This window comes from Rousettus aegyptiacus, unplaced genomic scaffold (assembly GCF_014176215.1).
Source record: "Rousettus aegyptiacus isolate mRouAeg1 unplaced genomic scaffold, mRouAeg1.p scaffold_m13_p_2, whole genome shotgun sequence".
NCBI lineage: Eukaryota > Metazoa > Chordata > Mammalia > Chiroptera > Pteropodidae > Rousettus > Rousettus aegyptiacus.
This window is the reverse complement of record NW_023416295.1, coordinates 146017028-146089116: the sequence shown is the minus strand read 5'-3', so window position 1 is coordinate 146089116 and position 72089 is coordinate 146017028.

Here is a 72089-nt window from a genome sequence, read left to right as displayed (position 1 = left end):
TGTAAGTTTAGATAATGTAGCATGAGAATTTTGCATATTTGGGTTCATTATCTAAGGATTAAATGACAAAGTTAGTTCAAGTTGGTATTAGAAAGTATTTCATGTTCCCATTGAGAGTCTTAAAAAATATGTAGGTTTTAATTAGTTTACTTAAGGGAAAAAATTAACAAGTATGCCATAATATTTTTAATTTGATTTTATGATTTAAATATTACCATGGATTTCAAATCTCTCTAAAGGATATAAAAACTATATATAAGAAACATACTTAATAGTTATGTTAGTTATACTCAATAGTTCTAACATATGTAATAACATGTTAGATAAGACATACTACATACTTTAGCTCCATGTTAAGAATATGTAAACAGAAATGTTCTTAGGCAAAGAATGTATATATTTTTCTTTTTTAGTTTAGAAATATTTTGATCTTTAAATAAAATTTCTTTGATAATTTAGACTGTTACTGTTACCAGGCCATTTTTTTGCTTAATATTTTAATGACTTATAAAAGCCACTGGTTTTATGGAAAGAATAATATTTTTAGAAATAAATGCAAAGAATATTTTATAGAAATTCTTTTTTTGGATATTAATTAAAATAAGATATTAAAAATGAATTATAGTATATAGTCCCCAAATAAATTTTTAGGTATTTTTCAAATTCCCATTTTGAAAATCTTTTCCATAGTTATAAAGATAAAGAACACATTCTTTTCTCATATTTATTTATCTACCAAAATTGTTTGTCTATTCAGGTTCCAGAAAAATCATATTAATAAAGTGAAAAGACGTTATTTTATTTTGGTTTACATTTTAAATTTGACATCTCTCAAATGTGTTTCTTTTACAAAGGTCCCCATACCTGAGAATTCCAAGTACAACTTATTTATAAAAGAATGGAGAAACAGAGTAAAAACTAACAAACAAAAAATAGAACTACACAAATGAAAACACAGCCCCCATAGACAACATCCATGGACAAACGTTGCCCAGGTCTGTCACATGAAGCAGTCAAATGGCCATATTGGGCAAAAGCACCTGAGAACATGGGAGAAACTTGGTAGGAGTCAGAGGTAGGATCTAGCCTGGACTTGGGACCCATGGCCACTACTCCCCCTTGTGAGCATGGCCAAATCGCTAAAATGGGCCAAATCTTCATTCCCACCTCTGAAAAATTCCCTAACAGTTCTGTGTGCATTCGATAAGGAAATACTTCAAAAATTTTTGGATAACTATAAAGGACAAAATATATACAAAGTATTATTAGAAAAGCATATCCTAACTATACTACTGGAGCTAGAGAGGAAGATAAAGAAAAAACTAAATGAAATTAGATAAGGTAAAATATTTATAAATCAAAGTAATTGTAAAAGTAATTTTGGTTTGTAGATAACTATATGTGGGTTTAATTTTGCTGTTTTAAAATCAGCATAGTAGTATAGTTCACTACAGATTTTTGATTTATAGGTTTATTCAATAAATTTCCCTGAATAAAATTGTTTATTTTTTCTTACATAAAAAAGGAATTATCTGAGAATATTTTAATACCTATCTGCAAAAGGTTTAAAGAGTTAGACTAATACGGTAGATGGAGATGAATTATCGAGATACTATGTTTTGAATTGTAACTTTTCCATTTCACCTTGGGAATTTCTAAACTAAATGCCTCTCATTTGCTGTGCTAAGACAATATAACCATGCCCTTCATTGGTTTTTGGCTGCTGTAGCTAAGCTTGCTTGAACAAAAAGAATTTCAACAAAATTTGGTGGCATAAAATGACTGTTGCCAAATTTTCAATATGACAATTCCCATTTTATCCTGTTATTGTGCTGTGGTCCAGGAACCAGTGCAGGTTCTATGCTACCTAGAAGCAATGTCTTTCTCCGTGGTAGTAGGTAGACACAGCCAAGTAAGCAAGGAAGAAGGCATAATGTATAAGAAAAAGTTAAATTTCCATTCCTATGACAGAATAGAGTTGCCACACTGCACTATAGCAGATGAGTCTGCCTAAAATTGTATGATGTGCTGACTAAATACAGGGGTATATGTTTGAGGACAGCATCTACAGTGCGAGGGAGGACTGGCTATTTCTCTTCTCTTTACTGCATGGACCGTTTCAATGAAACAACTTGGTGCCATGTGGACCACATTTGTTGACATGGCTGGCCAGACGCCTGCTGTTGAAGCATGTCCAGCCATGTGGCTCATCCTCACCCACTACTTTGTTTTTGTTGCACTTTCAACCAGATTTTTGTGGCTAATAATGATACAAACACTATGGTAGGGGAGATGCCAGTGGACTACTGTGCTTTTCCCTGTGAGAATTAAAAAAAATAATAATGTATTTTACATACTCCTCTGTCTATACTGAAGCTTTATGATATTTAAAATAAGCCTGGAAGAAGATGGAAGTATAAGAAAATAATAATAATAAAATAATAAGTAAATAACATAAGGAATTATAAGAAAAGAATCAGGAAGGAAGATAACTGGACATATAAAGCAAAGGCATACAACTTGTTGATATTGATTCCCATGGCTCTTTTTCAGATTTTTAATCTTCCTTCTAATCATCCTTCCCTCAGTCTCACCACCCATAGTTACACATTTAAAGACTCACCACACTTCCTATTCTCTAGTACTCACATATGAGTCTGTTAAGCTCCCTTTATAGGCTGTAATTCCCTCTTAAAAATCAATTATGTTTTTCATATAAGTTAATTCTGTAATACTTGTATTGTCTAACATATATTCATACAAACAGCCTAGGCCAAAATGAAGTCCTTTTAGTGAATGAGTAACTGATAGCTTCTTCATTAATTTCATAGAAGGCTGGACAAAGAATAAGTGCTCAAATACTGGTTGAATTGAGTTGAATTGATAGCATCTCGGACAATAAGAATGGGTAGAATGAAGGATGGACTGAAGAGTCTGGGAAGCTGAAGAAAGAGGCAGGATTGGAAATATGAGCAAAGCTATGATTAAACCTTAAGAGAAGAAAGGAAGGCAGTGACAGTTTGCTGCCATATCAGTTATATCCTCCTATATTACACAAACTGTACCTAATTGTAGTAGCTTAAACAATAACCATTTAATGTGCTCACAAATCAATGGATCGATAACAGGCTGAGTTCAATCGGGTAGTCCTTCTGTAACTCTTGCTGGGGTCACTCATGTGATTGCAATTGTCTGGCAGATCGACTGAGTTTGGAAGGTCTAAGATGATGTTACTCTCATTTCTAGCAGCTGTTGCTGCCTGTTGACTAAATCATGGATCTTTAAGAGGCTAATTCAGACTTTTTAACATGGCAGTTACATTCCAAGAGAATAAGGCCCAATGCACAAACACTTTTCAAGTCTTTGGTTATGTCATTTGGCCAATGTTCCATTAACCAAAAAGAGTCACAAGGCCAAGGGTCAGGATCAGTGTGGAAGGGATGAGAGTCTCAATAAAGTGGGCATAATTCATTAAGGCACATTACTATACCAATCTTCTACAGCTCCTACATTATGTGATTAACCATAATGATGGTTGTTGCTCCTGCTTCCCATAAAGAGAGTTGCTAGGACTTGGAATCAATATAGCCAAAATTCTAGTCCAGTTAGTTACTCCTTATTTAATAACTCCTCTCAAACTATCTTCCCAGTAGTGCTTCTGAGAGTTCAGTTTTTTATAAGCCATAAATTCTCATATGAACCTGGAATAATAGTGGCAGCTCTTGTCTATGATATATATTTTATTATTGGTTCATTATGTTATAGTGCATTCTAGATAAGGAAATACAGTGGTAGCACTGTTTGAACGATTTAAATTGGCTACCCACACTTGTTGGTGTACATTGTTCCAAGCATATACTGGGATGATAACTGCAAACAAACATTTGGGTCCTGGCCTTTTAAATTTTCAATTTGGCCTTTTAATTGTTGATTGCATAATTATGGTACTTTATCACCTAATCTGTCCAAATACCTACTACACTTTTTGGCATTGTTTATATTTTTGCTTAGCAACCAATCAAGCATGGGTTGAAATCCAAGAGAGAACTACTGAACAATGGGTCCATAAACCCAATAACTGAAGGGAGTAAATAGTCTTACAGAAACAAGTTCAATTGCTTTTTATTACATGCCTCTGGGTGGTCAAATGCTTGGGCAGAAAATTAAGCTTGCTTAAACTAGCTGCATTTACACTCATTAGATTGAAGCCTAGTCTTTCAATTTGTGTTAAGCTACTATTGTAAAATAATTTTATTATTTGCCAAGTTTTTAAATGACATGAAAGGACAGATCTGCAAAGATAATTTATAGTTTAGTTCCCTGATTACTCCCAATAGGTTATCTGGGAGACTATTGATTCTTCTACCATGGACTGAAATAACTAGGAATATAAAATATTATAAATATATTATATAAAAATTATTCATCATCTTCCAAACCTTAAATTTGTAAAAACAGGACGATGTATCTGCTGGACATAGCTGGTGTTCCATTCTCTCCCCCTCTTTTTTCCTTGGAAAACATTATTACTGACAGCTCAATCTCAGGGGCTATGAATAGTCAGCTCCATATGCATGCAGGATTCTTCCTAAACCAACTTATTAGTTATGCCGAATGTTTTTATGCTTTTTGAAATGTAAACTTAAAAAGTGATCATAGTATAAGTTAATAGATAATTCAGTGAGCAGGTGTTCCATTGATACAAGTGCGTGAGTGCATTTAACATATGGGAAGAATATGACTTATATAGTGGCCACAGGGCGAACTGTGATAGATTGGAAAAATGGTTCTAATTTTTCACCTTTTCCTGATTCTTTATATTTTGTGATGTGACTTTGCAGTTCCTTCTCTTAAAAGGTAGAGACTCTTTCCCTACCTTTTAAATTGAAAATTGCCTTGTGTCTTACTTTGGCAACAGGATACAGCGGATTTGTTTGTATGCTAGTGCTAAGCCTAAGTCTCAAGAGGCCTTACACAATTCTCTTTCTGTCACATGCCCCTTCTCCATGGAACAACCCACCAAATGGTGAGAGCCATGAGACAGAATTGAGCCATCCTGGTCAAAGCTAGCCTAGATCAGTCAGTCTTTAGCTGACCTGTCAACTCAAATTCATAATAAGCAAAGCCCAAAAAGATCATCCAGGCCTGGCCTGAATGCTTATCAGAAAAGAACCCATAGGCTTATGAAAAATAATAAATGATTGTCATTTTGAGCCACTCAGATTTGAGGTATATAACAATAGGTAACTAACATATCCTCTTTCACTCTAGCTGATCTGGAAAGCACTTTCTTTAGGGCCTTTTGTTAAAAGGTCAATAGAGGAAAGCAGTTTGCTTTCCGGTAGCCATTAAGAGTTTCACTAGATCTCATCATTTTTGTTACCTATTGATTCAATTCATTAATATGGAAACATAAAAATTTAGGACAAATATGATATTTTAATTCACTTACATTTTAAGACTCAGACTGCTAAGAAAAATAAGAATCAAATTATAATGGTTATGATGTCCTGGGGGAGATCTGTAATCATGCATGCCAATTATGGATCCCCCCTATTCCCCACCCCAATGCACATCAACTTTCTGGAAAGCACTTAACTCTCTTAACTACATCTCTTGCTACCAACTCCCATTGTATTCATGACTCCTACACTTTATTTACCCAGGAAATATTTATTGAGCACCTACTATGTGCCAGGGACATAGATATAGCAGTGAATAAAATAAATAAAGCCTTTACCCTCAACGAGGTGGCATGGAAATACAAGGGGCAGCCAGTAAAGAAAACATTAATCTCTACCATGTTGGATGATAGTAAGTGCTCTGCATAAAAATGAAGCAGGTATAGAGAATTGTTGGTATGCTGTCATAGATAGGAAGGCTTCTCTAACAAGGAGAAACTTCAGCAAAGACCTGAATGCAATGAAGAAACGAGCCATAAAGGTATATATATATACACACATATATGTGTGTGTGTGTGTGTGTGTGTGTATAGTGTGTGTGTGTGTGTGTGTGTGTGTGTATAAAATAGGGAGAAAAGTGCTCCAAGAAGAGAGAAGTACAGATGCACTGAGGAGGATTATGTTTGAGGAATAATTAGGAGGCCAGGACGCCTGATGTAGAGCCAGCAAGGGGAGAGTGACAGAAGATGAAGTTAAAGAGGTAACAGTGGTCAGATCATGAAGATTTTGGGGGCAGCAAAAATTAATGAACTTTATCTACAGGGCGATGAAAAATCATTTGGAGTTCTAGCAATACTTGACTGCTTGTGGCTTTTTCCAACTCTGTTGTTTCAGGCTTACTGTGTGTGTGTGTGTGTGTGTGTGTGTGTGCGCGCGCGCGTGCGTGTGTGCACGTGTACGTGCAAACATTTTCTCTGATATGATTGGTTACTACTTTATCCACCCAGCACGCACCTACTAATCAATTGAAACCTAGCTTATATATCACTTGCCTTTGAGAGTCTTTTCTGATTTTCCAAGAATTTGCTTTCTTCTCTATTATCCCCAGGAGAATATATAATTTTTCATTTAAATAGAGAGATATTTGAGAGTGAAAGGAGGCTTTCTCAGTAATTACATTAAGACAACAGATTTAAACTGGCATATCTTGGTCAAATAGGGATGCCCGGTTAACTTATTTTAATGACGTCACATGACACTTCAATTATGGTTCATATGTCTTCTTTTCCTGCTAGAATTTTCCACAAGAGTAGTATCATTTTGTCTCTGAGATTCCCAGATCTATATAGAGTCTGACAAATGATAGGAATTTAGTGAATGGTTCTTTGAAGAAATGAGCGGTGTCAGAGCTAATAATAATGGAGCTAATAATAATGGAGAGTAACAAAGGCAAGAAATAAACCTTTGTTTTAGGAAGCCACTAAGATTTTAGAGTCATTTGTTAACGTAGCATAGCTAAACCTAAATTGACCGATGGTTCTCTTTCCTTGGATATGCAATTTAAATGTTGGTCTACTCAATATAAATTTTAAATTTTCAAAAACAAGACTCTCTTTTTCTTTAAATTCAAAACAAAACAGCAGTATCCTTCTAATGTACTGGGGTTTTGATAAATATTGTTGATTAATTATTAATATTATTATAATAATCTCGACATCTGTACATTTAAGAACATTATTGTTTAGCTCAGAGTAATAGTGTGTCTGTCTGTCATTTGTGTAAATTCTGCCAATTTTAGACAGATCTGGCAAACCAACTGCAGTCTCTCTGTGCCAATTTCCCAGGGAAAATGTGGAAGGGGTTTGATAAAACATTTTCTCCCCTCTTCCTCCAGACTTGTCCCAGTTGGATCTTCTGTATGATTTGGCCAAACTGAAGTCAAGCAAAGTTTCCTTCTGGTCAAATAGAAATGCCATCAATAATTTGCTGGGAAAACGAAGGGTCAATCTCTGGGTGGGTGCTGGTTCTTGCAGCATTTATGTGTCATAGTCAATCACAGTGAAGTCATTGCATCCTACACACTGCCAGCCTCCTCTGGTAACTGATGAGGCACTTTTGGTAATAACATTCTCATTTCCAGACATTGTCTATTTTATCATTTGCAATTGTAGAATATTTTTGACATCCTTGTTTCTTTATGTAAGATCAGAGTGACTTTATGTCAGTAAATTTGTCAGTGCACACTGGTCAGCTGTGACAGGAAAAGTACTAAATGGATGAGCTTCAATTTTAAATATAATTAATAAATTACTAGGAAATATTTCTATTGTGAATACACTTATATTTTGTCAAATGCTCTATTAAGTGTATGTGCTCGAAAAATCACTAGGGTCAAGTGAATTTTTTTTTTTTTATGAGAGAAATAGCATCAGAATTATTATGAAGCTGGTTTAATGATAAGAATTTATTTTAAATGATGTTACCTTCTATCTAAATTATGAATATCAAATATACAAATGCATACATTAGATCCATTTAATTACCTGCTATACTTCATTATTATAACAAAGCGGAAATGTACAGAGAACTTGCTGTTTACTTCATTAGAGTAGCCCTGAAGGCTAAGTATTTTTAGATCTAGGTTTTAGAGGAGAACCTGAGATCAGAAAAATTAAGCAATTTTTTTTCTAAGTCACTTAATGAGTAAAAGGTAGATGCAAGATTTGAATTATGTGTGTAGAGTGTCAGAGCTCTTTACCTTGTGCTTCTCTACCTTCTGCATAACTCCAGAAATCTGAGGTGATAATTTCTGCATTTACTGGGACATCCAGAGCCTATCTGGACTTATCACTGCAATCCCTTGACCACACCTGCCTACCTTGAGTTTCTCAGAGGCTTACTTCTGGAAACTTCCAAGCTTAATTTCCCTCCCTCTTCATATCTATTTTTTCTTCTTCAAATCCTCCTTGGTATGGTAAGTTCTGCTCTCAACCAAGTTTCAGATAATGTGGTATATAACATGGATTTTTATGAGCTACTACGGGCTTTAAAAGAACCACCTTAAATGTACCCTAGTCCCTCTGAATCATAAATGCCAAATTAATCAAAGGATTCAGAAGTAGGATTTCTTCTTGCTGAGGAAATATACACAAACATCTCTCTCTCTCTCTCTCTGTCTCTGTCTCTCTCTCTGTGTGTGTGTGTGTGTGTGTGTGTGTGTGTGTGTGTGTAGTCTTGGTTTCTCATTATTAGAATGCCTTATAATAAAACTCATTCCTTTCTAGTTCCTGATCGAGTTAGGATGAAAGCTCAGAGAAGCAAAATCACAAGTGGATTTTCTGTTTTCTTTGAACTGCTTCCCAGGGCTGCTGTGTACAGTTGTGCAAATTGTGCATTTCACACCTCTAGAGGACACCATTCACATTTGTAATATCATATATTGGTATATTGATCAACTGCAATTTTAAGACAGATGACACTAAAGTGTCTTGAGAAAACTGCAGCTTTACTCCAATCTCACAGAGGCATTATCTTAGCCACCACTGCTTACTTGTTTCTAGAATGAAAGATCGTGGCAATAAAGGAAAATCTTCAGATTTGCTTTTCATGCCTGCTCCTAATTTTTGTGGGATTTAATTTTTGTAGGAATTAATACATTGCAAAATTATTATGTGGTAAGGCTTTGTGAAGTAAAATATCTTGGGATCAGGTGGAGCAAGATATCCAGATTAATGCACCCATATGTGGTGGAGGCCCAGTAAGTAGCATGTAAATGCATCTGGGTCCACCTAGGAGACAGCCAGAAAGATCTGTTTGAACAACTCGAGGTATCTAGATTTGTCTATGGGAGGAGAAGTACACATGGTAAATAAAAAAAAAAAAAAAAAAAACATGTTTTAAATGTAAGAGCAAAGTTGCCCACCAAATACTTGTTATTTTAATAATTATTACAGCTCCTTAGTATGTGCATGACTCCAATTACTACTGATGTAAAATTTTAAACTTTAGATAAAACGATCGAAGATAAGTGGATTCTATTTTTATCTTTTCCACTTTATTCGTAAATTGAAATAAAATTAGTGTTGTGAACCAAAGCTTTATTTTAGGGATAGCTTCTTTACGTTTCATATTAAATAGATTAACAAAATGATCAGACAGCTTTAAATAGTTTTTTTTTTCTCCTTCCTTTGAGGTCAATACTGGGCTTGCCCAGCGGTCAGCTTTGCAAGCTATTTCACTCCTATTTTAATGGGCACATAAAGATCATTGCACTGAAATTAATTCCCATCAGGGTTTCTAAGCATACTACCCCCAGGTGAGATTTTAGGAAAGCTGTGCCATTCAGAAGTTGAGAAGAAATCCAAAGAAATCATTATGTTAGGTTAGAATGAAGAGATTTTCACACAGGAAAAGTAATTGAAAAGTATATATTTTGCATAATGAAATAGATGACAAACTGGGCAAGCTGGTCTATTAATGAGCCTCCTGTAAAACCAAGACGCCACCAAAGCAGAGAGTGAATGCGTGAAGAGGAATCTCTGATCTTAACTTTTAACAACCAGTTTTAATCAAACCATTTGAGGTGCTGAGTTCTTAGGGCTGTATGATGGTGAGGGCATTTTGAAAGAAGAATAAAATAAGACATTTTAGATGAATTGAATTGCAAAGTAACATCATCAACTTGAAGTTATGATCAGAAAAACTTATTTTTATCTTGGATTCCACAAAATTCCACATTCGTTTAAGGCCATGACCATAGTCTCTCTATTAGACCTTCCTTAGCTATGGTTTTTAGAGGTAAGGTTACATGACCTTAGGCTTCTGAATGGTGTTTCAGAAAGGTCCATCCAGTGTTAACTGAAAGGATATCAATTACTAACGGAATTCAAGAATCTGCTACATATATAGATATTTAAGAAATATATTAGTACTAAGTCATCAGTACTATTTCTTTGAGGATATTCTGTAAAACATATTTACATAAGTGGCTTCAGATATTTAAGGACTGAAAATTTGTGTTTCCTAGTTTTTAAGGGGTTAGCAAAAGAAAATATCATTGGTGGGTATGCAATGTATTTTGATTCTAATTTATCTACATTGGCCATACAATTATCTCCAGTTCCTGGAGAGGTGCCAGTTCTCCACTTCAGCTTATATCACACAGGTTGCCTTGTAAGAACAAACAGCTTACTAATGTGAAATGAAATGTCCCTTCAAAGAAGTGAATGTATCCAAACCTAAGAGCCTGAAGACTGGTCTTGCAGAACCATGAGATTATGTAATGTAGAAGGTGGGAGTGGAGATCTCGTTTCCTCCTTTGTGAAACTCCAAATTTTTAGTATAATCGGTGGTTCTCAGTTCTGGCAATGCCCTTTAGAATCACTGAGGCAGCTTTTGGAAGAAAACTTTCCACCCTCAGAGGTGCTGCTTTAATTGGCCTGAGTGGGGCCCAGTGCCCAAACTCTCCCAAGTGATCCTGACAAAAAACCAGTTATGAATTGCTGATTTTAATTTACACTATCTCAGTTTCAAGGACGAGTACAGGGATCATGCGGGAGAGGAAACAGAGCCAGGATTAACAAAAGACAATACTCCTTAAATGAGTTGAAGTTTCCTGCAGCCATCAAATCTCACGTTCTTGAACTTCCATTGTTAATATTAATGAGTGTGTCTAACTTCCTTTCATGTGAAAACAAGTAACGAGGTCTTAATTAGACAAGTTTATTTCCCTTGAACATGCTTTTTTCAAAGATGATTGAATCTGTCAGAGAAGGGATTTTTGTTATATTCACCATGGTATACCCAGTTCTTACCACAGTGCCTAGCATATAGTAGGCACTCAATAAATATTTGTTGAATAAATAAATGAATAAATTCATTTGTAGTTGGTCCATTACATTATGGCTTTGACTGAGTAATCTAAAATTAAGTAGTTTAGTAACAGATGAATGAGAGTGCAAGGGAGAGATAAATCATGATACAATTGACAGATTTAAAAAAATCAGCTGGTTTTCCTCTTCATACGACATCAAAAAAATTAGGCTTTTTAAAACTAAGAGTTTAACCTTCAATGATTCTGTTTTGGAAAATGAGCCTTGTTTTCTGTTTAACTTCTCTTCTGGCTATTTTTCTTTTTTTTCTTTTTTCTTCTCCCATTTTCTTTCTTCTTTCCCTCTTTCTTTTTCTCTTATCTGCTTTTTCTCACTGTCCAAAATCAACCTAGGTATTTTCCTTTTCCCCAAACCTGCTCTTCCTTTTTACTTCCCTTGTTAATAGACACATTCAGGCTCAAATCTCTGTATCACTATAGTCCTTGGCTTTCTCCTTCCCATAGCCAACCAACTGCAGAGATTTCTCAGTTCTACCAGTGCATATCATATTTTCTAAGCTCACTGCTAGTCTCTTTTTCTATCTATTCACTCTTGATAGTTTCTGTTCTTCTAAGCCCTTGCCTCTCCAATTCGGCTCTATGCTGAAGAGTTTTCTTTTGAAAAATCTTGATTTGTTTATGTGACTTCTCGCCAAATCTTGAATTCCTTCTACCTCTTAGAAAAATTCCTAGTTCTTTAGCATGGCACCCAGCACCCTCCCTTATTACTCTAATGATCTGCCTCATTTACCATGGTATCTGTCAATTCAGGTTATGGTCTCACCAAACCAAATGGCTTGCTGTTACTGAGGTTCCAAGTCTTTGTGGACATCAGTGTGCTCATTGTGGAAGTCCCTTTCCCTGTCTTTTAAAGTTCTATTCATTATTGAAGGCCCGGCACACATTGTGCCTCTGTGAAACCTTTCCTGATCTTCCTTTATAATTTAGCATTTGGTTTGTTCTCTCTTAAATTATGTTTATTCTGCCATGTATAATAAATAGAAGTTTATGTGTCTATCTCCATCAACAGACTTTATGATCTTTGAAGGAAGAGACAGACCTTATCATTTATTACTGAATCTCTAGTCTCTAGAACATATTAGCTGCTTAAGAAAACTTTTGTTGAGTAAATTAATGGTTATAATTATGGGAGCTTTAGTTATTTTGGTAAAATTATTAGGGGGGGAAGGGTTGATTAAGAATTCAAAAATGACCAGAGGTTGGCAGTTATCCCAAGCAGTAAATGACACGCTCAAGGTGGTGAGTCATTATCAAGGAGGTATATACCTGCTGTGATATCCTATAATCGATGTTTTAAGTCTTTGAAGTTGTGAATAACAAAATTACACTCCGAAGTGCTAATAGTCAAAATGAATCATAGGTAAGAATCACACTGGTGCTGCTTTATATGGTGAACTACCTAAGTGGAGAAACAAGGACAATAGGATGAAGCTTTGTATTGAAAGAATCTGCAAGGTGTTACCTTTTTAAATAGAAAGATTTATATATATATATAGCGAGAGAGAGAGAGAGCGAGAGTGTGAGTACTTTTTAAAACACTAGGAAGTACTATATCTTCTATGTCTTCTATTTTACCTTTGGGCAATTGCAACTTGACCAAAGTCATGTAGCTACAGTTTTAGGTGGGATAGGCTCCAAGGTCCATGCCAAGTTATACCAAATCCCTGTGTGTGTGAGTTTCTTTTGCATTTAACACAGGACTCATCATTGTTAGAGTGTATGTGCTTTAAAGGTTTTTTCTCCTTCATAGTAGTGAGCTCGTGGGAAAATTAAAAATACATGTCTATTTATTAGGGTAAAATGTAGGAATAAATATTGTTGTGCCGATTCATCCACACTCTTTTACTGATGTTCTTTTCTGATGAACAGTCCACATTTGAATCACCTGGGCCAGGACATCTTCATCTGTAGCTGATAAAGCTGATTGACCTATGCATTTTTTTTAAGCTCATGGCTTTTTTAATTTAAAGCACCTTTTCTAAATGAATCCAAATAGCAGATCTTTTATATTTACTCTATAGATTTTACATGGAGCAAAGAGGTAGAGAGCTCTAATATACTTATTAAATAAAATGTTCCACTTTTTCACTTTTTCTTTTTGATTTATGTGAAGCTCTCTGTATGATTAATTAGCTCAAGGTAGACACTCAGAGTCTCTTCTGAATGTTATTGTCATTATATAAGTAAATTTATTACCTGCCTTCATGAATCTGTATTTTGAAACAGATCCTGTTTGGTTTGACATTTTCTGAGTCTAATGTCATCAAATTACCATTAACTCTAGACAAAGGGCACTAATTTTCCATTGTGCAGAGCATGAATAAGCCTCTTAAGTAGATTTTTTTTTTTTTTTTTTTTTTTTTTTAGCCCTAATACAGCAAACATTTTTCCTGGCATTATGCTTCCTGAAGCAATTTTAATGCTAGTTGGGTGCCTCTTTTAGGGCACTCATCTTAGCCAGCATTCATACATGCAAACATAGATTTGTTAAAAAATGTAGGAATGTGAGGAAATTTTGAAATATTGAAAGTAGAGGTGGGACATCACCTGTCACAATATTAAAATTTAGTTTTCATTGAATTATTTTAATTAACTGATATTTCATGCTTAGAGGTATCTTACCTAAAGTTCCAGAATCTGAGCTAATTACAAAGGGAGAATAAAGAAGTCATAATTCAATCTCTTGAGGGTTCACAAGAAGAATTAAAAATATATAACTATTGGTAACAAAATATGGAAATAAATATGCATAAGGAATTATTTCTTCAAGAGGGAGGAATGTGCCCCCTCTGCTGGTAGGGGCCGGTCTAACACATGAGATGGGCAACTTTGGTTGAATCTGAAGACAAAAAGACAGAGACAGTTTAAGACCTGGGTCATCCAACCACCTGGCCAGGGCACGAATGTTTAAGAGGCAGTAAAAATCAGTGCACCAAAGCAGACATATAGCACCCTTCAGTTTGTGTTCCCACATGTTACCTGAAAAATTAGTACTATTTCTGCCATATACTCAAGTAGAAATTAATAAGTATGTTTTTCTAGCTTTGACTTTTGAATATCTCTTGCAAGATACATAGGCAAGTTGCATAGACCTCACCACTAACTCTGAGCCCATAAGTACCCACCATCTGAAGTCAGTGGAAAATGTGAACTGGACTAATTAATATAGGGCATGATGCTTTTCCATGGGAATGACTATTTATTACTTATATTCTAAGTGCTTGAATATGTCTCCCGAGTGGGTGAATGCAGGGCTATTTAAGTTTGCTAACAAAAGTTTGTTTTCCCCAGTCTCATCAAATAAATGAAGAACAAATATTTAAAGAACACCATTTTGTGGAGATAAAAGAGTATCTTGTCAGAGGAAGGGAGAAGGTACCGTAAATCAGCATCAACATCCAGCCCTCCGGTGGAGGGGTAAACAGTTCCATCAATCAGTTGAAAGTGGTTGAATAAATATCGTTTGTGCAGAGTTAATGGATCCCCTAAATGCCACCAACTGAGGGAGCCTGTACTCCATAGATGGTCTACCCTGGTCCATAGTGCTTGGCAAAATGTTAACACGCTGCACTAAATCATATGGTCACCTCTGAGCTTGTTCAACAAACACACTTAAAAAGGGTCACCAGATCTTTTCAGGGACCTGTAATTTGTTGGAGCCAGAAAAAGCAGAATTTGAAAAGTACGGCTTCCCTGCTGTAGAGATCAAATCCATTGTCGGAGCTGTGTTTTGTTAACTTTGTACATAGGATCTTCTTTAACAACTCGGGAGACACAGCTGCTCTTTACATCTAGAAGTGAAAGAAACGAGTCTGAATGGAATATGTGGGCTCTGCTGAAAATGAAACATTTGCTTTACTGAAGGACTTGGGGCTCAACCCTGCATGTGAAACTTCCGCCGGAGCTCAAAGAGGAGGGAAAAAAGAAGGGAGAAAGCTATATAATTTGTTTGAAGTTGTCCAACACACAAAAACTGGCCATCAGATGTGAGAAACAAGAAAAAAAATTTTTAATTTCTTTATCTAGATTATTAGTTAGTTGATTCAGATGAAAAAATATGAAAAGGATTACTGGTGTTTTCTGAATCACTCATATTTTTTTTTAAGTGTTTGGATAATACAGTTGCTTATGTGTTACCAATCTAGGAGAGATTAGAAAATCTGGATGTTTGATCTGCATGTGTTTCTTTTTTGTCCATAGGGAATCTACTGTTCTAATAGATTTAGAACCTATATTTGATATTTCCAAATCCTTTGGGGAAGCATAAACAAAAGGGCAGAAATCACAAAGCATCGCCTAAGGAAAGGATTCTCTTTGTGTTACATGTAGTGCCTCTTAATTCTAGCTACACATAAGTCTGTGAATTCTTTCTGAGTGCATTGGATTGGCTCTAAAAGCAACTGAAAATAAGAAAGACCTGAAAATAATGAGGCAATTTTATAAAAAATAATCAGCCAAACTAATCCATTTGACTGATTTTTTTTTTTCCTTCTCTGCCACCCATTTTCACTTTATTCTTACTTTGATGATATCTTTCACTCAACACTGAACAAATGTTAAGTGCCAGCTGTTATTATTAAAGTCTAGTTTGGGACATATATATATTTTTGTATCTAATTGCCGATATGTTAGGATCAAAGGTAAATCATTGTAATTTTATTTAAAAATAAACATGAGGCTACTTAGCTGAGAAGTTGTTTCACAGACATTATTTTCAAATCTTGTTTACATATATAGGATGATTTTAGTAAGTACAGTACATGAGTAAATGGAAAGGCTAGCTTCAGGAGTGTTTTCTTCACTTATTACTTAGCTGAAACCAATATTTAGAAATATTTACAAATAATTCTTAGTTTGCAAAAACATTATTTTTCTTCCTTGTCCCATTACTTATATTTCCATTCCCCCAGTCATCATTTCTTCTTTATCCTGATGTTTTTTCATGTCTTATCCGTCCTTCCTCTCCTGCCATCGCTTTTTAAAACATCATTTTATTTCAGAGAAAATATTTGATTTTCCTTTGTTAGTTATTTACAGTGAAGTCAGGGTTACATAATGCTATGCAGGACACAAAATATTTTTTTTGGGGGGGGGGGGGTGTTTCCAGGTTTTTCTCCAATTAAATGGAAAGCCATCGGCACCACTCATTGCAAATACGAAATCTAATCACAGCACATAATAAGAGCAAAAATAAGCTTCCCTATACTTCATAAATTGACTCACAATCTTCATATTTTATCCTCAGTAATGTATGCATTTTCCAGCTGGCTAAAGCTGCAATCTTTCTGCATTTTGGACATTTGTCACTCTATTCATCCAGGCAGGAGAAGCCCCTGTGTAGCAAGCTCCTTGCACTGCGGGCGAAGCATCTGTGAAGGAGTCACTGACATCTGATGATTCAAATTGCAGAAATGATCCAGGACAAATTATGAACGTCTGGGTAGTGCCCAAAGATTTTGAGCTGAAATGACTTTGCCCTTGGAGCTTTGCAGATTTTGGTGAACTCTTGGGGCCACAAGCTTTCCTGGGTACAGCCTCCATAGGATATTGCCCCACAGGTTCTATTCTCCGTGTCAGTCATCATCCTGGCCAGCTGAGTGCCAATTTAGCTTTCCTGGGCCTGAAATGAAAAGGAAGTGGTTCAAGTTTTAGCTCAGAAACCCTCAAGGCAATTGGAGCTCTCTTTGAAATGTAAAACAGTCTTCTATCAAGCATTGCTTAAGGCATCATCCAACTATCAAAGTCAAAGATGATTTGATAGAACCTTACAAATCCCCATAATCTATGGTAAGTAGTAGTAGCTATGGCTTTGGCTCTGTGTTTGCACGTAGGGCAGAAGCAGGAGGATAATTTATCCAACTTTAGGGTAATGAAGTGTTAACAAAAACCACATGAAGCTATTATTACAACCACAGGCCACAGACTGCTAAGAGGGTGAGCTCTGGAGAAGTACCTATTTTCAAGGAATCTTGAATCTCAGCTTACCTGAAGGCATTTGCTAAACACAAGGTGATGCAGCTGAAAGACCATGATTCATTAGCTCTAATGAACAATGCTGAGCATATTGTCTCTAAAATGTAACCCGCTGACATTGATATATATGTACTTTAACTCATTCGTCCCAACTTTATTAGGTACATATGTCTGCAGCAGACACAAATGAAACAGTCTACAACTAGGCTCCAAGCCAAAAACTAATTTATTCTTTAATGTGCTAGTGATTACTTGGTGGTTCCTTGAGCAGAGATGACAGGTCTGAGCTAATGGAGTTGTACTGTAAGTTAATATAAATCATGACAGAGCAATTAATTACAGAAACCACTGCAAATCCCTTTGTTAGTTTTCCCCATCACCAGAAGGATTTAATAATATTCATTTTGCTAAGTTCCAGTGACATTTACAAGTCTTAAACCATTTTTAATCAAATCAATATCACTGGCTGCTAAATTTAGTTGTGCTTTGCTTGCAAGTCCTGGAATACATCGATACTAATCTTTCCTACCTTCTGTTCAAATGAATCACACTGAATACCCATACTTCCTCTTCATTTGTTTACATTGAATAATTGGGATCTGAAAAAAGTGAAGACCTAGGGAACCCTGACTCTCAGCAAGAATGAATTAGCAGGTAGAGGAGGAAATCCATAAATCAGTGATTACACGTGCATCATTGTATCTAACATCCTTCATCAGTTTCTCTTAACCGGCCTCAAAAAATACTTGACAATCTCGGAACTAGAGTCACGTTTCTGTAGACTTTTTCAAGTGTGGCAGGTTAAAAAAAGAAACGCGGGATTTAGGCACTGAAGCAATATGCTTTCATGACAAAAGAGCGTAACAAGCCGTTCAAACAGTTCAAATACCACCTCGGCTTAATCTCTGTGTGTTCTTTGTTCTTTAGACACCTGTAGTCAACATCTCTGTTTCAAACTGAATAAGTGGAGATTAGTTGTTTTATGGACGTGGAAACGCTAAATCATCTATGTAAAGAATAATAAACAATTCTTAATCAGGAATTGATAGCATTATGGATTTTCCGAACAAAATAACCTGCTGTTCTTGGATGGCAGTGTTGCTAGATCAATAACAAGCCTTTTTGTTTGTTTGTTTCCTTTTTTTTTTTTTTTTGCCCTTAAAAGCTCTATCTCAGGAAAGAGTACAGCTCCCACAGCAATGTGCCTTGCACGTATTCAGTAGATTTTCTATGTGTCCTACCTTGTTTGCATAATTGCAGATTTTTATGACTTTTTATTGACCTGCTTTTGACTTGATTTGTGGCATCCCTGAATATGAGTCTTAAATCTGAGCATTCTCCCCAGAAAAGTCCCCATGGACGTGATTTTATATTTGTCATGCTCCTGAGGTACTCAGCACTTTGTGCTTTCTGCTGTGATCATTTCGTTCCTCTTTACTTTCTTACCAGGTTGTAAGCTCCTGTAGGACAGGGACTTTGCTTTATCTATTTTTCCTCTATACTGTAGATACCTAGCAAGGATATTTTCACATGATATTGCTCAATAAATGTTCAGTAGCCAGATGAACATATGCTACCCAGATGGGAGAGTGAGGAGGGTGTAAAACTCAAATTAGTTCACCAAATAACTTGTAGGAGCTGAGGAGAATAGGTTGGATGCAGGAAAATATTGTTGACCTGGGAGGGTTATTTTAGACTAAAGCTTACCTTGAAAATTAACTTTATGAAGTCTAACCAGGAGACCAGCATTTGGTGGGGGTGGGGGTGGGGAGGAGGGGCGGGGCATAGCTCGATGGCTAGGGAGTAAAAATTAATGGTATCTTTGTACTTTTGTAGATGTCCTGTCCTGTCTCACACTTCCAGCCCTGGAAACTGTGAGGTAGTGCAAAGGGGCCTGAATTGAGAGTCAGGGTTTGAACCCCATACAACTTCTGAGCTCGTGACCTTAGATGAACCCAGTTATGGCTTTTGACCTTGGGGAAGGCACTTAAGCCTTTCTAAGACCCAATTTCCTCAACTTTATGGTAGGATAAGCAATGCCTATGCTACAGAGTTGTGAAGATTGAAAGAGATAGCATATATGAAATTGGCGAGCACAGAGCAGTTGCTGAGCCCTCATCCCAGAAGGCCCGTGGCATCCATGGCAGGAAGAAGATAATTTAAACTTTTTAAAGCTGCAGGAGACGAACAGAGGCGATGGACGAGAAACAAATTTCTCTTTCTGTTATTTACTGTTGTGGGAGTCTAGTCAGTGTGAACCTTTCATTAGTTATGGGTCTTGGGTTCCAACAAGTGGGCCAAGTTCTCTTTCTTTTCTAGGGAAAAATTACTTTAAAATGTGTCGCTTTTCAAGTGTGTCAAGATCAAGAATTATGAACATCATTCCATTCAGGAAAGCAGGATGGGGAAGTTATTCTTCATATAACCAAACCCCAGAGCCCCTCAGGTCCTCTTTTAACGTGGAATTTTTAGAAGACTCTTTCTTCACTCGAGACAGTATTCTGATACATTGGCTAAGGAGCTTGCCTGCGCCTATAATTTTGGAAGGGAAATAAGCTGTTTTAACAATTACAATGTATCTCTAGTAAGCTAAAATGGTATATAATATTCCTAGGTATAAGGAGCCATTACCAAGTTGGTACACTTTTTTTTTCAGCAAAATATAAGACAGGGCAAAGTGATTTCTACTAATTTACTACTATTACTATTTCTATCACTATTACTATTATGATTATTACTACTAGTACTCCTGCTGCTATCTGTTTATTGAATGTTTATGACTTTCGTAAAATTTTTTCATATATTAACCTGTTTATCCTCACAGTCATACTCTGAGAAATAAACTATTATTAGGGAAACTGAGGCACATTTAGTAAGTAGCAGAGCTGTGATCTGAATGTAAGCAATTTGACTTCAGAGTCTGTGCTTTTAGTGAAAAAATGTCCAAGACCTTGAGTTTGGAGATCCAGGTTTTAATTTGAAACCTTTGCCAAAATAGTTGCATAACCCTGTAAATCCCTTCATTTCTCTGAGCCTTAGTTATTTCAATTGAAAAAATGTGAATAGCAACTACTAACTTGAAAACCATTGGTTCTCACATGGCACAGTGAAAAGACAAAAGCAGTTATACTCCAATTATTACTTGCATCTCTTGAATAATCTTAAGAGGAATCAAAGTCATAATCCAAAGCAGTATTTTAAAATTTTACCTTCACTTTATCATCTGTACCTCTCTCACCTTGCCTGTGTCCCAAAGCATTTCTCTCTTATCTCCTCATTCCTTTCTTTCTTTTCTTTTTCTTCCTTTCTTTCTTTTCTTTTCTTTTTTTTTCTTTCTTTCTTTCTTTTTTTTTTTTTTTTTAAGGCAGATTCAGTCTTATTTTACTGAATGGCTGATCTATGGGATTGCCAAGGCCACTATGTACAGACAAGAGAGTGGGGAGCTTGATTTCTTGGGCTTTTCCTCCTTGGATGGAATCTTGGTGGTTTCCTCCTTCTTGGCCTGTGCTGCTCTTCACAGCCCTCGCGTGATTCCTTGATATTAGACCTGTGGGCCTCAGCCTGGACATCCAGGAGCATTCTGCAAGCCTTGTCTCCCTTCAGCTCGTGGGTGTGTTCCATGAGAATCTGCTTGTATTTGAACACAGTCCCCTTCATTTTTTATGTACAGACTGTGATCCATGTGGTGGCGATCTTCTGAGATTCACAGTGTCTTCTGTGTAGCCAGAGCAGAATCCTCAACTTCCACATTCAGGTTCCCTTCTCAAGCATTCAAGCACTGGCAGTGCTCTTTTGCTTACCTTGGCAATATGCCTGCCCTTTGGTAGGCTGAGGTGTTTTGCCAGCATCGATCCTGGGAAGGGACAGTCATAGGCTTCCGGGTCTGCTAACGGGAGTTGGAGCTGGCTATTTCAGTGGTTTCACTGAAGTCCAAGCAGACTTTCTTTGTGCCACGGCAGAGGGCCCTGGATGTGAGCCTCTTCTGAAGCCTGAGCATACTCATGGCTGTGGCTGCCTTGGTGAAAGGAGTGCTCATAACCTGGCTCTGGAAACTGCCCCCAACCTTGTCCTTTAACTCTGGAGTGAGACACTGATCTTAGTTCCTCTCCTCATCACCCTTTCCTTGACTACTCTCTGCCTCAGTCACTCTTCTACACATCCTCCTAATTCTTTTTCATAAAAGTATGTGAACAAAAAACTAGACTTCTTCTTTTGGGTGGGAGAGGGACAGAAACTAAGGGCATAAAAAGAAAGCATCTTGAACAGGTGAGAGTGGGAGGTGGGCAGTGGACATTGGACGGAGAGCTGATGTTACTGTCCAGTCCTGTGGAGGATTAAGGAAGGAATTGATAAAGGAAAAGCAGTAAGTATCACAAAGGAGGGTCAGTATTTATTATGTGTCCTCAATAAGCACGATTTCTTCCCTGCTCTGTGATACACTAGATAATTACAGTGACGAAGATGTGATAGGCAGTCATACCCAGAATGGATTGTCATCTTTTTATGGATAGAGATTTGTTCTTCCTCACTGCTGTTTCTAAAGGACCTAATACAGTGTCAGCAAATAGTGGGCACTCTACGAGTTTTTGAAAGAAAAAAATGAAGAAAGTTAGAAACTCAGAGATGGGCCTGCTGAATCTGAATTTCCATCCTAACAACTGACCTTTTCATTCCATGAAATGATCTATTTAGCAATATTATCTGGCATATGGATTATCTCTGATTATGGCATTCATTCTGCCTCCATCTGTTGAGGAATTTTATCCCCTTTCAAAGTCATATAAGGAGGACTTTGGTATATACTCTACATATGGTGAAAATGATATTTTATTTTAAAAAGCTATAACAATATCACCTAGACTTTGCAAACATCATTAAAAAACTTAATTTGGATATTGCTCCCTGTTTTTGTTTTCCCCTTTGACAAAATACATTTAATAGACGCTATTAATTCAGTTCCCTGATGCACATAATACCTAGCAGTATTCAATATCTGGCTTGTTTGCTTTTATTCTTAAAGAATCTGAAGGGAGTTGACATTTTATTTCATTCATTCACAGTCTCTTTTTTCATATCTAATGAACACACTCCACAACAATGGTCCTCAGATCTCTACCATCTGCAGGGGACAGCACACAGGTCATAGGCTAAGAACAACACCACATCAGTATTGAATAAAAAAGTGAAACTTCAAAGGCAGAGCTGGCTATGAGGTCTATGCTTTCAAGACCTCGTAGCTAGTTCCTCCTGTTTATTATTTTTTGTTTGATTGGATGATAATGTAGTATGTCATTTCATGGTCCATGACCTGTGGTCAATTCCCTATGGAGGAGCCAGATTGGGGAATATTTTTGTGAGTTTATCTGTCCTAGTTGGGAAATAGTAAAAACAAGAATGTTGGGCACAAAAGAAGTCTGAGGAGAGGGAACAAAGTCTTTTATTATTGAGGAAGATGATCTTGGGGGTTCAGTCAAGAGTCTTTTTATCTAGATGGTGATAATGATAATGATTCTCTCTGTAAATAATGTAGGCAAGAGGGACAGTTTTGTTATTTTTTTCATCTCTCCTTAGTCAATGACACTCTATTTTCCCTCATCATTGTGGCAGGAGAGTCAGACTCATCTCCACACTGCCATGATTAGAGTACATTTCTACCTCTGAATAACCCAGGCATCAACTTTTTAAAGTGTTGCGCTAGTGCATTAAGTCTTAATGGAAAAATTTTCTCCTAATATAGGACCTCTCTGGGCTATGAATAATTAATGTCAATTTATAGCTCAAGGGATGTGGCAGAGGAATCAATATGGTAAATTAACATCCACCTCCCTCCTACCCAACAACAAAATCTTTTTCAGGTATAATTAAGCCACAGAAAGGCCTATACCCTCTTTTAGAAAATCTTACATATAATTAGCATTGGTTTTATTTTTATTGTATTTTACACTTTATTAAATGTTATTCTTAAGAGCTGGAAGCTGCACAAGAGTGGCCCATACTCTGATGGACCTATAAATTGAATAATTAGGAAGATACAGCTCTTACTACTGTGGACGAGACTCTGGCAATACTGAGAGAATAAAATCAAAAGACTCCAGGATACAAATATTCTGAAATAATCCTCTTGCCCTCTTCGCCTGGTTCTTAAGAAGGATATGTAGAAAGTTGTTCCTGAAGCCTACGACTGTGCATCAAAAGAATGCCCAACCTTTTGGTGATGATGGTGACAATGCTGTGGTACCAAATTTCATTGTCACGAGAGTCTTATCTTTATGCCTCAAATTTTAAGTCATGCCTGAACAGGGCTCTGGCCTGTTTTACAGGATATTAGACAGGAATTGGGATTACATTGACAATCTCTGTTCTGACATCCTGAAACTTCCCATTTGCCCTGGTCTCTCTGCCTCAGCCCTAGCGTTGCCAGCTCTGGCCGGCCTCTTCTTTTTGAGCAATCTCATCCATCACGGGAACTGTCAATTGGGTGCCTCCGAGGCCTGGGGCTTGCTGAAGATGTTCTGAGGACAATGTCCATCTGTCACATATTATTACCAGTATTCCTAAACCCTGTGGTTAGGGAGAAGCAATTCTGACCCAGGGGAAGGTGCAGAGAATCCAGCGAAGAGCCGAAGATTTACAGCAAGTCTGATTTCCTTTGCTGAAGTTTATACCAACTCCCTATTGTCATCTCCTTTTTCTAAAAAGAGAGAAAATATAAATTTTGTCCCCAATGCTGAACTAGAGCTAAACAGTACAGGATTTCAGCCTGTAAATTTTTTCTGCGAGGGTGGAAAGATGGACTGGAGAACCAATTAATATGCTCCTTGGTTATAGGACCTCCAGAGAGCCACAGGCTGGGGAGGGCAAGCACAGAGGAGAGTATTGGGAAAGGCTTCTCAAGGAGGTGCTTGATCCTGTGTCTTCTTAAGTGAGTGGAGACCTGCTGGGTGACAAGAGGTCTGGGGCACTCCTGGCCAGGGGCAAGAGCAGGAGGACTAGCCCAGGGGAGTGGAACCAGAGCTCTGTCCAGGGTCTTGACAGAGCTTAATTACTTGCTTTCTCCTTGAGCCCGAAGTTGGGACATGAAGCTAGAAGAACTCTCAGGTCAGTGGCGGATTTCTTTGCAGGCCTCAAAGAAATCCGTAGTTCCCCAAACCTTCAAATGTCTCTGAGAGGTAGTGTGACTCCTATGGTTAAAAAGATCCCTTTCAGGGATGGAGCTTTTGATGACTGCCATCCTGCCTTGAGTTCAGACACTGTCAAGGGCCAGCTCTCCTCTGTCAGTCATGCTTGAACATTCTTTCTAGTAACTGCTTCAGCCAAGGCTCCTTCTTGCTGGAAGTCTATCTGAGATTACTATACTTGCTTTTCTGATTTATGGAACATTGATAACTGCCCGAATTGAAACTGCCACTACAAATATCTTTTAAAACTGAAACATGGTTTCTGAAAATGTAATCCGTAATAGACGCAGTTCTATTGTTAAGGTCTTCTGCTGGCATTGATACTTGCCTGGTTTTTCTGGTGCCCAGATGGCTATGCTGGACAGCCTACACCTCCATAATAGTAGAGGTCCTTCCTCTTTTTTCATACTACCCATTCCTTATTCATGGATGTTTCCAGAGTGAGGGGCATCACATGTTCTCATACAATATACAATTGCTGGCCAATGACAGTGCCACAGGTATCTAATCCCTTCCCATCCCATCCTCCTTTTCCTGGGATTATGGGTTCTAGGAGCAGACTGACTGAACCTAATTCTAGCTCCAACACATACTAGCTGTGTGGCGCTTTCACTTCCTCATCTATGAAACCCAGGACAATCCATTCGTTTAGAAGGAACAATAAAGTAATACTTGTAAGACACCTAGCTAATATACAGCAGAGCTTAATAAATGTTAGCTCTCCCTTTTATCAGTCTTAGAGAGAGAGAGGGAGAGACGGACAGAGTGAGAGAGTGAGAGAGAGAGACAGACAGAGAGAACTGGGGACTGGGTGTGGGAGGGGGTTCTAAAAGGAGAGAAGTGTCATTTACGCTAGCAGCTGCCAGCCAAAACAGCGGTAATATTGATCATTCTATTATTAGATCATCCAGTTGGCACCCTTGGATTTATTTAGTTTTCCTCTTTACGGCAGACTTGGAATAGAGATTTTTTTAACCTTTTGGAATCGAAATGACCAGTTCTTTTGAGCAATAATGTATACTTTGAGTCTGAATTTGTTTTGACTCATTTAAGGATTCCTCCCCATCCTAGTTAGGTGAGTAGCATTTTGAGAAATTGTACCTCCAAGGTGAAGTCTGCAGGTAACTTTGAGAATAAGAATATGGAATAGTATCTTCTGGCTTGGCACTGCATCATGACTCTTCAGTCCGAGAGGGTGACAGTGACCTAGGGGGATGGGCTGGAAGGTTATGGGATGAGAGTTAATAGGTGATTTGGTCAGCACGTGCTGGACTGTTTGAGCCAGGCCTCCCCTATTAAATCTTGACACAGTTCTAAGTTAAACAAATAAATGCCTTAGCCAATAGTTGTTATGATGCTTGCTTTTATTATTTGATTTGTTTAACCTTATAGGTTTGCATTTTTAAAAGTTTATTTTACAAGAAGAAAAAAACAATCAGTTAAATTTCCAAGGGAGGTCGAACTTAATGCCCATAGACCTAGCCAGCAATCTTAGATCCATATAGAGACAAAAATCAAAACTTTTTTAAATCCTTAAATATTTCAAATATAAGTCTCTGACCATCAAGTACGTTTTCCACTTTGGAAAACAGTTTGGCAGTTTCTTAAAGAGTTAAATCTACACTTATCATATGATCTAACCATTTTAGTCCTAGATAGTTAGTTAATAAAGTGAAAGTTACTAAATTTAGATATTAGTAAAGTCTAGGTCCATACGTAGACTGGTAAATGAATGTTCACTGCTGCTTTATTTGTAATAGCTCCAAATCGTGGAAAAATGCCCAAGTGTCCATGAGCCAATGAACGAATAAGCCAATCATGCTGTATAATGGAATACTACTCAGCAATTAAAAGGAATGAGCTATTGACACCAGCAACGACATAGATTAATTTCAAAATAATTGCACTGAGGCAAAGATGCCAGATTCCTCCGAACGCACACAAGAGAGAATACTGTGTGATTCCATTTATATAAATTCCAGAAAAATGTAAATTAATTTATAGTGACAGGAAGCAGATCAGTGATTGCCTAAGGATGATGGGGAGGGAGAGTAGGGCAGGGAGAAGTGAGAGGGAATGATTACAAAGGGGCAGGAGGAAACTTTTGGGGGTGATGGATATGCTCATTATCTTGATTGTAGTGATGGCTCTACGGGTGTATGAATATGTCAAAACTCATCAAATTGTAGACTTTAAAATGCAGTTTATTGTGTGCCAGTTATGCCTCAATAAAGCTGTAAGAACAATTCTAAATAACAATAACAAAACTTTTAATATTTTTTTTATTTCAGAGCTACCTATCAGCAAATGTTATTCTGTTGGATCCTTTAGTTTTTATTCAGGAGAATCCTAACTTCTACCTTAACTTCTACCAGCATGACTCCTGCTAGTCACACTAAGCATCATTATCTTCACTACATGAATAATGGCAACTAATATGCATGGAAAGCTTTCTGTTGAACAAGGGTACTCCAATGCTTCACCTATATTATCTCATTTAATGCCCAGAAAAACTTCCTAGTGTAGATGCTGTTATAGCTTCATTTTACAGAAGAAGAAATCAAAGCAAGAGGTTAGGTAATTAGTCCAACACAAAAAACACAAGTGTGGAGAGCCCAGATTCAAAACCATAAGCAGTCCACTCCTGGGCTTCTTATTTTTCACTAATAGGACATAACTTCGAATTTATTTGACAGAGCCAAGAATTAATGCAGAAACAAGGGCATGTTGCTGTAACCCTGTAGCTGTTTCCCATGCTCTTTGTTTGGCTTCCTGGTCCTCTGTGACACTAATTCTTGTTGCTTTTAATTCCTCATAGCATAGTCTTCCTGCCTGTTTTCTAGATTTCCTACTGCCCTGGTTGTCTTCTTAGATTCTGAGCTTGCTGACTTTATGGTCTTTAATGCCTGCCTCATAAGGAGAGCTTTATTGGATAACTTACTCCACTTTAAATAGATGCATCTACTGGATTTTTCAGGTAGAAGATATCTGTGGACAAGAAAAGGATAGATCCTGTTCAAAATAAAAATATGTGTCAAAAATCTCCACAAGTAATTGAGAGTAAAAGGACAAGTAGACAGACAAAATAAGAGGGATCAGGCCGGGAAACTGGTAAGAACTAAGACAAAATCTAGTACAAGAGCAGCAGAGTTTGATATTAACTTATGCTGTAAAGTCCACAGAGCAAGAGGGCATCAGGTGTAACCGGCAGGAAGAGAGAGCAGGATTAACAGAGCAACCTCTGAAGAGCCCCAGAAACAAGTCCTTCATGAAGCAAGCTGTCTACAATGTATTTAGAAACTGATGGTTCTGGGCCCTGGGCCACCTTTTCCTGGGTTGACAAGGGTTGCGAGAAGCCCCTAAGAAATATGGCTTCACAGTATTTTCGCAGCTCTGCCAGTCTCTCATATTATTTTGATTCTTTCTTTCTTTCTTTTTCTTTCTTTCTATTTCGTCTTTCGTTTCGGTCTTATTGCTTATTATTTATGTTCTGTTCGGTTATTTTATTTCTGCTGTCTGGCTTTACTTTCTTGCTTTCTCTTCTATCACTTCCTTATTCCGTCAGGCCTTACGTAATCCGTAAGTCCTCCTTCCTTCCTTCCTTCCTTCCTTCCTTCCTCTCTCTCTCTCTCTTTTCTTTTCTTTTTCCTTTTCTTTTCTTTCATTTTTGATCAGTATGAGAAAAAAGAAAGATTACAATAAAAACCACACGGAGGCCTCTTCTCAGGCTGAAATCCTTCGATCTTTTCTCTAAACGGAAGAAAGTAACCTTCCTACTTTTAAAGGATCCCAAAAGTTTTCCAGCCTATAATTGAATAAATAAATATCTTTGGTAAATATAATGTCATGGTTTACTCCTTCTTTATCTGTTCAAACACTAATTGAGCACTCACTGCATACCAGTATCTATTCCAGAAATGGAAGGTACCAAGAAAATTCCCAGTCATTTCCTACGCTGAGTCCACAGTGCAGGAAAGCAGACTATTAAAAGACAGTGATATTGTGTACAGTAATTTAGGGAGCCTCAAGAAAAAACAGTTAAGGCAGGGGTGGGAGTACAGGGGAAAGGGAGGTAGAGGTTCAATAAAGCTTCCCGAAGTAGATGACACTAGCGTTATCCATTCCCAGTCTTCTCAGAAGCTTAGCTTCCTTTTATAGAGCTTGGGGACTCTGATATCTAAAATTCTGCTGGCATTGTTTTCTGGTAGCCCTTATGTAAATCTATTTCTTTTAAAGCACAAAACAATATAACTTAAGCAGAATGAAAACTCAACAGGTTTTTAAATGTAGATTTAAAGTGGTTTCCTAAGAGTAGTCAACATGGAGAACTTGTGATCCAAGGACATGGAATGTCTTTAAGAATTAATATACTCAAGGATGAGTGTGTAAATTACAGTTTTAGGGAAAATGGGGCATGTTCATTCGTTTATTCATTCTCTCATTCACTCACTCACTCATTCATTCAATAAATAAATAAATGAACAAATATACTGCTTGCCAGGCATGGTACTAGACACTGAGGATTCAGAAATAAATAATTTGTTTACAGGTAGACAATAAACATTTGTTAATCCATAGTTTGCCTTTATGGAAGATATTTATCTCTTGCCACAATGCTCACTTGTCACTGTTGTCCAAATCACGCTACTGTTCTAGGTTGTTCTAACCCAGCGTGATTTTGTTCTTTGGTTATTTTGTGAAATAACAGTAGAAAGATTTATGTTTATGAAGAAGCAGTATAAATAAATAAGATCTGATGAACAAAGGGCAAATTTGTCAATTCTGCTACTGCTTGATAACTTCATGTAATGAAAGATTACTATGTTTTGCGTGTATAAAATAATCACATTTGAAAATTAGTTTTAAATGAGTTCTCTTAAGTCCTTAAACAAATCAGCCTTATAGAAATTGATGTCCTTTCTGGAAATCTGTTTTAATTTTCAGTTTTGGACGATATAACCGTACCATTGTTCAACTTAGGATGCTGCGCTGCCAGTTTTATAAGACTGTGAGCATGGTCTTAATACTCTATGCTAATGTACTGTACATCAGGCTGGAAGCTTATCTTGACAGGAAAACTTGGAGCAGGGCTTGTGGAATGATTTTGGCACTGTACACTGGAGTGGAAAATATTCACAGGCTGCAACGAAGTCTGGCTTGGATGCTACAGGAAAGGCAGCACTGGCTGGAAGACAATTAGCATAGGAAAGTCCTGGGCACCTCTGTGAGAGGCCTGCAGGATGTACCTTATATTGAGAAGGGGCAGGATCATGGAATCATGTGTGTTTTCATGAGAACTGAGAGGAATAGCAGCTACACATGCCAAGTTAGAAAAGGAACACCACCACTGAGCACCACCATCACCGTCTTTCTGATCCAAAACTCTTCATGTGCAGAAATAAGATGCCAAGTGAAGAAAGAATACTTACTTCAGAGGTTTTAAATATAAAGCCTAGAAAAATCCTTAGGCACAGGTGTAACTGCTTGTGTGAGTATGTCGAACCAATACCAGGCTTAAAATGATCCTTCATTTGTCTTGAAAAGTTTTGAATCTATTCTATGACAATTCTGGTTAAAAATATAAGTGCTTTTTTTTTTCTATGTATAGGCCTGTTTGGTGAGAAAAAATTACTTTTTTTTCTTTTTGGCGGGAGGCTTGGTTTTGCTTTTAACATACTTGTAAGCCCTGAGCTTTGTCACTGAAAAATATTTAGCAATGCCGATTTCTACAAAGAAAGACAATGATGACATATGTATTTTGACTCAAGGTAAAAAAAAAAAAACAAAAACAAAACAAAAACTAGGGACTTTGTGATAACTTTATGTGTTGCTATCCCTGGGAGCTGTGTAGCTTTCTTGGAAAAATGGAGAACTTGTGATTATTTGCTCCATTCGACCCAGAAGTCCAGGGTAACAATGAAATTTGATTAAGGCAAAGTGGAAAAGATGATTTTTCACTTCCTGCTTTCCCCAAATAGAGAAACTTATATAATAAAAGAATGTTCACACAATGAGGCTCTTAGACCCCCATATGTATGGGTTGAGTCATGGACTGTGCACAAGTGGGGAACGTGAGGGTGACCTGTCCCCATGCAGGAGTGTTGGGGAAGGGCTGCAGTTGCCCTGCCCTTCCACTTCTGAGAGAGGGGATGAATGATATGAAAAGAGCTGAAATAGCATTCCGTCGTTAATTCCTTAACAGACAAAAGCATGCTTTCATCTTTAATCTCCTCGTGTCTAGCATAGTTTCAGCACATAGTAAGTGGTCACTGTTACACTGGACTAGGTTAATGTTCTGGGAATACCAAATATTGAAATGAAATCCACAATTCCACTGAAATCAAGAAGAGGCAGAAGCATACAAGAAGTATTAACTATTTGCAAGGAGATAAGAAAAGAGCTTGGTGAATGACAGTCCTGACATAGTGGTGGCACGTGATGATCCACAGGAACATTGCTTTCTAGAGAGGGCACTTTCAGTGTATCATAAATAAGGGGAGCTTCAGTTTAGGAGTTGCCTTACAGGTGGCTCAGGAATGCCCAGCAGTATATGCAGAAAATGCATAATAGTGCATTCACACTAATAGCTCCAGCACTGGGCAAAGTCTATCAGCTCTGGCCAGCTCTAAGCTTTGCCCTTAAATCTGTAGAATTTGTCTACCTCTGATACCATGGAAATTTTATAAAATTGTGACAGCATAAGAATTACTTTAGGTTTTCCTTCCCACATCTTTTCAAACCCCCATCCCACCATCATCTGGAGATCTGGTCTGTCCCAATGACTCCAATCTGCACTCTCCTTATAAACCTAGCTCTTCTGGGTCGAGAGCTAGGTAGACCACATCACATGAATTGGATTCTAACAAGACTTTCGTATGCCCAAGAACGGTACAAATAGTACACTCACAGGCATACCTTAGTATATGCTTCCTGGCCAGATATCAGTTTCTACCCCCATATCAAAATATCTTTTTTCAGGAAGAAAATGACCGACAACTTGGGTAAAGTCCCAGCCTAGACTGGTTACTAAAAAAAGCAGACAGTCAGGGGAATTGGGGAGCACAAATCTTTTTTCTGCCACGGCACAGATATATTTGCTCCATTTATTTTCTTCTTATAGGCCTGTCATTGATCCTTGGAAAGTGGTTTTGTTTTGTTTATTTTTTTTTAACTGTGGACGCTTCAGTGGTGGCTTTTCTCTTTTTTTCCTGCTTCAGGCAACTCTCTCTTGTTCCCCCTCAGCTCTGTCTCCTTTTGCCCACTTTTCTGGAATCGATTCTACCTCTTACTGAGAAAGAACAAGTATAAGAAAGGGAATTTATTTCAGCCCAATATTGCCTAAGGATGTACATTAGAAATAGAAAGCAATATAAGCATAAAAAATAACCAAGGAAGTTTTCTATTAAAGCTGTCAAATTATCACAAATGTAGTGGATTAAAACAACGCAAACTTATTTTCTTACATTTATGGAGATCAGAAGTCTCAAAATCAAAGTGTCAGTAGGGCTGCATTCCTTCTGGATGGTGGCTATGGGAGAAAATCTATGTCCCTGAAATTTGAGGCTTCCACTGACTTCCTGCATTCCTTGGTGTGTAGCCTTTTTCTCTAACTTGCAAGCCTACTGTGCCACATCTTCAAATCTCTCTCTCTTTCTGAACTCTCCTTCCATCATCACATCTCTTTCTCTGACTCTGACTCTTCTGCCATCCTCTTTTCTTTACAAGGAACCATGTGATTACAATGAACTCACCCAGATAATACAAGGTAATTTCCTCATATCAAGATCCTTAACTTCATTACATCTACAAAATCACTTTTACTATGTAGGGAAAAATATCCACAGCTTCTTGGGGTTAGGTTATGGACATACTTTGGGGGTGTCATTACAGGGTTCTTGATGTTTACTCTCTTTGGACCTCTGTTATAGCATTAATTCATGTTGCAATATAGATTCTGGAATTCTGAAGAAGTTTGGTTAAAAATTTTGTCAGATCTTAACCGATTAGATTTATTTCACATTTCGTTGAACCCATATACAAAGCCATATGCTGGGTGCCAAATAATTGTAATATGAAAATAACCATGCGTGTAAGTAATATCCTGATTATTTTCTTCCATAGAATGCTGAAGATCATTTTCTCTGTCAGAATTAATGTAGTAAGCCTGCTAAGAGTCTGAAAAATGTCGGTGACTGTCAGTTAATTGTTAAGAACTTAATGTGCTGAGGTCTGAAACTGAAGAAAGTAAGATAATTCATATACATTAAAGTGTTGCAATCAATACTTTAAAGATAAATGTCAAGAACTGTGAAGGATTTAAGATTTTCCTATACTTACAAGTTAACATGTTAACCTGCTGTAATTTCATTGGTGCTATTAGAAGACAGGTAACTTCTAGGTCATAAACAGTGGACAGTTTATTGGAGCAATGGCAGTAGCCAGAGTGTCAACATTTTGGCATCGATTCCCTGAATCCCGGGATGATGCAAAGAGGGCCATATGACACCTGCACACTTAGTAGTTTGTGTTACATGAGACTAATACCCAACTTAGGAAACCCGAAACTTTTACAATAGGCAGTAAACATGACTGCTCTTTGCTCTGGAGGGAGACACTATCTTCCAAGGCCATTTGTTACACAAACTTCCTTAAAATTATGGTCTGGAACAAAGGTCAGTAAGTGCCTTGCTCACAATACACACAGAAACATGGGAGAATGATGAAGAATTGTCTTTCAAAATTAGATATGCCAATCTTCATTCTTATAAACAAATCCTTTTAAGCATCTATACTTGAATGTTCCTTAGAGACCTCAAATTCAATATGTCTTAAATTAAAATCTTATTTTACTTCTGCCAAACACCTTCTCCTTTGTTCCCTGTCTTAATTAATGGAGCCACTATCTACTCAGAATTTCAAACTTGAAATCTAGTACTTATTCTAGACTCTTTTCTAGCCCCCCCTACATATAACTGTGAAGAGGCCCCCTTTTTAGTCATGTACATGTCTCTTTTTTCTCTTTGTCCCCACTATCAGTAACACAATTAAAGTTTTCAGTGGTCATTGGCCTTCTGAGACCAACTTCTGAAAACAAATGGATTTTCCTAAAACACAACTTAAATTTTATCATTCTCATTCTCAGAAATATTTATTTTTCTTAAGTTCTTTAAAGAAAATAAAAGGTGTAGTGCAACAGGAGTTGAGAGCCCCAGATGTTCACGGTGAAATCCTCTGTCATGAGTGTTCCAGTTGTTAAAATGAGTGCCACAGAGGTCCTGGTGCTTCAGCTGAGACAACCTCGTCATGTCGTCCACACTGGCCAAGGTAAAGAGAAGGCCCTAGGATGCTACAGATCCTGGCTGACCCATATCTCCTCTTCCTATGCGAACCCTTAGAGCCTCATCGCCACCATCAGTCTTGAAACCATCAACACTAGCCTAATTTTATCCTTTAACCCTATTTATTTCAGTAACCCAAGAAGCTCAACATGGCAAGGTAATCCTGCAACTCCATGCATTACTGCCCATATAGCTCTGTGTAACTCTTGTCATGACTCCATGGCCCATCTCTCTTCAATAGCACCAACGCCTCCAGTATGTCTCCTAGAACTAGTAATCAACCATCAGCAAAAATTTCTTATATCTTCAACCTCTTTTGTGAACACTCCCTTTACTGTCAAATCCCAATCACTTCACTTCACTAGCTGAAAACTTGGTTCTCCCCTAAATGCACTGCTTCCTCCTTCAACAGATGACCTGTTTTCTCAGTCTCACTGAGGTAGATTAGATGCCTTCCTTGCTCCTCATGGCTACTTTTAGGCCTTCTTCCTGATTACGAACACCAGCTATGAGTCTGAAGTTATCACACTATCGAAGTACCTACTACCTTCTCCTTGCTATTGCCATTCTCCCTAATTCCTTGAACATTTGCGTTCCTGGCTCACTGTCACTGACTCCAACATCATCATAATTCTTGGTGATTTCATGATTCTTGAGGACAGTCCTCCCATTCCCTAGCTTCTCTTGGCCTCCTTTGCTCTAATTGCCTTATCCTCCACTTCACCTCAGTTATTGTCTCTCTTATCATAGATTAACCTTCATATGACTAATAACCTCTCTATAACCTCAATTCAAGTTCCCATTCTCTGATCACACCCTCCTAAGTTTCTAGCTCACTCTCCATTCTAAAATTTCCCCCATCCCATAGGTACTGCTATTCATCAATCTTATCATCTTGTCACTGTTGTTTACCCTTTCATGTTCTCATATCCCTCCTTTCCTAGTTTATATGTTATGGTCTGATGTTGGAATAGTGAGTAGTGTAAGAAAATGGGACCAGAGAGTATATGAAAAGATTAGTTTAACATTAACTTAGAGAAGAGGTCTATCACTGCCTGGGGGTGAGGCAGAAGAGAAACAAAACACTGAAGCCTGTTCCCAGCCTGCTCTCTATTGTGCAAGAATTCTATTTTGGCTTTAAATTTGTATATCCTGCAGAGGAGAATCAAACTGGCCAAGGAGCTGAATCCTTAGGACAAAATTTAGTGCTCGTTCCTGATACTCATACATGCCATTTTGGGGAGGGACATAATTTACATCCTCCCCAAAGGGGCTCAAGTGTTTATCTAACTACATGCAGTCCTCTTTTGGGGAGAGTGCTGGTAAAGATTCTTTTCTTCAGGGATTAGTGCCCACTATGGATTTAAGTCACTGGCTATTGCTCCATTACCTACCCCTGAATTTGGCTTTGGGAATTAGGGAATGTTTAACATAAAGAGGTGACCTTTGAACTTGGCTTTGTAGGATTAGCAGGATTTTGCCAGAAGTAAAGTAAGAATTTTCAATGGCAAGAAAGATAATTATTAGCAACATTTTTTTTCTTTCTGCTTCATAATATTCAGAAAAATTTAGACCTCTACTTATATATATTCATACAGCATATGTTTATGGCTCAAAGTAAACATGATTAACTAGATAAAACTCACCTTTATAAATCTTCTTTTTTACATGCAAAGTAAATATTTTTAAGAAAGAGGTTTGATTTATTTACATTTTTAATTAAATGAAAATTACAGATAAAAGATGCTATACCACTCATCTTCTTAGGAAAAGAAAATATTGCAATGCAATTAAAAGGACGCCTCAAATTATAATTAGATTTGAAATTTAATTATGACTAGAATACTTCATCCTTATGCACACTGACACCTTGTTGATACATAACCTTTAAAATATTTTTATTATATTTACTCTAAGATCTTAATCTGTGAACTAAATAAAATCCTTAGATTCCTAAGAAGTATTAGGAATCAGTACAGAATACAATGTGCTGATTCTTCTGGAAAAAACATATTGTGCTTTTGAATTTTTGTTTTGACCATTGCTGAATCTTAGTACAACTTCCAGTTGAAAAACATTATAAAAATCTTTTGCAGATATGGGTTAGTATAATAGCAATTTTTGTAGCTAGAGAGAGCATCCTTTGGTTCATACCTGATAGAGTTACAGTATTCCAAGTTGAAAGGACTACAGAAATTCCAATACATATTCAAAAACCACATTTTCCAGAAAGAAAATTCTTCTTATGGAATGTCAACTATATATATATGTATTGCAGCTATTTGAAGGAATCTCTTCTGCAGAGAGCTCTGGTTAAATACATTTGCTATAATTAACTTCCTGTGGCACCATTTGACACTTCTTGCAGCTTAGAAAACAATAACTTTCACAGTAAAAATGATTTAGTTACAGCATAATGTGCTCTGATAGAAATGTTTTGCCATAAAGATCCCCAATATGCAATTATTATTAGCTTGATTTAGAAAATATTATGTGGTGAATACTATTTGAAGAATTGTCACTATAGCTTACCCGGTGTCGAAGAATGCACTCTATATAAAGTGGAGGTCTTTATTCATGAAAGTGTATTTGTAGCATTTTTGGTAATCTTTACTTTAAAATACTTGTTTGTTAATTAAATAATTTGTGTGTGTGTGTGTGTGTGTGTGTGTGTATAAACTTACTACCAGGCATTTCTTAACTTATAGTATACGGTGGCTATAATTTAACCACACTTATTAAATTGATTGGTTTTCATGGCAGTAAAAATAAAAGGCTTGCTTTTATAAACTCATAAGGAAAAATACAAAACGGCAAAGTTTGATTGTCTAGGAAAGACTCATTTTTATTCTACTGAGTTTAAACTTACATGCCTCGCGTACCCCTCCTTACCAAACCAATTTTACCAGACAACTTCTGCTCCTAGATTAACTGAATTTCTACAAATGGCCTGCCTCTGTGGTCCTCTGTATAGGCAAACGTCTCATTGAAGTCCTTATCTCTTTTGAAGGGACTTCAAAGGTCCATTGAAATCCAAAACTTTCCTTGAAGTTAAGTCAAGTTTTGCCTGTTTTAGGGCTGCAGGATTTCATCCAGAAAAGCCTGGGTGGTTAACAAGGAAAGAGCATGTTAACCTGGTTGGATTTCATCACAAGTAGAATTTGGTCTGACAATTTTGGCTCTGTTAGGGGGTTTAAAGCATATTCAGCTGTGGAAATGATAAAAGGATTCCCCTACCTGGTTTTATAGCACAATAGCTGAAAGACCAGCAGGTATTTCCAAGCATCTTTTAGTGCACATCCCAAACTGCTACACCAGCTGGATCTTCAGTGAATGAAATAATCCTGCTGTTAAAGCATTTGAATCCCAGTCAAAGTCACTGACAGTAAAAATCCAGGTGGCTATGCAAATTGGTCATTTCCTTAAATAGTAATTTGAGTTTCACTAGGTGAGCCCTGCTAATAATGACAATCAACATTTTTGTAGCATGTTTCAATTCACAGAACAACTTTTATGCATATTATCTCAATTAGTCCTCACTAGCACCCTACGAGATGAAGAAACAGAAGTTCAGAGAGATGAAGTAACTTGCCCAAGGTTCCGCAGGTAGTAAGTGGTGAACCAGGATTTGAACCCAGACATTTGAAGTCCAGATACGGTGGGTTTTCCCTTAAACTAAGAGTGACTGCTAGTGTGGGCAATTACTTTTTTGGAGATCTTGATTCAAAGAAACAAGAGCTGCTTTCTCTTCTTTTGGGAGTCCTATTTCTATAGGTCCTTTGTGAAAATAAGATAAATTAAAGTTTGAGCTCTGGGCTCATAACAAACCAAATCTTACTAAATCTTATTTTTAAAGAAAAATTAGAACTTCAGACTTTTGTGGACACTATCCCAATTTTTAAATGTGTTGTTTTAATTCGAGTCATTGTTTCCAACTCTTCTTCCCTTGCTGGTGGTAGGATTATACATTCACAGCCTTTACCATGTAACTTCTTAGGGCTTCCCAATAGAACAGATAGAATACATATCACTCAAATCATTGGTTTTGGATTTGATCATGTGATTTGGATTGCCCAATGAAAGGTGGGGAAAAAATGAAGTGTGGCTTTAAGAAGTGCTTTTTATCTTTCATCCCACTTGAGCTCCTGCATTTGCCCCGATAGAAAGGTTCATTCTGCTGCCCTAGATGGAGGAGACATGTAGAGCAGGCTGGAACTTTACCTGCAGTTTGAAACCAAGTAAATCCTAGTAGATGCCAGTGGATTCCTGATGAGCCCAGCAGAGCCTCAGCTAATAGTCAGAACTATGAGTAAGAAATAAATGTTTATGGTTGTAAGCCATTGAGGCTTGGGATTGTTTTTTATGCAGCAAATCCTCATCAATTTAAACATTAAAAAAAACTGCAGCACAGCCCAAGTTAAATAAATCTATAGACTGCATGCAGCCTGTGGTCACAGCCTAAGATTTGTGAGATAGATCTTGACCAGTATCTTTGCCAATCCTAGCATTTAAACCTCTGGAAAAAAATTATGTCAAATGTTGAGTACATGTAATATTTAAAGAAAAGAGACTATTAGTTTAAAGTCTGATACCTAAATAGGCTCTGTGTTCCTTGTTGGGAGAGATATATAAACTAAGACATATAACTAAATAATTGAGCATATGTGAGTGAAATGAGAGACTTCTGCCATTTACTTGGATTAACAGATTCAGCCTACATTTTCCTCTGTCAGCATTATTTTATACATGTAAGCCTAATGCCCATAGAAGAAATTCGTTTTCTATCATCCATGTTTGTTACCAGCAAAAATTTTTAGAGTCCCTGAGAAAAGAAGATTTTGACCTATATTTAACATTTCATTCTTCTTTACTCTGAAAGAGGACTGATAATTATTGAGAAAATATCTAATGCTTACTAGGTCTTGGAAAATGCAGTAATTTACTTTATAGAGTAAACATCACCTGGGGAGTTAAATTAAGATTTACTTCTTTGCAGAATTCAGGAGAAAATCAACATAGGCAGACACATAGCAGAGAGAACAGCAATAATCTCCAATCACAGCTATAAGCTTGGAGATACCCCAGTTGTAGATGATAAGAGAGAGGCTCACACCATATTCTCTGAAATCAGTTGCCTCCCTTTAAGCAAAGCCTGTCTGGTCTGGACATGACCAGGACCCTTCAACTGAGCTATCTCATTTTTATAAATGTTTGATATGATAACAGAGGGCAGTACTGAGACCACACTTGAGCATGAATACACAGGCTAATGCATCCCAGCCTATGTATTTTCCTAATCTTAGAGCAGTGGAACTGGTGTAAGAGTCAGTCACCCAGGCTTCCTTCCATGTAAATTATGCTAACAGGTCCTTAGATCATTTACTTGCTACCCAAATAATTGTTTCATTTTGATTGTGATAAATGCCATAAAGGAGAAATGCAGGTTGGCGTGAGGCTGCATTTTTATAGGTTTCAACTAGGCTGCGACATCAAGGAAAGATCACTAAATAAATGATATTTAATTGAACATTTAAAAGAGGGGTGAGTTGGTATTTAGCCTGAGAAAGGAATGAGTTAAATGAGATTATGCAGAATGAGAGAGAGAGAGAGAGAGAGAGAGAGAGAGAGAGAGAGAGAGAGAGAGAGAGAGAGAGAGAGAATATTTCAAGTTTCATACTAGTAATTTTAAGGGGGTTACAAGGTTTGAAAAGTATCCTATGGAACGATTATGGTCCCTTCCCTATGCCTAATTTAGAAACAGTGTTCTATGTCATGAATAGAGAAGAACATATGAAGAGGTTAAATATTGTTGGACAAAGTGCAAAGTAAAATCAATAAGCATTATGGTTAAGAGCCTGGAAATGAATATCAAACAGATCTGGTTTAAATCACAGTTCCCTACTTCCTAGCTTGATAACCTAGGGCAAATTACTTGTTTAACTTCTCCAACCCTAATTTTTTTTTCATCTGCCAAGTAGGGAAAGTAATACATATCTTAGAGTGATGCTGTAAGGACTGAGTGAAATAATAGATGTAAACTGTTTATAGCATTGTGACTGTCAGATTGCAAGCATTCAGGCATTGGTAGCAGGAAGGTGAGCGGGTTCTGTGGATGGATAGACCTCAGGGCACAGTGAACGGGCACTTTAGTGGGTGACAATACATTGTAAAGGTCTAATCTATGTATATAATCAACTTGTTTATTAAAAATTCAAACCTGCATTGCAAGTTATTTTATTTCTCCATAGGCAGTTGTATTAGTTTTCTAGGGACACTTGCTGTAGCAAAGTACCACAGACTATGTATCTTAAAACAGCAAAAATGTATTTTTCAAAGCTCTAGGAGCTAAAAGAACAGTTCAGAGGTTAGCAGGCCCATCCTCTCTCTCAGACTCTGGGTAGAGTCCTTCTTTGCCTCTTCTTGGCTTCTGGTGGTGGCATCAACCTCAGTGTTCCTTGGCTTGCAGCTCCATCACTCCAACTCTGTCTCTGTCCTACACAGTGTTCTCCCTGGGCTCTGTCTCTTCTCTTCTTTTTGTGAGGATACCTGTCATATCAGATTAGAATCCATGCTAATAACCTTATTTTAACATGATTACATCTGCAAAAACCCTTATTTCAAATAAGGTTACATTCAGAAGTACTGGGAGTTAGGACTTCAACATATCTTTTGAGGGGACACAATTCAACCCCCAACAGTAGGTGAGTGAGCAATTATAGGGAAGAGCCTGTTCACTCATTCGTGCAAAGTTGAGGTTTCTAAGCATAAATGATTGAGGTCCCCGTTCTTTTAGCTCCTAGAATTCTAAACAGGCCTGGATTATTAAATTAGGGTCCTGAACTTTTTAAATGTATTTTTCTCTCAGTTCTAAAAGACTTCTTGAGGAAAATCTAAGGCCTTGTCAATATTTTATCTCTTATAATAGAGAAAGAGGGTTGAGGAAATCTATATAGTAAGAGAAGTTAATCATTTTTAAAACTATGCTGGAGGCAGGATGATATAAAACAATCTATTAACTTGACTGTAGACTCTTAATGTAGCTCATTTTAATGGGTATTATTGGAAGGCTCATGATCTTTTGGTGGTTTTTAAGATTAAACTTAAGTTATAACATTGAGTGTTTTTGCTTCTTGCATCCTTTATTCCATCAGTGTATTGGGGTTCGCATGTAGGATAGTGATGAGGTCATATATCCTCTCATAAAGGGATGGAAATTAATTCAGGATTTTTAAAAATAAGGAATTTTCCTTCTTTCAACAAGGTAATATTTAGATTTTTAAAATTATATGTAGCAAAAATTTTCATACCCGTATTGAAAAAAGGGTTTACAATACGCTTTTATTCTTGGTTGTATGCATCGCCTGTGCAATATTAGATACCCCATCCATGTGCTCAATCCCTGTTTGATAATAGGCTCTTCCCTGTCTGCCTGGCGTGGCTCAGCTGTGAGTAGGAATGGATGAAGATAGAGTGGTGCCTTCAGTCTACGGTCAAGCCCCAGGAGGTAAATTGGGGGTCACCATTCAGCAAGCAAAATGGGTAACCTGATTTCCGTGACCCCCAATCTACCCCACTTGGTCCATTAAAAATAAAATGTCTCCTTTCAATTCTACTTTCAGGCAAAGTCTCATCTGACCTCAAACAAAAGGGCCAAGGCTTTACTCAATAGATTAGAAAGTTTTATATTCTAACTGAGGACTTTCACGTTATTTATTCTCCCTCAGTGCAGATATTTTACTGGGATGGACAGAGTGACTTCAGTTGAAAAAATGGCTACGATCTGTGTTTCCTTAGGAAGGAAAAATCACTGCATGTCAGAAGCTTGGGGATTTCGTCCCTGGGCAGAAATTTCCCCAAGTATTCCCCTGTAAACATAATATGAGAAGACAATACCATTTCAGCTGCTCAGCTGCATTGCCACTGGGGGAAAGTTTGTTATCCTGGAGACTTCACCTGCAAGTCTACTAGTTTACTTAGCCTGAAAATTTTAAAGTCAGAAGTTGAAATCTGGAAGGAATGGTAAGGGATGGGTACTTAAAAATTTCACTGTTGGTTTAACTAGAAAAAAAGAAATCTAGCCTTCTTACCTAGGACTTGAGTTACCTTCATAGTTGTCCCTTTATTCCACTCTCAGGTCCTCACTATTTTCCTTAAAGAGCTAAGTTAATAACAATAATGCAAAATAAAAAGATAATCACACTTTGGGGGAAAATTTTGGAGATTAAAAGTAAGGGAGATAAGGCTATCTAAATCAATAAAGTGAACAGAACTAAAACTAGAAGAATTTCAGTTTAAATAAACAATGGAATGCATAAGAAATTAAAAGAACCAAGTTAACAATGAAATGAATAATGATAAAGGTGGCTAATGTGTTCAATCATGAATACATGTATTAATTTTACTTTTTGGTAAACGTATATCATTAAGCTAGGGACAAAATTAGAAGAAAGGAACAGAGGATATATAAGAGAAGTACTTAAATGTTGACAGATCTATGAGCATTTTTAAGAGCTTTTAAAATGTTAAAAGTTAATAAAATTTAGGCAATTAGAATAATATGTTTAATTCTGAAAAAAAGTACTAACAAGAAAGGCATAAGGGATGTGTTGCAGTTCATATTCCAAGGACCAACATCACCATATAGAGGTGAATCAAGTTCTGAAAATATGGCAACCACAGATGTCCCACTAAGTTGCCCTCCTGAGGGCGGGAATTCCTGAGGGATGCCTTGATGGGCTGGGGTCAGTATTATGAGGAAAGAAAGCCTTGGGCATTAGGCATTTTCCTTTGTCTTTATTTACTAGAAAATATGTTTAATCTGTTCCAGGACATCATACCTGCTACTTGCAGGAAAGACTGTTATTTTATCATTGGTATTATTAATAATATATGTTATGATTATATTGTTATTTTTTGCTATTATTAATAGTAACAGTGTTAGTAGTTCTGTTTTATAAACAACACACTGAAGTCAAAAGGGGTTAAGTGACTGATCACAGGTAATACAGCAAATTAGTGGCATGTCAGAGACCCTGTACCAGAAACTTTGGACCCAAGGCTAGAAATTAGGCCTCCAATTATTAACCCAATACTCTCTTCGCAACAACAACTTCCTAGTATCTGATAAAGTTGGGTCCAGGCTGTGACGAAGAAAACAATAGGATGACATTGAGTATCACGTAATTCGGGCAACTGCACCATTCTTGAGTCCTCTGCTGTTTCTACCTTTCACCACCATGTTGAGAGGATACCAAAGACACGTGGAGAAAAGCTCCTGCTGGATATGATCATCCAAGACCACAGGTGATTTGTATTGAGCATATCATTTTCTGCTTTTATCTCGTCTCGGTTCTGATTTCTTTAGCTTTCTATTGTATTCTAGTCCTCTACTTTTTAGTGATTCTATGGGTCAGCACTCCATTTGGCACCTCTAGATTCATGAGAGAGACAGGAGACAGTCTCTGAGCCCAAGGAACATATACTGATCAGGCAGGTGTTCTCTGCTTACCATACCTCTTGACCAAAGGAGAATCAGAGAGCAAGTGCATTCCTTCCCTCAAACACATCCTCTTCTCGATCTCTCTCTCTCTCTCTCTCTCTCTCTCTCTCTCTCTCTCTCTCTCTCTCTCTCTCTCAAAAGGAGCCTAGCATTCACAGGATTTTGAGGTAACAAGAGAGGTATTTGAAAGCACAAGCCTAGGAAAATTTTGAGTTTTTTTTTTTTTTTTGGTGTAATCTCAGTTCCTAGTAGAAGGAATCATGATCTCCCAATTCTCTGCAGCAGAATCTATCCCAGAACTACCCTCACCCCAAGTATAATTAAAAATAGAGCCCAGTTGTGTATAGCCAGCTTTAAACATGAACTTAGACAGTAGCTTTTTCTGGGACCTGCAATGATGAACAATATTGATCACACGAAAACCCAAATATTGATTACCAGCCAAATAAAGAATAGTCTTACGTATCTGAGAGATATTAGTGCTGGTGTGATTTTGTTACCATATTTAATTGTCGAGCCATGGTTTGGCCGGGTTGTCCAAAATCTTCAGAGTGTCTGGAATAAGGTTGCTAGATTTAGCAAATAATAATACAAGATTCCCAATTAAATTTAAATTTCAGATAAGCAACAGATTTTTTTACATATTTATTTTATAACTGGAAATTTGACCACCTTCACCCATTTTTCCGGTCCTGCACAATCACTAATCTGTTCTCTGTATTTATGAGTTTGATTTTTTGTTTGTTTGTTTGAGATTATTTGCTATTTGTCTTTCTTTATCTGACTTATTTCACTTAGCATAATGCATCCAAGGGCTATCCATGTTATTGCAAATGGCAGGGCTTTTTACTTTTTTACTTGACTGAATAACACACACACACACACACACACACACACACACACACACCCCACATTTTCTTTATCTCTTCATCCACTGATGAACACTTAGGTTGTTTCTATGTCTTGGCTGTTGTAAATAATACTACAATGGATATGGAGATGTAAGTATTTTTTTGAGTTAGTGTTTTTGTTTCCTTTGTATAAATGCCCAGAAGTGGAATTGCTGGATCATGTAGTAGTTCTGTTTTTAATTAATTTATTTTGAGGAATCTCCATATTCTTTTCCATAGTAGTTGTACATCCCCCCCCCACAACTGTGCACACTTTACATTTTAAATTTAAGATTATTCACATTTTATATTTTAAAATATAAGTATGTTCCACATATTGTATAAGTATATAGTTATACTAAATAAATACTTGCTGTTTATCTGATATTCAAATTTAACTGGATGTCCTGTAATTTATCTGGCACCCTAGTTGGAGAGAACCCCAGATTCATCTGGAATGACTGCCAGATATGAAGACAGGTGACTTCACCAATATCAGAGTAGGAAACCTACCAGCAGGGGGAAGACTATTTGAAAACAAATAGTCTTTGTTTTGAAAATCTTTATCCCTACAGAAGAGAATGAGGAATCTTTCTTTAATACAGTGTAGGACTCTGAAATGCCCCTTTCTTCTCTTTATTTTTTTTTAACTATTAACTACTACTTACGTTTTTTTTTTTTTTTTAAATGAAACTTGTCTCTGATATGGTGAGGTGTGACGCACACATCATAAAGTAGTAGAATAACTTTACAAGGCAATGGAGATAGTTACTTTGACTTAAAGTTGGGGAATCTGAGAGCTTTTGATGATATGAAATAGAAAAGGAACATAGAGAGATTTTGAAAAGTAGAAGAAACTTGTTCACGTAATTTTAAGCCCTAGAAGTTTTCTAGGACCACGTATAGCCAGGGACATATTACTCTGTGTCATTGCAATTGTAGAATACATTTGTAGTCACAGGAAGTTTTAGGGTATAGTCTTATTCACAGAGACTTTGTAGCTCTTGAATTTCCAGCGTTTATACTGGTTTGCTCTATGATAATTTGGACTTTCTGACCCTATCCACCTTACTCTTTTGATCACACAACAGCCAGCAAATCCCAAAGAGTTTAGATTTTCTGTTTTTTGAAAAAGTTGTGCCTTTGGAAGGGAGACAGTTTAGACAAGTTTTTATTTTTAAACTTACCACTTTTTTCCTGGGTACTAACATCTTTCAGAAAAGTATTAGCATCAGATCCGGCCCAGGCTCTACCTAATTTTTAACTGAAGGCTGTCTTTATACTCCTCTTGTGTCATCCTATTGGTCAGTGATTTTAAAACTGCAGAGTCTACACTCCCAGTGGAAATTTTCAAAGTGTATGTACCTCACCGCCCCTCCCCCCCCCCGCCCCCGCGATTCTGAAGCATTTCCCCAAGAATGTGCAGGCACCCGCTTGAGAATCACTAAATAAAAAAAGGTTTTGATGATGGAAGTGTGTAGGGTGTGGGAATGGTTTGAAGGCACACGCATGAAAAAAAGTAGTTGCAATCCCCTGATTAGCAATAAAAGCCACGGTTTGCATAGATGAGACAGAAAGTATTTGTATTTTAAAGAATGAAGGCTCAGCAAGGAATGTTAGAACTGTATTTCATGTCTTATGAAAGAAAGTAACTAATATGTATCACCCTGGGCCTGCATGGAATGTGACCCAGAATCACAACACAAGAGTCAGAGAATGAGGGTAATCAAGATGGTAAGATAAGGATCGGGTCAAGTAGCAGGGCAGATAGATTTCATCATCGGTATCATAGTGCATTGGGGCGGACTCTTAAGGAATAAGAAAACCAGTTGAAATTAGCTATTTAATAGTATATACCTAGTTCCTACTGTGTGTGTATAGGTCACTTAATTAGGCATTGGGCTGCAGAAAATAAAGTGACTTTAGCATAGTTGTATGGGTTTGACAGACACCCATATTTCTAACTGTAAGAATTATTCCAGAGTTGTCATAGGGCATATAATAGAATGGAGAGAGAGGCAGAAGGCATTCTGGGGGATGTGTCATTTGAGCAGTATCTTTAAGAATGACTAGGAAATATACAGGTAGAATAAAAGGGCAAGAAAGGCATTGGGAACAATTCATACATTGGCTCAACAGCTCAGGGGGGTGAGGGAGTACAGAGGAGGGGGGGATGTATGTCGTTTATGTTGACATGGTGGTACATAGAGTGGTGTGGTGATGGCACAACCCTGCAGGCTCTGTGGAGAGTTACCTACCTTGTGAGCCATGGGAGCCACTGGAGGTCTGTCCGACAGGGGCCATGCCGTGATTTGCTTAAGGAAAGAGGGCTCTGTCAGCAGTGTGAGTGGTGGGAGGAAGGAGAGCAACCGTCAGCCCCTTCGGCTTCTCGGTGGGTGAAGAAACATTAATATGTTGACACCCATCTTCTGACCTTCATCGGCCTCCTCTTTCTTACTTTTGCTGCTCTCTCTAGCCCCTCTTTCGTTGCCTATTTCCTTTCTGATCGTCGTCTTTGTTTTCTTCTATCTCTTTTTTTTTCTCTTTTCTTCTTTCATATTTCCACTTCTGTTCCAATCTTCCACACCCTGTGTATCCATTATTAGACTGATGTATTTTTAAAATTTCTCATAAAGTACATTACCTGGGTATCCATTTACTGCTTTAAGAGAAAAAAGGATACCACCTGAAACTAAGAAGACATTAATTGACCTTGATCAGTGTTCTAAATTAATACTGTTTTAATTTAATTATATGGAAAGAAAACATTGCCAACAAGAGAAAGGAATTTCCTAAATTCTAAAAGAACTTCTCTTAAAATATTGAGAACCAAATTTTATGGGCTGACACAGAAGATATCACAGAGTAAAGAACTCAGGTCCTACTGTAGGGTAACACCTTTTCGTTCAAACATCCTTTCTACTAGGGGAAGGGAAAAGTAGGAAAACAGAATGGAAAGACAGGAAATGAGACTCTGACAAGTAAGTAAAATACCTTTAGTTGTCAAATTTAAGGACCCTGTCATTTTCACTTCACTGCACTGTTAGCAGGAGGGGGACTCTATTGCATGAAGAGATAAATTAAAGAAAACAGACAACTATGCTCTTCCTAGTCCATATCTACATTTATCTATAAGGAATGAATGTAGAAGAAGGTGGCCAGAATACATTTATAACAGTCTCATCAGATTTTATGTATTTGCTTCAGTCATGGATATAACTTATGAAGAACCCTTTTAATCTCAATAAAACTAAAATATTCAGGTCTTAAAAAGTTAAATTTTATTCTTGTCGATCAAAATTAGAATTTTAGGGAGACTCACTACAAAACTAAAACTGTTGATAGTTTAAATATGAATTAATTACTTACATCTCAAACTGATCTGACTATAAAATTGGAAAATCATAAGGTAACTGACTGGATAATTTTAATCGACTGATTGAATATCATCCACTGAAGTGGTACCTGACTGTGTTAATGATTGAATGATAATTTGTAGGTTTTTTCCTCCTTTTTTCAAATTCAAAACAAATAAATATTTTATGCAAATTATAAGCGGGACTTCAAATATGTTTTGATTATTATTTTGAAGGAGATATCTGGAATTTTGAGAAGCCTGTCTTTGTTTATTAGGTGCCTTTGTTTTATTATTATAGAGTAGAGGCTGTAAGCCAAAGTCAGAAAGTTATTTGTTTACTTCATTTAGAGATAAGCTAAATATAAACTTCAAAAGTCGTATGAATATCTCTGCAATTATACTTGCTGTTGCTGCAAAGTAAAAATGAGATATTTTTAATTGTCTTCTTATTTTGGTCATTCTTGAAACAAAAACAATAAAATCAGTTTTTAAAATTCAAACTGAATGAGATCTCAACAGCCATGAACTCTACCCACTCATTTGAAAACCAAAACCAAAGGGTTAAGTGAATAAATCAAAGTTTTGCAGCTAATAGTGGCAGAACTGTTGTGTAAAAGTCTTTTAAATAATCTGTGGCATTTACAATAAAATTTAAACTCTTTTGTTTAACATCTAACAACTTGTCATAATCTGCTTCTTCATTCCTTTCTGGCCTCATCTCTGTTAAACTTCACATGTGAACTTTGTTTCAATCATGTTCACCTACCGTAGGCACCCAAATATGTACTGTGTTGTGTTTCATATGTAATTGCCTCCCTAAAAGGCCATATCTCTTGCCTGATTTCTGTAACTAACCACTATTCTTTCTCTCCTGGGAAACCTTCTCTGACTCACTAGATGGACTTTCATGACCCACCTCATGGTTTCTGTGACAACTCTACATACTTCTACTCTAAACTAACCACACTCTGTTTTAAATGTCTCACTAGATTACAGCTTCTTGAGTGCAGGAATTATGAGCCATTCAAACTTGTATAAAACAATAATACCAATAACAATAATAGTTAACATTTATCAAGTACTTGCAATCAGTAGGCACTGTTCTAATTGTTTTATTGATATTAACCCATTATTAAACACAATACCCGGCACAGCAACACCCAATCATAGTTGTTGGTTGATTGTTTGGAATAACGTATGCATATAGGATTCAGTGCTAGAACACTGGCCTCAATAATTCCCAGTACAGATATTTGGGAAGGTTGTACTGCTGGTTATGTAATATCCAGACAGATGGAAGCAAATGTGAAAGGTTTTTTGGCTGCCCTTCTGTGAATGTTTGAATCTGCAAGTTAGAGAGAGTAGAACATACCCAAACCTTGTTGATGTGGCTGCAACAATTATAACTTGGCTTAGAAATGCCAGATACTTAGGAGTTAAGGTAGTGATTGATGTCAGGGTTCATTATAGAAGTTTTCTAGATAAATTTAAACCATTTCATGCCTGGCCAGACTAGTATAGATGGGTAGTGATTTTACACTCCAAAATTTATGTAAGTTTCTTCATGCTGAAAGTGAAATTGACAAAATTCTGCTTCCTTTTTGTCATTGATTCTCCATAATTCAGAGAAATTGTATATTTACAGTGCTAGGTAAAGTATATAAAGAAAGCTTACATCTATAGAATGATGCTAATGTATCATTGTACATAGATCCCTGTTCAAAGCATATGGTGTCATTTCTTTTTTACATATTTAGCAATTAAATAGAATGAAGGAAATTGTATTGATGAAAACCAGCACATGTAAAAAATGTTATTCAAATGCCACAGTAGTTAAAATAATGTGCTAGTTTTTAGTTAAAAAAATAAGTTTTCAAATTTTGCTGACTTAGCCTAGAACAGGAATCAGTGCATGGGCTTCAGCTGGGTGGTCCATGACCCTGAAATAGTGTGCAAAAATTTGTGTTTGCATGCTTATTTTTAGGAGACTGGGTCTGAGGCTTTTATCAGGTAGTCAAAGGGATCTGTGTCTCCCAAATGATTAAGAATCACTGCTGTTAAGTAATTTTAGCTATCCAGCTTGCAAAACTGCATTATGGGTTAGGGAGCCCACATTTTAAAAGTATTAGTTTCAAAGGCAAAATTCAGCAAGTTAAATAAACTGTATGCTCAGGTGGTCCCTCTCAGGTCAAGGGTTAGTCAGTCATGTGTTAGAGTATTGTCTTTGTTTTCTATACTGTAGCAAAATTACATATTTCTTTTTCTGGCCTTGTATCCTATTTGAATTTTGGAGATTTAAATTAAATAGTCCTAATGAAAGAGTTTTCTATCTAAATTAGACTCCATTGAAAACAATCAATAATTCAGAAGCTGTCAGGTGGCCTTGAGAACTGTCATGGCACAGAAGGAAAGTTTATAATCCCAGATTCTGGGACAATGAATAAAACCATGCCATAAACGAATTCTACCACTTAACCATGGTCATCATGTACATGGTTGTCCAGGTTCATAACATGTATAAACTTTTGCTTGTGATTCTTTAGACAAATTAACACATCTATTCTTGCCATGAATCTCTGTAATTTTGTTTTTTTTCTATTTAGAGCTGGTTAGGGATATGAATCCTCTAAAACAATACCACTGAGGACATTGTGCTGGGGTTCCAAGATAAAATAGTTGAGAAATTCGTGTTTGTGTGTGTATTAAACAAAATGATGATTTCTAAGACTAAATATTACTTTAAAGGCTCAAAATCAAAGCAATCTATAAACCATTTTATTAGGTAAGAAATGAGTGTTTATCTTGTGTTAGTAAAATACTAAGCAAATTATTGAAATTTCTTTTTCTAGATGAAAAAGCTAACCTCTCAACCGAGAAGATATGAACTTAACTTGCCTGTAGCCTTTTCCTAAGAGTTTAACATTCAGATTCCTGATTAACCTTAATTGTTTTAAATGAGGTTTACTTGCTTTATAATTTAGTTGTTTTGCACACCGTGATTTTTGTGATTTAGAAAAAAATGTTTAAGTATTGGGAGAAATTTTCCAATATTCCTGTTGAAGTGTTTAAAAAATACTTAGAGAAACTCACAGAATAGTCAAAACAAAAAACATTTCATTTTTTAATACATTGAGAACAGGGTAATATAAAAGAAGGAGGTGTCTTATGGTGGGCTGGAGTAAACTCTTTTAAAGACAACTTCTAGCTGTATGATTTTAGCTTCTATCACTGGAAAACATATGACTATTTTCCACCAACTGTCTAAAGCACTAATTTAAGTTTATGTCAGTATAACGCCTTTTACCTGAATAAGCAATGAATCGCTTATAAATAATTTGCTACTGCATTCTTTATGTTAGCAAATAATCCAATGAGCCATTTGAGTAATTCAGGTAAGCATTATAATCTCCAGGGACTGGACTTTGTTTAAAGATAAATAATCAAATAGATGTAAAACAAAGAAAGAATTTGATAGTTTCACATTATTTTTTCCTTCATTTGTCACTTGACTACTATGCTGCTTCGTCAAGATTTTTTAAATAAATATGGATTGACTCACTGATTTAGTGTAGTAACTGGATTTCTGTTCATACTTAGTATTTGCTTTTATAATTGTCACATCAAGGTCTTAACCTATTCTAGGATCTATCACAACTCAGGTTACTTACAATACTGAGACCAAACTCTTACAATATACCTTAATTAAAGGTATAAATTAATTTTTCCCCCCAATAGTTAATTATTTGCCTTTTCCCCCCTGGTTTTTCCTATATCTGCTAAAAAAAATTAATGAGCTTTCTACTCAGGGCTGATATATTGACCCTATTTTTAGTGATGGTTTTAAACCACTTCTTTGCTCTTCTCAAGGTAACCTTGGTGATATTGTTACATTTGTTCATTATCATTTTTTATGCAGCCACTATCTCTATTGATTTGTCTGTGGCCTTTGATTCGATGAATCACAACATATTGCTATTTGAGTGTCCCTCAATTTGGCAAAATTTAACTATAGTGGGATGGTTCTCAGGCTACATTAGTGAATAAGCCCCAGTCATTTTGTTTAATGGTGTTGAATCTGAGGTGAAAATGTTACATTCAAAGTTACCTCAGGAGCTAATTATGGGGCTTTTTACATTTTCAGTTTTTATTAATGACCTGCCAACATCATATAGTTCATGAAATGCTCTGAATGTGTATGTGCTGATGATACGACCTCAGACCCAGCAAGAACTCGGGCAGTACGAAGGCATTGTGTGTTTAAATTAGAGACCTATTGAACAGTATTCACAACAGATACAAATTTTTACATAGAATATACAAGCTCACAATTTTTTATACTACAAAGAGCAATCATTTTAATAGGAAATAAGAGTACAAGTAGTTGAAACAGATCAAGAAGTGTATATCTGGGCCTTTATAAACAATCTTATTCCTGTATCAAATGCAATATAATTTTAGTTGGAAAAAATTTCATATTTCAGAAGTATGTTATTTCTGCAAAAGAATTTTTTTTAAATCTCTCTATATAGCTTCAGTATACCCACGTCTCTGAATGTAAATTTGGAGGTATATTTTCTCCAGAATTTTCTTTTCTTAAATTTAGTCAATTATCAAGTGGCATAATTTCTCTGAATTCTTTGAGACTAGATTTCCAAGTATAATTTTGTATTCATTTTTTTTGCTAAAACATATACAGTCATGTGCCATATAACAATGTTTCAGTCAATGATGGTCTCCATAAGATTATCTAATGGTGGTCCCATAAGATTTTAATGGAACTTAGAAATTCCTATAGCTTAGTGACATCATAGCCAACTTAACATTGTAGTGCATTAATCGTATGTTTGTGTTGTTGCTGCTGCAAATAAACCGACTGCACTGCCAACAGTATAAAAGTATAGCACACGCAATTATATATAGTACATAATACTTGCTAATGATAATGACTATGTTACTTATGTATTTACTCTACTATACTTTTAATGTATCCTCATGGTTAAATAGTGCATGACTGTATAAAGCTGGAAGGTACGCTGTGTCTATATGTTTTGGAATAACTTCTCAACTCATAGAAATCTCCCTTTGCTGCCTCCCTTATAGAGGGGCAGGGTACTGGACCACATTTGGTATTTTCCATACTCTCCTTGGACCAAAGTAGAGAAATCAATTTTGCAGAGAGAAAGAGGAGAACAAGTCTGAGTGGATGCTTTTGTGCCTTGGTTTTTAGTACATCCCATGTACTAAAAAAGTACTCAGAAGCTCATAATAAACCTTCTTTCTCTGTAGAAGCTGTGCATGTACTAATGGCATAAAGAAGAGAGGAATGCAATTTCTGTATTCAAGAAACGTATTCCAGTGGCCTGTACTTCAGTTAAGAGAATATGTTCTGAGCAAGATTACCTGGTTTCAAGTCCCAGTTCTGTTCTTACCCAGCTAAGTAACATTGGGAAAGTTGCTCATCCTCTCTGGCTTTAGTTCCTCATCATTAAAATGGGATAATCATACCCACCCTATGGAGTTGCCAAGGGTTAAATTAGATAATACATGTTAGAGGTTTATAAAAGTGACATACATAGTATGTGCTAAATGAATGGTTAACTATGATTATTATTTTAAAAATAGGCATCCAACAGTAAGCTGAGTGCTAAACAAAACATTCTAAGAGGACGGGGGCGGGAAGAATCAATCAATTGCTGCATAAGGAAATTGTGACTGGAATAAAGAAACCCTCAAAAAAAAAAAGAGATGACATTTAAAAATAAGTCTCTATTACACAGCTATTATGTTGCAGGCACTGAACTGTGCACTTCAAAGATATTATCTTTATTTCTCACAACACCCCGTACAGTGACTCTTCTTTTGCAGGGGACACTGAGACTAAGGAAGGCTGAGTAATTTCTCCAAGGTCCCAGAGCCAGAAGGTGGTAGAACTGTTATACAACTGGAAATAGTACTCCATTCACACCAGGGCTTAAGCACATGAATGCCCATGCTCTTAACCACTATATTACTATATGTTTTCCCTTGAGCTCATCTTGAAAGGATGTACATGAATTTGCTGGTTGAAGCAGGGGGCTAGGCAGAGAAGAATTTCAAGCAGAGGGAGAGGTATGTATGAAAGTACAGAGGTGAGGAAGTATGTGAAATGGATCTGAGGACCACATGTAAAGGGCATCAGGGCCATGCTAAGAGTTTGGATTTGGGCCTGTGAATAGCAGAAAGCCACTGCAGGATTTCAAAACCATTGAGAGAAGTTACATACAGTAGCCCTCCCTCTTCCTCAAGGGGTGTGTTCTAAGACCCCAGTGGATGCCTGAAACCACAGGTAGTATTGAATCCTATATATACTATGTTTTTTCCATACACAAATAACTATGATGAAGTTTAATTCATAAATAGACACAGTAAGGGATTAAAAACAGCTAATAACAAAGTAGAACAATTGTAACAATATACTGTAACAAAAGTTATGTGACTGTGGTCACTCATTTCAGGGGATCCCTTGCTCAAGTCTTCGTATAGGCTCTATGCTTTCTGGCACAACACATTGCCATCAATGAGACCACATTTTCTGTTCGTATCCTCCAGCCACAGATTTAATGACTTCTCCATCTTAACTCAGCACTTATCATGCACTGTGGCTGTAACTTTTGCAGTCAAAGGTACAACAACAAACTAGCACAAATTTCCTTTTCCTTCACAATTTCACTAATAGATTTGTTTTTACAGTAAATCATAGCAACCTCAGCATGCAGTTTTTTCCCCTTTCCTTATTAAGTTGAGAGCTTCTATCCTTCTACTTAAGGAAGCACTTTATGGCTTCTCTTTGGCATGTCTGAAATGCCAGCATTGCTACTCTTGAGCTTTGAGCCATTACTAAGAAAATAAGGGGTCTTGAACACAAGCACTATGATGCTGCGACAGTCAATCTGATAACTGTGATGACTATTAAGTGACTGACAGGTGGGGAGCGTATACACTGTGGATACACTGGACAAAAGGATGATTCACGTCCCAGGTAGGAAGGAGTGGGATGATGGGAGATTTCATCATGGTACTCAGAATGGCATGAAATTTCAAACTTATGAATTATTTAGTTCTAGAATTTTCCATTTAGTATTTTTGGACTGTATTTGACCATGGGTAACTGAAACCACAGAAAGCAAGACTGAGGATAGGTGGCTGAGGGGTTCTGTAATCAGATTTGCATCTGAGAGAAGAATTATCAAGGACAATGGTTCTGAATGGATAGGCATGTGATGACATTACAGGTGGGAAAATTTGGGGAAGATCTGGGCAAGAAATTGTGAGAGCTTGAAGTCAGAGAATGACAGAGGGGTAGAATGGAAACAACTGATTTGAGAGGCATTGCATTGCAGATTCAATAGAGCTGGCTAACTGCCTGAGTGACAAAGAGCCACTGAGGCTGACTTAGGCCTCTATCTTTACGGCTGGTAATTAAAATTAATAGAGATGGTACATACAGAAAGTTTACTGAATTGCTAGGTGAAGCTAGGGTTAAGAAATAGCAAAACTTCTGAAGGAGATATTTAGAACATGAGGGAGCATTTCAGAGATTTAAACTTGACAATGCAAACCTCTATTGTCTGTAAGAAGAGTAAAGGAGAAATTAAAGGTACCAGCACCTTGGAAATTTTCCAATTGCCATTATAGGCTCTTAGAGGGTCAGTGGAAATGGCAAGTATGCACAACTTTCAATTACAGTAAAAGCTTACTGATTTGGATTAATTGGGGTAAAGGGCAGCCTGACTAAATAAAAGTCTGATTATTAGAAAAAATTATAAATAAACTCGGTTTGATTACTTTCAAGTATTTCAAGCTAAGTTAACTCTATTTACTATTAAAAGTGATAAATTACTAAGAATGAGTTGTAAACAATATGAAAAGGATCCAATCTGAAGGGCAATTATATTTATTAATTTATTCATTCATTTAATAAATATTTAGTGCTCATCATATGCCAGGGAATATTGAACATAAATGATGCTTCTAAATGTCACAATTACTTTATGCTTTTAAAGTAATCATTTTTCTTCTTTTCTTACAAGTCCAAATCTTGAAAAAGCTTAGGTATCTGAAAATTTGGACTCAAGATGAGTTGTTTTGTAAGATTTTTCTAGTTTTGTAGGAAGTAGAGAGGTCACCATTTTAATGATCACAATTAGGAAGAAAGAAATTTAAAGAAGTTTTGCTGTAGCAGGGGCTCCTTTGTGAAGGAAGTTAATCAGTTAAGGAAGCCAATATGAAGAAGGATCATAAGGTATAGAACTGGCAATGCCAAAACTATAATTGGCCTTACTGTTTGTATTATTACTCACCAAAGCTGCATTTTCACTAAGACCACAGGACAGCAGAAGGTCTCTATGCTTCTTTCTTACAACTCTTCAATCCATCTTTGTCTTTGCCCTGGGCACAATTTATAAAATGTAAATCTGACCCTGTTGGTACCAAGTTACAACTCTTTCCATTTTGGATATCATCTGTAAGATAACATTCAAGCAAGATCTTCGGCATGGAATTCAAGACTCTGGTCATACCTCAATCCGTATCTATCTCCATGTAACTCATTCAAAATTTGTCTCTAGCTTGCTTCACCTAACCTGCTGCTCCTGGGCTTTGTATTTTTGCATATGTCATTCCATTTGCTTAGAAGTCCCTTCCCATTTTATCCTTGAACTTTTATTCACTCTAAAGTATTTGGACAGGAGGTACTTTCTCTTTTTTCTCCCTTTGGATTGAATGACTTGTTCTTTCTTCTGTTCCTTCTTTCTGTGATTCTGATTTTGCATGTGCCACACAAACATTTATTTGTTTAAATGTTTCTCTGTCACTAGACAATAAATTTCTTGAGGTCAGGGGCCTTTCTGCATTTATCTTTGTTTCTATGGTACTAAATATAACATGAGACACAATATATATAGATGCTAATAAGTACTTTCTGAATTGAATTGAACAGTGTTTTTAACTAGTGTAGATTTTGTCAAAACTTCTTGCTTCGGTTTTTTATTTTAGCTCATTCAATTTACTCGTAATATGATACTGGTCATCATATAAGAAGGAAAGGGTACTTGGTAATATTTAAAAATCAGGTAATGTTATTTCTTATAATAAACATGGGTTTAAAGAGTGCTTTACAGTGATGTATATGTGTCTTCTTACCTTTAGATTTAATTTTCCTGAATATCTCCCTTCAAATTCCTCAGCCCACTCCCGTCACATCTTTTTTTCTATTACTGTCTTTCTATCCCTATCTGTATAAGTTCAAAGTCAATTCTATAATTAGACTAGAACTTTCTCCTTAAATCTCAGTTTAGTAATGTGTCATCAGAGGTTCAGAAGATTTCACACTTAGGGGTTAGGCATATTTTAGTACTATAGTTCACCTCCATAAATTCCTGCTATATTTGATCTCCTGACTATTAACTTTCTCTACTGTACAAATCTCCCAGCAATTCTGTCTTAGGGCCACTAACAGTAAATGATCACTATGACAAGAAGAGAAGCAATTAATTAGATTGATGTTCAAAGAGTCCCCTTGAAGTTGTCAATACTCATATTTATATCATTATGCTGCAGTTTTGGCAGAATTATTTTCTTTTTATGAAAATTCAGTGAAGCAATTTTCAGAATTCCTAACATGAATCAAAAATTTTAAAAACACTCAGGTATATATCTATATTCCTGTTAACTTTTCTATATTTTAAGTAATTTCATATTTTGAGATTTGGGTTGAGAAAGAAGATTAACCAAATATTTTTAAGAATAGGTTTTCAAAAAGACTTTCAAGTCCAGTTTTGAAAAGTCAAGGCATTCTGATATGACTTCACCATTAATACAGTTTAGTAATAGTCTAAGCATTTTTGATCTTTGCTGACAGATAGCAAAGTCCAAAGAGAATGGTGAAAGGTTTTTTTAAATATCTATAAGAAAGTAAATTAGTAATCTGAGATCTTTCTAAAGCACTACAGTAGATAGTATGTATGAGGCTTTAACACACACACACACACACACACACACACACACAGACAGCTTTACAAAATGGTCTTCAAACTAAATAGAAAAAGAGTAGTGAAACTCATAATGAGTGATGGTTTTAATATTACTTAATGAACATAAAGTCCCTTCCTTATTTCTAGATGCTACATGTAATTAGAGGTTTAGGTGTCTATGAAACCTTGGTGATGTTTTGATTGGGTGGACTCATTTTGTTATATCCAATGACTCAGAAAATAACAACAAATAATGACAGGTATTTCACCAGCATTATTGTGCTCTGTCTAAAAATTCTGATCATTTTATTTGCAGCCTTCATTTTAAAAACTTTGACTTATCACTGAAAAAGACACACTTAATGCTAATGAAAGCTTTGTGAAAGACTTCCTCTGACCCTGAGTACAGTGTGAAGGAAGTTAATCAGATAAGGAAGCCCATCATGAAGGATCATAAATTCTACAACTTGTGATGCCAGAACTATAATTGGCCTTTTCGTTTGTATTATTACTCACCTAAGCTGCATTATTACTAACACCACAGGACAGCAGGAGAGAGCCCTTCCCTGGCCTTTATTTAAAGGAACCTCCATCAGGGGTTTCCCTTGATGATAGTCTGAAATCCTAGTCAATGCACAGATTCAGTTCTACATTTCAATTATGTTGATATATAGTATTTTTGCCACCTGGTAAATGTCCATTTAAAAATAGGCAGCAAGTTCACTTCTATAGGTCTCCCCTCCTGCAGCCAGGGCCTTCTGATACTCTTGGGGGATACTTTGGGTGTTGGTCTTTGATGGAGGCACACCAGAAGGGAGACTGTGAGTATCTTCCCTGGGCTATTCACTCGAATTTTTTGTCCAGATTCTAGTGCAGTTATACATAATTGAATTAAGCATCAAGAAATTGCAGTTGCTTGAGGAAGGGGATGGGGCGAAGATAATTTTGGGTAATTCCTAGTTGGTTATATCTTAAAATAAATGAAGAGAACATTTATTACTCCATTATTCCCTCTAACATGATGTAATAAACATTATTAAATACCCGTTATATAAAAGATCCAGGGATCCAAACTCACATTTATGAAATAATCATAAAAATTCTTAATCTGGCAATATTCAGACATTTGTATATAAAAAAGGCAGATATTCAACTAGCTGCCTCATTATATTTGTTTTCTCCTGGGGTTCTTTCTTATACTAACTGCCTTCCCTAGACTGATCCTTTTCTTCTGACATATACCACAAGTTTTAACTCTCTCTATTAAGTTAAATACTTGACTGGGTTGTTTAATTGGTTCACTCTGCCTGACCTTCTGTTTGTGGCTCCTGCCTTCAACACTTAGCTTAAGGCCCTGATGTCTTGTCCCACCTTCTGTCTTAGCGGTCTCTGCCCAAGACCCTAGTTGTGAATTCTTGGGCTCATCTCTGGCTTTTATAAGGCTATGGCTACTAGGTTCTGCTATTGCATTCAGACAATTTAGGGGGTTATGCTAATGTGAGTATGCTTCTCCAGACAGCTCCAGGTCAGCATATTCTCAAAATAAATGAATACATCAGTTATATTCTGTTACAATGTGCAGTGTAACAATAAACGGTACCACATAAACCAGCTGTATGAAACAATAATCATTGACTTAGCTCATGAGTCTGTAAATGGGCAGAACAGTTTTGTTCTTGGCTGGCAAGTCATTTTCAAAGTAGGTTTATTGATTTTTGTTGGGCTTCCTCACATGTCTGGGCCCCAGGCCTGGACAACTGGGCTGGCTCAGCCTTACTCCATGTAGTCTCTCATCTTCCAGCAGGCCGGCCTGGGTTTCTTTTTATGATGGTGGCAGGATTCTGACAGAGAGAGAGAAAGCACACAAAGCCATTGGGATCTAGGCTTGGAAGTAAGACAGTGTCAGTCTCACTGACCTTTTTTTAGGCTAAAATAAGTCACAAGGGCTGCCCAGATTCAAAGAGTGGGAGAATAAACTGTATCTTGTCTTGAATAGAGTAGCTACAAAATCATAATCACAAAGAGTCTGAAAAATCAAGGCTGGTTTTTTGGTTTTTTTTTTTTTTGCAATCAGCCTTCCAAAGTGAATTAGTTGCCAGCTATTAAAGTATTAAAGATTGTATTTTCTCTACACTCTTGGGCTTGAACTTGGGTAGAGTGGAGATGTGGGCCTGAATGGAGAGAAGAGAGGCCAACATGGTGTTTTCTCCCATTTCCCAGTAAAGCAGTGTCGAAGGCTGTGCACCGAGCCACAGGAGGGAATGAGGATAAGTGGACTAAGCAAAGTCGGAGGTGAAGTTTTAAGAAGCAAAGTATAGGACCTTTTTCTTCTGAATATTCAGATGACTTATCCTGATTGTTCCCACTTCCAGCTTGGCTTCCAAAAACAAGAGGAAATTATAAGGAACATTCGGGGCGGCTTCTCTCCAGGAGTTCTGTAGTAGACACATATTCAGGAAAAGAGTATTAGTTACTGAAAGCAGTTTCTCACAGATCTCTGCAGGTGGACACCTAGTTCCAGACTTACAAAGATACGTAGGCTGGGGAGAGGGTATTTCAAGTAAAGGCTTTTACATATTTTATACATTTAAAAAGTACTATCGCTTTTTGTTTACCAAACACACCTCTTTGATTTGTCTTCAGAAATAAATTTTTTTATTCCTGTTTTTCTTCCTTCATTTATTCATGCTCACTGACTTGAAAATATAGTGGGCCAAACAATATTTTCTATTTTTCAAAAAATTTTAAAAGAGATGTGATTTCTCTCTAGGGAAGCATTAATACAGAAAGGTTTTACTGAGAGGGCAAGTATATTTGCTTAGAGTCTTGAAGTATTATTGTTGATTGATATGTACTTGTACCACATGATTTTTAGGACAAATGGCTTTGGAATATCTTACATTAGTAGTATTCTCTGGGGTTAGTTTATAGTGGGTATGCTATATTTATTCAAAGCACTCAACTTACATACAGTTCATTTGTGTAGCTTGGTAGTTTATTTACATCCGAACACTTATTTTAGCTTTGGTTAGTGTTTTTGTTTACTGATAAGTATGTGTGAACTACAGAGAACACGCTCTCCCTTGTTATCAGACAAATGCATTTGATTATCTCTCTATGAATAAGATGTATAGAATGATGGCATCTCAGTCAGCAGAGGCCACAGTAATTATTTTGTGCCTATACCAATGGAAAAAGATGATGCTTTATTTTCCAACTTTGTGTCTCTTCCTCCTTTGTGCTAGATAATCCTCAGAAACACCTGTGACTTTTATTCAACTTCTTTGACTAACAGTTGTCATGGTGTCTAAGACTCTTCAGGCATTGTTTGACAAAGCAATTCCTGGCAATGAGGTGGCCGGAGGTCTTTATTCACTCTCTTGGCTCATTCACCTACCCCCAACACAGACTGCCGCGAGATGGGGGACAGAAGGTGAAGCTTAGAAAAAGATACCACCTTATGTGACCCCCACAGAACTTGTCATATTTCTGGCTAAGGAAGCTGAAGAAAGCTGCAAAGGTATGAAAGTGCATGCCATGGTCCAGGGGAAAAGCAAGCAGTTCTGTTTGGCTGAGATACAGGATGATGGAATTAAACTAGTGCAGATAGTTTGGGTCTATGTTAATCCTCTAGGAAGTGGGGCACCTTCGAAGATTTTTCTAGCAGAGCATTTTTATCTAGTGTCACTGAGAAACAAAATTAAGAAAAGGGCTTTAAAGGAGGGAGGATTAGTTTTTAAAAATTCGTTGCGATACACTAGACAAGACAGGACTGAAGGCACTTGCAAAGGTGGGGTTTGATTTGTTGGTTTGGTTTTTCTTGTAGAGGATGCAATGATGAAATTGGGTGTAAAGTGTGTGTGTGTGTGTATGTTTGTGTATGTGAGAAAGAGAGAGAGAGAGAGAGAGAGAGAGAGAGAGAGAGAGAGATAATGACTTCAAGGCTTCTCACTGGGTGCAATAGTTATTAGCAGAGCTGGTGGAAATAGGAACAGAAACATGTTTTGGTGGAAAATGAGTTCAGTTTTAGATGTGTTAAAATTATGAAGTAGATAATTAAAGTTTAGATGGCTCATAGCAGATAGAAGTTCTGTGGAGTTTAAGAAAGAAGTTATGGGTGCGAGCTATAGGTTTGAAAGGGACTGGCGTATATGAGAGGAGCCGAAGTGGTTAAATGAGCCATATTGCCCAGAAGGAGGTGTGCAATGACGAAATAAGCATAAGAAGATGAAAACAAACACCAAAAGGGCAGTGGAAGAGGAAGCGAAGTCAACTGAAAGAGGTAGTGAAGGTCAAACAAAGGTTTTAAAAAAGGCAGTTTCTGTTTGAAACTTATTTTGCAAATACTTATTTGGATATATATTCTTGCATGTACAGAGGCATGGAAGCTAGAGATCAAAAAAACATCATTTATTATTCTCCTCTTTTACAGATAGATACTCTTTTTATAGTGTAGGAAAAATCATTTAATCTCTCCAAGACCCTAATTAAGCTAGTTTATAGACTCTGTGGTATATTTCCTTGTGTTACTTGTCTCAATTTGTTTGGTTGTAAGGCACATAGTTAGCTCCAGTCAACTCTTGTAATTATAGTTTTAAAAATGTATAAAACAACCTACATGTCTGTCAACAGATGAATGGTTTAAGAAAATGTGGGGTGTGTAGACACACACCGTGGGATATTATTCAGCTTAAAAAAAAAAAGGAAATCCTGCCATTGGCCACAATGTGGATAACCCTGGAGGACTCAATGCTAGGTGAAATAAGCCGGACAGAGACAAAAATACTATATGGTATCACTTATATGAGAATTTTTTTAAAAAGGCAAATTCATAGGAACAAAGTAGAAAAGTGAATGCCAGGTGCTGAGAGTGGAGAAAATAGGGAAAGGTTGGTAAAAGAATACAGACTTTCAGTTTATAAGATGAATAAGGTCTAAGCATCTCATGTATAGCACGGTGACTATGGTTGATAACACTGTATTATATAATTGAAATTTTCACAGAAAGTAGAACTTAAATGTTCTCACCAAAAAAATAAATAAATAAATATGTGAGGATGTGTTAACTCGATGGAGAGAATTCTTTCACAATGTATATATATATATATTCAATCATCACATAGCACATTTTAAATATTTTACAATTTTATTTGTTAATTATACCTCAAGCTGAAAAACGTATAGCTATAGTATGCTTATTAAAAAATTCAACTAGTACAGGAGGATTTTTTTTTTTAAATAAATGTTTTACTCCTTCAAACACAATTGCTTATTTTCACTTCCTGAGGCCTCACAGTTTACATTTCTTACATACGCTCCCAGAAAATTTCTATATCTTTATAATTTAAATATATAGTATATACTTTAGATATATAGTATATACACATATACATTTACATACAAGAAAGTCCCGAAAGATCTGCACTATATTTCAATAAACTTAATATTGCATTCTTTCCAAGGATGTGCAAACCAAATCGTGCTTTATGGATCCTAAATGTGAAAGAGCTTGGAGGTTCCTTCTCCTGATCTATGGATGGATGCCAGAAGTACCTTTCTGTAGATCAACTTTGGCAGAAGCTCAATGTTTCTGTGCTCAATCTACTATTTCTAAATTCCTCTAAGCCCCGTATTTTTATGTTAGTTAACTTTCCCTTTATTTTTGCACATGCCAACTGCATGAATATGTTCTGCTTGTCAGTAGGTGGTTCATCAACTCCATCCCGCACTTCATCAGGACAAAAGAGCCACAGACTCTGAGTTCAGTTTTCTTCTTTTGCTCACCTATCACTTTCCAGGAAGGAGTAGGTAGAGCACACAGAATATTTTCAACAATGATTTGAAATATGACGCCCTCATCAGAAAGCAAAAGAATGGATCAATGGTTTAGTTTTAAGAATAAATTTTCTTCACTCTTGAGGAATCCTCAGAAAAATGCCCAGTGGTGCCTAAGACTCGACACAGCTACACAGTGATTTTTCCTTCCTATAGGAGCAGATGCAACTAATAATAGAGTGCCACTGTGCTATTGTCAATGCCCTTTCTGTATCTATTTGGGGGGAAAATAAATAACATCTGCAAATCCCTTTAGAAAAATTACGCTTGTTTGCTTGCTTCATTTGATATGTATAAATTATAGATACCCTGTTTGTTTGTATCCCAAACAGGGCAAAATAACTTTGTATTTGGATTCTATCATGGATCCAAAATTTCTGTTTATGGTAACAAAGAGCCAAAATGCTAACTCACTTTGCTAAAACAGGCAGTTAGTGTTCTGTGGTTATGGACAAGTGTCTTTTTCTAACCATGCATGAGCAGAACCAGCTCAGGGTTAGAACCACTTATATATGGACTGAAGATTCTCATCTTCAGGAAAAACTGCTTAAGGCAGTTCAGGATAGTCCTTGGGTATAGTACTTAATAAGAGATTACTGTTATGAAAAACAGAGAGCCTAAGGAAAAAAATGTTGCATATCTTATTCTAGTCCCCCAATCTTGTTAACATGCAAAAGTCCAGAATAATTTCTTTATGAGTTCCTCAAAGCAGACAAGGGTTTATTTACCTTGTTCTACTCCATACCTACTATGATGGCTTATGCTAAGTGGGTTCACTAGATGTATGCAACAGAGAATTAAAAGTTGAATTATGCATTATGATTGCCTTTTCAATCAATTTAAGATCCAATAGATGAGTTGCATTGCCATTTTGCCCTCAGCTTTCTTATTTGTGATGTAGGAGGAATAGTACTTCCCCTTACAGAGTCATGACAGATATTGGAATGATTTGCATGAAATGTTGCTCAACCCAAGCAGCAAATAATTCCTTAATTTTATTTTGGTACTTCTCAGAAAGAAAGTAATTGCCTATTGTTTGTTTTGGAAATGATTTGAAAATAGTAGCAACTATCCTAAACCAATGTACTGGTTGATTTCTTCAAAACAGAAATGTTTACTTGCTTTACTTTTACTTTGCATTATAGTAAATGTATTAGCTTCCAGAAACTGCCTTGGAAATTTAAGTGACATGAATTATTTTTGGAATAGTAATTTCAGTCACTAACATCATTACTTCTCATTTTCTTCATGCTTTTGAACACCATCGGAGGAGGGAAAGAGTACATTACTGTAATGTGGGGTCATACAATATAGAATAACTGTATTTATAACTCTTCTACCTACTTGGCAGAAAAATCAATGGGCTGCATTTTATCATTGCACCTAGGGACAGTTATGTAGTGGTCCATAGATTATAAACATTTATTAGGACCATAGGAAAAGCTGATAAAGAAAAGTTTCTAGATACAAAGTAAGTTAGAAAATTAATGACAAATATACCTACGATACCCTAGAAGACTAAAGAATAAGAATTTATTTTATGTCAGTGGTCTAATGTCTTCACTTTTCATGTCATACATTTTCACTTGTTTTAATTAGTGCTGACAATGACCTTGACAATAGTACTCGAATCACATTTTTCCACAACATAAATACTATCGTTTGCAGTCTTATAAATATAGTCTTTATATGGCAGCCTTAAAAAGTATACTCTCTCTCATAGGTGTTTAATTCACTCAGTTTTGCTATTGACATATTTTCTGTGATACTCCATGTATTTCTATCAGTGCACTTATGGAACTGCTTTATAGTACGTAGGTTTATGTGTCCGTCATCTCTTAAGAAAAGAACTGTGCATTATTCATGTTTGTTCCAGGTGCCCCACACTGTGCCTTGCTCATTACGGATGATTAACATTTGCTGAATAAATGCCTAAATGAATGAATATACCAAACTATAAGGTAGTGTCTCGAAACAATTTATCCACAAAGAGTACTTGGCTTTTTCCTTAGAGATTAGTAGCTCATTTCTTCCATCGCACATTATGTTTATTTCATAGATAGGTAAATTGAGATTCACTAGTAACTTGCCAAAGCATTTGTCATTATGCCAGGAATCAATAATTCTAGCTATAGTGAACAATTCATAAATCTAAAAAGGAAATACTATACACACGCAGATGAGCCGTAATGAAAAGAGACTGGAATGTCCTCAGTCCTTTCTTATTCTAACAGAGAGGTTAGGTGTGACTCTCAGGATTAAATTTATTTCCCCAGTTATTTATCATTTATTGAAAGAAGATACTTCTGAGTTGTAATAGTATTGAGTTGTAAAGAAATTAGTCCGTGAACTTATTAATTCTCTCAAGCAAGTGAATCTTATCTTTCTTCATATTTGTTATGCACACATTCATAGCGTATAAAGCTTTCCCTAGGTGCTGACACACTAAAGCACATTTTACTGAGCTGACTTACACCACGGTCTGGTCTCTAAGAGACTGCTGCAACAAACGAAGACACAAGTGAAATGGGAGAGGTCTGTACTGTGCACGGTCCATCAACATTAATGAGAGTTATAAATGGTCTACAAGAGCAAAGTACAGAACGGACTGCGAAGTTGTTTTTATTGATATTTATTCATGGACAATCAGTGTCTGTGGTACCTATAAACACATAAGAGATAAGGTTCCTGCCCTGAGAAGCTTACAATCTAACTCAAAGAGATGACACCCATCAGAACATGTTTCAGTGAGCTGGGCTTCTCTCCTAAGCATCGTGATCCCATAGGAGAGTGGAATATAGTCCCCATCATTGATGAGCTAGATTCATTTCTTTGAGTTGAATTATATTTCAGAATAATTCCAGCCCGAACACTACTGCTGCTGTCACCAATGGGAGTGATTATGTGGGCAATGATCCGCATGTTTAGGGAGAAGATAAAGAACTAAGACAGAGTTTTGGAAAATGGAAATAAGCAAATAAAAAAGCACGTAGAGAACTTCCATTTGCTATACCGACTATATAAAAGCATCCAATCTGGAATTAATCATTTCAGTCATTTATAAGTAGGTTTGTGTCTCCCTTTTCATAAGCGTCTCACACTGCTATAAATGACATTCTGTTTTATGAAAGCATAATGTGAAAATCTACTGATAAGCCAAATAATAAAAACTTTATAGCATGTCAGGGCTTTTTTATTATTATTATTTAACCTCAATCAAGTTATAATACTGAACACATGTATCCTTGGCCTAAACCACCTTGTCAAGTTTAACTGTATATTCAACTTCATTTACATGACATATGATCTAATACTGGAGAACAACAATACCATTGTAGTGTTAATTGAAAACTCCAAACTGAGAGCCAGAAGAAACCACTGGTCTGATTGCTGAGGGTCCCAGGGAAGGGGATCTATTCCCACACCTGCAGTTGGTCCATAACACTAACATTGTTACCGACATCTGGGTCTAATCAGCCCGGAGGCCTTGATACGCTGCTCCTGGGGCACATAAATTTAGCATTACATTCATTTTAAAAGCCCCCTCTTTCAATTTTTTAAGGACAAGATAGATTCATGGCTCCACAGAGTCTAACAAAGTAGAAACCACAAACAGAGTAAGTTACTGCCACAGGCCTTGTGGACTTGACTTACCAGCTCTATGCCACTTAAATAATGGAATTTTATGTTCAGCCCTGGCTATCAAAAATGTGTTTCCACCGAAAGTGAAGTTTGACTGAAAAGCTGTATTTAAAATAAAAGCAGATCCTCAGAAAGTGAGCCAATTTGTATAAATCAGACTTTATGTAAGGATATGAGATAATATCTAACAGAGAAATATAAGCTTAAGAGTCATAATTTGCCTCGTTCACTTTGTAACTGGAAGGCCTTTTAGAATTGACCCTTCACAATGTGCTTTCAGAAGGTTTGCATCCAATGGGACTTTTTAGAAGAAGAGTTAAAGATTTTTAGATCTTTCAGTGGGACTTCGGACAGATGGCTACTGAGGATAAAGGATCTGCTTGACCTGGTAATTATTTTCTGCAATTGCTCTGCTCAGTGCAGCTTTTACAAAAAGTTCTGCTGCCACTCAACATGAGTGAAAACTAAATACCCTCTTGTGTTTTGTGCAGATGCCCTGGGTAACCAAAGACTTCTGAAGTAAGAAAAAGCCCGTGCAATTTTTCCAGGGACATTTATTAAAGATATAAATGGAAAACAAAAATGAAACCAAAATCATGGGTAGTTTTGCAAACTATTCGTTTCTATACTTGAGACCTATTTGTTGTCGAGCATAACTTTCAATTAGCTTTTATTTTGGTTGTTTTCTCTCTTTTTCTGTCTTTCTTTCTTTTATGTAACTGAAAATAAAATGCCCAGTGTAGCTCAAGGGGCTGAGGAGTTGGTAAAACAATTCAATGGGCTGATAAAGTTTGGTGCTTGCTGGCTGCATTGTTTTATTTATTTCTTGGCTTAAATATGGTACCAGGCCTTCAAAGACTTCATTTGAACCGGATAAATTACCTGTCTAATAAACATTCCTTAATGGTCTGATATTGGAAATTAGTAAATGAATGAAATTAGTGATGATCAAATAGAAACGGAAGAAGGAAGGCATTCTTCCTTGGATTTATCTAATAATAGAACTGGTATTTTTCCTAATGTTGTAGATGGCATTTAGTGATGCGGCACCTTGTCTCAGACAACTACTTCATTATGAGCTCAGTTATTTCCTTTTTAACCATATTTTGTATGTGAATTGGCATTACTATAGTCTTATGAGTGAAAAATATAAAAACCAAACTGGCATGTTTACGTAGATTGATTCACTTGAAAGTAAGCATTTTGCGTTAAGAACTTTCCAGAATGTTGGCATCAAGCACAGATGAGAAAAATCGGTGGTCTCCAAGAAGTGCTGTGCAGTTTAGGACAGGATGTTTGTAAAAATGACCCTGATTTAAGAAGAAAGATTCAAATAAAGTTCAAGTTACTATATTTAAGGAAAACAGGGTATACTTCTACATTTTTAAAATGCTTCCTTCAAAAGAATTAATTTCCAAGAGAATGTTTTAGTTATCTGGAAAGTCCAGAGATATAAAGATGGATACTCTAACAAAGTTATCTACATAACCAGTATAAACATTTGGATCCTTGACCAGAGTGTCAGAAATAACGGAACACCATGAAAAGATCATCTATTATGTGCCAGGCACTGTACTAGGCATTTTGTGGTGGTACTTATGGCTAAGGTTGACCTCCTCTTCTAAACTAGCTAGTTTGTTTCGGGAAAATATTTGTGCTTTTAAGTCTTTGATTTGGTTTCTAGAAACTGGAGGTGTTCTCATTTTTAATATGTTGTGAGTAATATATTGTACTTGTTTTCTACTTTTTGTGATTTATATTTTGTAGATAAAGTTAGGTCAGTGCAGCCATATCTATTTAAAGTATGGTGCACATTAATAAAGGTATGGAATTTATTTCAGTTGTCTAATGGAAAGTGATAGGCATGGTATGATGTTGGAGGAGTTCCACAAGACAGACTACAAAGTGTTGACATATAATGCATGTGGTAAAATCCCATACTATAACTGTTTAAAAGCTCTTGAATATTCAGTTTAAATGTTTTTAAATGCCATGTTCCAGTAAGCTTAGTTCCGAAACTCTAAACACTTTCAGGAATTGAGTATGCGAGTTGCTAAGGGACCATTTAATGTAGACTAAAACAGAACCTAGGGCCATTATCAGATTTTAGTTTGTTACCTTAGCAAACTATGGAATACCTAGAGTTCTCCACAGATCTGGATTTGTACCCATTCCCCAATGCTCCATTGTAGGGGAACAATGGTCGTATATAAAGAGAAATTCGAGACAATTACTGAATTCCTTAATATCTATGCAATCTATATTCCTTCAAGCAAAAACAGTGGAAAAAAAAAACATTTGTACTTCTCATATTCTCCCTAAATATTATTAATAGGTACCATTGACTGAACCTGTTATAGATCAAGTGCATATCAGGTAATTTACATACATAATTTTATTCAAGCACTACTAGAGAACAAAAAAATGAATACGGAAATTGTGGTTCATAGAAATTAACATGCTCAAGGCCACTAATAGGACTGTCTGATGCCTTGTATAGTTCTTTCATAGTCTTTATCAAGTTTATATTTATGTTTTGACATTGTTATTGATCAATGGCTCTCTTCTGCTTTATGAGGGAAGGATATGTTTCTCTTTTGCACCCGGAGTCCAGAACAGTGCCTTGTACATTATAGGTGCTTGTTAATATCATGTCCTTATTATTCATGTGTAGCTACCATCAATCCAAGTGGCTATGATGGAATCTGCCCTCTGTTTAATGCTCCTATGACCTGCAATGACAAAGAAGGGGGTGGGAGCCTTTTCCTTTACCCATTCATATCTTAAATGGATCTTGTGCTCCAGGTATTTTTTTGTTGATCATCTTCGCTCCCAGGCCTCTCTGCAGTCACAGTCTCCAATGAAAGCAGACTACAGGACAATGTTAATAGGACCTGCTTTGCTATACTTTAGTATTGTCCTTCCCTATGACCTCTAGAGGCCAAACTCATACTCCTCAACACTCTGCCATTAGCAGGGAAGGTCATTCTCAAGTTCCTCAGTCTCTTATGCAAGTTAGACCCCTAATGTTGGACCTACAAATCAGCTCACATTCTGTGAGCCTGCAGGTTTTGCATTCTAGGACAAGATAGAATTTGTGGACCTGTGCCCTAACTCACAGAACATTTTTCTTTCAAATACTTCCAGGCAAGGGGTGATCTGTTATCAAGAAATTTATAGAAAGTAAAGTAGAAGAATTGGCATTAAAATGGAAGAGTGACATACTTTACATTATGGCTAAGCTGAAAACACATTTTTTGTGCCATTTTGGGACTAACTCAGTTGAAACTGAAGTCACTCTGATTTTCTTTCAGGGGGTGTGTGTGTGTGTGTGTGTGTGTATATATATATATATATATATATATATATATATATTAGTTTGAATACCTTTGTGTAGGCTGTTCCCTTTGCTTGAATTGCCTAATACACACTCACATTTCCATATTGGCATACTCTATTTCATTCATTGGATCTCAGCCTAACCATCATTTCATTAGAGAGCTGACAAGGAATCTTGATCAAGAAATGTTTATTTTTGTTCCTATCATTCTCTTTTAGTACCCTACTTCCTTCATAGCACTTGTCCCGATATGTAACTTAACATTTTTTTTGTTTGTTTGTTTAATGTCTGTGTCCTCTGCTCTAAGTTACTTGAGGGCAGGGCCATATCTGCTTCAGTCAAGGTCTCTTCTAGCACTAAGGAGCTGTGGTATAAGAAAAGGTGTCCCCTCATGTTTCTTTGACAGGGCATATTTTTCAGGGCATAATCCAGTCTTTCAGGTCTTAGACTAGATCTTGACACTGAAGAACTCAAAAACTTATTAATTAAATAAACTTATAAAATACAATTCTCTTCACTTCTGAAATATTTACCTCTCTATTAGTTTAGATTTTATAGTTCTAGAAAATTTCAAGGTACTGGTAGTCTATTTTTTATTTTATGGCACTTTTAGAAATGACAGTTGGAAATTACTTGAATATTATCTACCTATGTTATTCTTCTGTTGTATGTCCTTTAACAGATTTTAGTATTCTTTCCCAAGATTATGTGATTATCTGTATGCCTCAAAAAAATTACTTTGAACTTAGAGCGATCTTGGTGGAAAATGGAAACTTAAAACCATGTTACATGTTGGTATCAAAAGTGTTGAAAAAAATACTAAAAGAATGGCAAAGAATAGAGAAACACTTGAACCTTCACGGAGATTAGCTTAAAAGGTAATAGATACTGTGTAAGGAAAAGTGGATAAGATCAGGTTCATAAATGACCGAGCCCCCAGGAAATTCTAGTGCACAATCATTCAATAAAAACACATCTACAAACATTGATCTATTTTAAGATAGAAATAAATATAAGTCACACAGATACTGGCAGAATTATTGAGCTAGTGGAGTTTTTAGATGTGTAAAATTCTGATTTAGAGTTTTTTGTGGGGGTCACAATACAGGGTGGCAAAAATTAAAGTGCATGAAGTGTATTCAACAGATAATCAAATGAAAGCACAATGGACACAGTACTAGAGAATAGTCTAGATTAAATTTTTTTTTAGTGGAATTCTTTCTTTTGAGTATTAACTTATTTAACTTTTGGAAATGAAATATTTTTCTTGTAATGGAAAAACAACATTTCATTGTAAAACCAGAACTTGTCCTTGGCAGCTTTATTCTTCACTAAAGCATTCTCTTTCTAAGTTTTGTATGTTTACTATTTAACATATAAAAAGAAACAGCATCAAAAAAAGTCTAGAATAAAGGCATATTTATGCACAAGTTCCAGTCTCAGTTTTTGGCTCTGAGATAAAATTATATCAATGGACTCAAAGCCAGTGCCCAGATTTTGTTTGTTTGACTCTTTTGGTCTAAGCTTGTCAGTTAGGCCCTTCTTCTGCTTCAGCTCAGCCTATCTCAGCCTGAATCATTCCAACCCACACATCTGATCTCACAAATAATGAAAGAAATTTGCAATGTATAATTCTAAAGTAATAGCCACCATTGCTGATCTAATAATAATATCAATAATTTTTGTTCTTATTCCAATGAAACAATATATTTGTCAACAATTTATATAGAGAAC